This window comes from Macaca mulatta, chromosome X, assembly GCF_049350105.2.
Source record: "Macaca mulatta isolate MMU2019108-1 chromosome X, T2T-MMU8v2.0, whole genome shotgun sequence".
Taxonomy (NCBI): Eukaryota; Metazoa; Chordata; class Mammalia; order Primates; family Cercopithecidae; genus Macaca; species Macaca mulatta.
This window is the reverse complement of record NC_133426.1, coordinates 17024441-17086696: the sequence shown is the minus strand read 5'-3', so window position 1 is coordinate 17086696 and position 62256 is coordinate 17024441. Positions and strand designations below refer to the sequence as shown.

General features: G+C 39.3%; 1 non-coding gene across 1 annotated transcript; it reads right to left on the bottom strand.

The window, feature by feature from the left end:
* Nucleotides 1-17526: 17526 nt before the first annotated feature.
* On the bottom strand, nucleotides 17527-17630 carry LOC114675255 (small nucleolar RNA U13). Its single transcript, XR_003726339.1, has one exon. It is a non-coding gene; the product is annotated as a small nucleolar RNA U13 (small nucleolar RNA).
* Nucleotides 17631-62256: the final 44626 nt, after the last annotated feature.

Below are 62256 nucleotides of genomic sequence, written 5' to 3'. Positions count from 1 at the left end.
GATTACACACACACACACACACACACACACACACACACACACACACACACACCCCTACACACATTTTTGGGTTTTATTCCTGCTTCCTAGAACTGAAATACTGAAATTTTAAAAAGGGTAGTAACACATATAATCCTGATAGGATATGTGAATAGTTTTAAGCTGATGAGTTTTCAGCATACCCAGGAGCTATGTCTTTCTTGTTTAAATCCTGAATTGTAACATTTTACTCCAAGTTTTCCCACAAAAAGTTCTGATGAAGTCAAGGTTGCTTTCTGAAGCCAGATTGTTACACCTGATTGTTACACCAGATTGTTATGTGTGTGTTGATCTCTCCCAATCACACCGCCTCCCCACTATTCATGTACACATATTTACTTACCAGGCACTTGTAGCCAAAATAGAAGGGAAAGGAAGCATTTTTAAATGACCCCATCGCCGAATTCCCAGCAGTCATTCATGCAGCTCAAAGGCCAGCACAATTTGCTCATAAATTCAAATGTTTGGTCAGTATAAACTGTATGCCATTGTAAAATGAACGAAATATCCTGTCTGTGTCACCACGCCCCACAGTTACATTCTTGCCTGCTCCAGCACAGAAGGAAGAAGGGCTTTGCTGAACGAAGATTGGCATTGAGAGCGCCGTGAGGCACCACTGTCCTCAACCTGGCTGTCCTCATGCCTCCACGGAACCCTAGTCAGGCTTCCTATAGAACCTCACAAGCTGCAAAGCAGAGATTCCTAAAACACTCCTCACTAAAAATGTTCTGATTCAAATATCCTACCATTATTTACACTTGAAAATATTTCTTTTGGCTAAGAAATGCCAGGAGATACATGGGGCACGTTAGCATAATCATTGAATTATAGTGACTGAAGTGTCTTTTCCTCCACCTAATTGCACCAGTCCTCATTTAATCGATGTAATCTACTCCTAAAAAGCCCTGCCACTAAGTAAAATCCTGCTAAATAAAAATATTTCCATTAATTTTATTGGAAAAAATTATGAGCATTCCATCCCAACCTAAGTTACTTAAACCATTTCACAGATAGAAAAATATAGCAAGTTTACATCAGTGAAGGGCTACAATTTGAAAGTAAATAAATATAGTTTGTACATAAAATGCAATGTTACAATATCTCGTGAAAGAAGAAGAGCAGATTTGAAACCGGGTGGTGAGGAGTGGAGGAGGAGGGTGAGGTTGTCATTCTTGGGAAATTGCTGGAGAGTCATGTGGTTCACAATGAAGCAGAAAACTTTTTGGAGCTCATGGCTATCCTACACTTAAACTGCACTTACGAATAAAGTTACAGTACAGAACAACACCTTAAGGGAAAAATAAGGGATAAACTTCAGAGAGCCTTAAAACGTATGAAAAGAGCTCATACACATAGCTGACTGAAGGATCACAGAAAGCTGTTACTCACTCCTCTCTCCCCTACACCAGGAGGCCACCATCGTCAGGCTCTCCAAGAGGTTTCCCCAAGTTTAATGTTAGTTGCTGAGCTCTGAGAGTCCCCAAATCCCTCTTTCCTTTAGTTTTGCTGGCTCATGGGAGGAAGCTCACAGCCCATGGTTGTATGCTATCTTGAATGAGGAAGCATGCATTCTTCCATATGTGTGGAAGCCTTCATAGCTTACTTTTCTTCCATAAGCCTTCATAGCTTACTTTTTGCAACTCTAAGGTCTAACTTCCAGTTCAGGAACCTTGAATGTGGCTTTGTGTGCAGGTATTCCCACGAAACACTGGGAGAGAAACGTATTTATTAATACTTCAAAGTATTAATCCACCATACACATAAATATATTTACACATATATTGATAACAACCATGTGTACAGTTTCGAGGGAGAAAAAAGACTATATACCACCACTGAAGGTTTTCCCTTGTTTCAGCTTGTGCTTTTCTTCCTTAAAAATCTTCATTTAGTCTATCAAGTGTGAAGGACAGGAGTTTCTCTCTGCATTTTATTGATAGCAAAACATGAGCAGAAAAAAATAATGCTATTAAAATGGTTTTCCCAAAATGCCAAAGACTGTGAATACAAAGGCTATTCCAACCAGCCTTTTTATCTTCCTGTGCAGAGAACTGTTGATTACTCATATTGTTTCCTGTGGGAGGAATTCTTACTTCTTTCTAATCTTCAAAAATCCTAGCCTCACATTTTACAATTGAATATAATTTTAAACATGCCAAATCTGGATTTAGTCAGAACTGCAAATACGTAACTCAAAATAACTGACAGAATTAAAGCAGATGGCGATAGCAAACAACAATGGAGTTTCATTCACTTATTCGTTCCTTTGGTGATGTAACAAACATTCACCGGATGCTTCCGTTTACTGAGTGCAAACATCTATTGGGTGCTCAGGCCTCTGTGAGATGCCAGAGATATAAGAGGAAAGAAGACATAAACATTGCTCTCAAAGGGTGGGAAGACAGACACGTAAACAAATAATTGTAGTGCAACGCCAGGCAAGCTATAATAGAGATAAGAATTAAGTGCTATTCAGAATCCCAGAGCGATTAACACTGTCTGGGGGGAACACAGACTGGAGCAGCGATTCTAAAGACAACACAAACTTCCGCGCTGGTTCTCACAGGTTAGAAACCGAAAGACCAAAGCCAAGACAAAGCATCCCTACACGGTTAAAAACAAAACAGAGTGGCTAAAATTAAGACACCCTCCAACCAGCTGCAAGAGAAAATGAACTTTTGACTATAATCACTAAATGGCCTTCCCAACAAGTCTTTTAAAAACCCTGAAAACCAGGGGTAGGAGAAAAAATGTGGAAATTATGTGGGTTTTTTTTCTTTTAAAAAATAGCTGATTTAGAATTTTCACTCTTTGGCAGGGCTCAGTTTATAAAGAGGAAGTGGAAGATTTTTAATATATTTCCTATGAAGAAAAGTCTTCAATTAGGTATGATGAACCACAGTCTCTAGGGCACAGGGTGCTAATAAAGCTAAACCACCATTCTCCAGGGGTTCATAAGCTCCCCCCACTTTTTAACTGTTCAGAATTTCCTCCCCAAGCACGCTTCTGTGATGAAAACACCCAGTGCTGGCCGTGACCCAGAGGAAGTGCTTTTGACTGTGGTGGTCCTATAATAAATCAGCTCTTTTGGAGAGAAACCTGAGGGAGTAAAATCTACAACTCACATTATCAGTCTGGGGTTGAGTCCTTGTGAAGAGCAGAGGCAGCAAACTTCAAACTTTATCAAGATTGTGGTGCTCATTAAGGAAGTGAAATTGAGCCAAATTTGAAGGAAAGCACTGTAGTAATTACAGAGTTATGAAGATTTAAAAGCTATGCGCCTGGGCATGCAGAGCACAACGTGTTTCCTTTGGGTTCAGAGACACCGCAATTACAGGGCTTAAGGGTAGCAAAGCACCGAATTAGAACTCCCCATTAGTTTGATTAATCACTGATGTAAGTGCAGGCACTAGAAATGGCTGTCTTATTTGTGTCTCTTCCTGGCTCCCCTCCCCCTTTCTCTCCTTCTATTTCCTTTACAAAATCAGGGGGCCTGGGAGGAATACAAACCGTATATTAATGATAAGAAATTGGGTACAAGAAGGTAAAAACTTCCCGAAGCTTAATGACTTCTCTACATCAGTGTTGGCTTTGCCAAGAGTTGTATAATATAGCATGTTCTTTCCTCTTCCTAGGCTGTTAAATGTTAATGGTACAATAATGGCATGTTAGTAAATCTAATAAGAAAACTAGAGAATAACGTATTTTATGTGGGTGTATAACAAGTTAACATCACCAGAGGAAGCTCACTTGGATAATAATATATGATATTGCATTAGACAAGCTGTAACAAACAACGATAACAATATCTGGCCAATTAGCAATACTAGGTGAGAGTCTTATTCTTTGGAAGGAACTGTTACACCCTTCTGATGAACTTAGCTAACAAATCTACTTGCAGAAATGGTGTCTTACCCTCTTGGGGCCAGGATATTTGACTCGGTGCCTCCTCATCAATACAACCAAAATTACAGCCAATTTTATGAATGGGGAACACAAAGGCACAAAAATACCAACACACCACTTCAAACCCAGCATGATCAACCACTCAGAGAAAGAACTCCTCTGTAAATGGAAATTCAGAACTCTTGGAGCAAAGGCACTTTAATAGAAAGGCCAACCCTTAAATTGTGCACCCAGATGACCTTAATGGGAAAGGTGATTTTTCACCGGGAGATTTGTAACTAAAAAATGTCACTAAAATGTACTTATGTGGTCCTTTTCATATTTGTGCATGAACTACAGGACTCCTGGGATCAAATCTGAGACAACCAACCAGCCATGCCTCTTAAATTATTTTTTCGGAGGTGTTTTCTTTCTCCACTTCAATTGTAAAGATCCAGGAATAACAGCCCAGTGCACAAAGTAGTCATTTTTATTTCTCATCCTGTCTCGATGGCCTCATAATGGGTTCAATAAGAGTCTGGAAATAATAAAAGCTTCTCCATGGAGAAACCCAAGACTCGCTATAAAGCACGATAGCAGCTAGGAGTCTCCTATAGTAACGACAACACTAGCAGAAACATTGCAAGAGTCTGAATTTCCTACTGTAAAGAAAAAGAATTTAAAAGATGACCATCCTACACACTCACTAGTGTACAGATGGAATACCAGGCCACTAGGATGAAAATAAACAGTGGTACAAGAATTTTGTTGGAAAAAAAAGGCTGTAGGCAAGTGCCTTAGTTACAGCTTCATTTTGATCTGTTTTGAAACATGTTTAAAGTATTTCCTGCCTACTGACTTTGGGGACAACTTCACCTCTGGTTGCTAAGAAAGTCATAATAAAAAGATAGAAAAGCAGAAAAAGAGGAAAGAAGGGATTTTGAGTTTTTAAAATTATTTTCCATTTTTATTTGAATGTTGCCTTCTTTGCTATTGGGTATTTGTGTTCACACACCCATAGGCTTAGTGTAGTTTTGCTACAGTGGCAGACACCCGTTATCCCCTTCTTCCTTCCTAATACCATCCCAATTTTGTCCTGTGTGGCAATGTCACCAGCCAGTCTGCTCCTAGTCCCAGACTCCCTTGCATTCAGGATTGGGCAGATGACACAGTTCTGGACAAGGACATCCACATGGAAATCTGCTAGAGATTTCTGGAAATGTTTCTGTTTTCCTGATACAGGGGCTGCTGCTTCCTGCTCCTTCCCTTTTCATCTCCCCCGTCCCCCCTTCCCCCCCCTCCCCCCCTGCCCACACACACACGTCAGAATGGAATCCAGACTGAGATGGAAGGACCATCCTGTGACTGTGTCATACATGAGGATAAAAGTCACATGCAAAGGATGGTAAAGCCAAAGGAAAGAAGGCTCCTGGATTATAAATAATAAAGCCAAGTGTCCTCCCATACCTGGATTTGTCCCACTCCAGATTTCTTGTATTTGTGAGAAAAAATGTCCCTATTTGGGTCAGCCACTGTACAAGCAGTCAGATGTGGTTCTGACTCGCAGGAGTACCAATTCCCTACAAAGCAATTCTACAAAATTCAGGAGATGAGAGTTCTGGATCTGTCTCACTCATTCACTCCATAGATGTTATTCAACAAATACCTACTATGTGTCTGTGACTATTCTAGGAACCAAGGAATCATCTGCAAACTAATGAGAACAAGACCTGCCCTTATAGAGCTTAACTTCCAATTAGGGAGAGACAATTAGCGAGAGACAGGCACACAATATTAAACATTCATTTGTTCCACAACAAACAGTTTATGTATTCAGGAGCTGCTTCTACTGGGTTTATATACTTAAAATAATAAAAGAAATTATGTCTGTAGCAGATGATGGTTGATTCCCCTTCCAGATTCCCTTCACCCAGCCAGCACACCCAGCCCCCATGGCTGTGGATGTTAACTGCTCACAGGTGCACCCTGCTCTGGAGGATTTCCTGTATATCACAGGGTCCCACCTGGAAGATTATATCCCCCAAGAAGGGAAGCCCATGGCCAACGACTCAATGGTAGGGTGCAAAACAAACCCTCACAAAAACTCACATTCCAACACTCTCTATGGCATCAGGCTGAGGCTGGCCTTCTCCTGAATCCACATCTTTGCTTAGATCCTTCCCCTGCCACCTCTGCTTCCTTCACACTTCACAGGTTTCTCCTGGGAGCATTCTCTTACTAAATTATTTGCACTGAAAATTCCCCACCTCAGGTTCTGCTCCTGGGATCCTGATCTAAGGCAGTGTCTGTTGCCATTTTTCTTTAATTAATAAGGAATAGAATTTGTTGCATTTCTCCTTTGGAACAAACCACCAGAAAACGTTCCCATTTTAATTAAGGTTAGTAGAAATTAGAGGGGCTGGCTTATAACTCACACAATATATCATCATCCAACTAGACATAGCTAGCTACCATGTTGGTTCTGACCAGTGTAACATACTAATAATTTTAACTGCTAATCATAATTTGACCCTCAATTGGCCAGTACATAAGATAAGATGCATAAGAGTTCTTAATATTGAGGCACAAGTTAATGTGAAGCATAAAAACTAGAATAATTATGATAATCTCCTCTAGATCAGTATTCAACTGATCAAAATCTTATGTACTCATCAGGATGTTTCTGGTACCTCAATAATTAATGTTAAATTTAGAAAGTATACTGATAATTTTACCATTTTGCATTTCCATTAAATAAAAACTTCACACTGTGATTTGTTATGCTCATAGAAAATAGCATTAAAACTTTTATCCTGGAGGGCGGAGCAAGATGGCCAAATATGAACAGCTCCAGTCTCCAGCTCCCAGCGCGAGTGACACAGAAGACGGGTGATTTCTGCATTTTCACTGAGGTACTGGGTTCATCTCACTGGGGAGTGCCAGACAATCAGTGCTGGTCAGCGGCTGCAGCCCAAACAGTAAGAGCCGAACCGGGCGAGGCATCGCCTCACCTGGGAAGCACAAGGGGGAAGGGAATCCCCTTTCCTAGCCAGAGGAACTGAGACACACAACACCTGGAAAATCGAGTAACTCCCACCCCAATACTGCACTTTACCAAGGGTCTTAGAAAACGGCACACCAGGAGATTATATCCCACACCTGGCTGGGAGGGTCCCACACCCACAGAGCCTCCCTCATTGCTAGCACAGCAGTCTGTGATTTAACTGCAAGGCAGCAGCGAGGCTGGGGGAGGGGCGCCCACCATTGCTGAGGCTTAAGTAGGTAAACAAAGCCGCTGGGAAGCTCGAACTGGGTGGAGCCCACAGCAGCTCAAGAAGGCCTGCCTGTCTCTGTAGACTCCACCTTTGGGGACAGGGCACAGCTAAACAAAAAGCAGCAGAAACCACTGCAGATGCAAACAACCCTGTCTGACAGCTTTGAAGAGAGCAGTGGATCTCCCAACATGGAGGTTGAGATCTGAGAACGGACAGACTGCCTGCTCAAGTGGGTCCCTGACCCCTGAGTAGCCTAACTGGGAGACATGCCCCACTAGGGGCAGACCGACACCCCACATCTCACACGGCGGGGTACACCCCTGAGAGGAAGCTTCCAAAGCAAGAATCAGACAGGTACACTTGCTGTTCAGCAGTATTCTATCTTCTGCAGCCTCTGCTGCTGATACCCAGGCAAACAGGGTCTGGAGCGGACCTCAAGCACTCCCCAACAGACCTACGGCTGAGGGTCCTGACTGTTAGAAGGAAAACTATCAAACAGGAAGGACACCTACACCAAAACCCCATCACTACGTCACCATCATCAAAGACCAAAGGCAGATAAAACCACAAAGATGGGGGAAAAGCTGGGCAGAAAAGCTGGAAATTCAAAAAATAAGAGCACATCTCCCCCTCCAAAGGAACACAGCTTATCACCAGCAACGGATCAAAGCTAGATGGAGAATGACTTTGACGAGTTGAGAGAAGAAGGCTTCAGTCCATCAAACTTCTCAGAGCTAAAGGAGGAATTACGTACCCAGCGAAAAAAAACTAAAAATCTTGAAAAAAAGAATGGAAGAATGGATAACTAGAATAATCAATGCAGAGAAGGCCATAAACGAACTGACAGAGATAAAAACCATGACATGAGAAATACGTGACAAATGCACAAGCTTCAGTAACCGACTCAATCAACTGCAAGAAAGACTATCAGCGATTGAGGATCAAATGAATGAAATGAAGTGAGAAGAGAAGTCTAAAGAAAAAAGAGGAAAAAGAAATGAACAAAGCCTTCAAGAAGTATGGGATTACGTGAAAAGACCAAATCTACTTCTGATTGGGGTGCCTGAAAGTGAGGGGGAAAATGGAACCAAGTTGGAAAACACTCTGCAGGATATCATCCAGGAGAACTTCCCCAACCTAGTAAGGCAGGCCAACATTCATATTCAGGAAATACAAAGAACGCCACAAAGATACTCCTCGAGAAGAGCAACTCCAAGACACACAATTGTCAGATTCACGAAAGTTGAAATGAAGGAAAAACTGTTAAGGGCAGCCAGAGAGAAAGGTCGGGTTACCCACAAAGGGAAGCCCATCAGACTAACAGCAGATCTCTCGGCAGAAACTCTCCAAGCCAGAAGAGAGTGGGGGTCAATATTCAACATTCTTAAATAAAAGAATTTTCAACCCAGAATTTCATATCCAGCCAAACTAAGTTTCATAAGTGAAGGCGAAATAAAATCCTTTACAGACAAGCAAATGCTTAGAGATTTTGTCACCACCAGGCCTGCCTTACAAGAGACCCTGAAGGAAGCACTAAACATGGAAAGGAACAACAGGTACCAGCCATTGCAAAAACATGCCAAAATGTAAAGACCATCGAGGCTAGGAAGAAACTGCATCAACTAACGAGCAAATAACCAGCTAATATCATAATGACAGGATCAAGTTCACACATAACAATATTAACCTTAAATGTAAATGGACTAAATGGTCCAATTAAAAGACATAGACTGGCAAATTGGATAAAGAGTCAAGACCCATCAGTTTGCTGTATTCAGAAGACCCATCTCACATGCAGAGACACACATAGGCTAAAAATAAAGGGATGGAGGAAGATCTACCAAGCAAATGGAGAACAAAAAAAAGCAGGGGTTGCAATCCTAGTCTCTGATAAAATAGACTATACAGCCATAAAAAAGGATGAGTTCATGTCCTTTGTAGGGACATGGATGCAGCTGGAAACCATCATTCTCAGCAAACTATTGCAAGAACAGAAAACCAAACACCACATGTTCTCACTCATAGGTGGGAATTGAACAATGAGATCACTTGGACTCGGGAAGGGGAACATCATATACCGGGGCCTATTATGGGGAGGGGGGAGGAGGGAGGGATTGCATTGGGAGTTATACCTGATGTAAATGATGAGTTGATGGGTGCTGACAAGTTGATGGGTGCAGCACACCAACATGGCCCAAGTATACATATGTAAGAAACCTGCACGTTGTGCGCATGTACCCTAGAACTTAAAGTATAATAATAACCAAAAAAAACCCTTTTATCCTACATTATCATTTTTAAAACCTTCATATATGTCATATATAAAAAGTACAATATAAATTATTAGCATCATGTCATGAAAATAGTTTTTGTCTATTTTGATATCTGAACATAGATTTAAATTTCTTCTGAATTTTGATGTACAGTCAGTCCCAGAACCACATACAAAATAATATGTCGATTTAACTTGTTGACAGTCTAGTTTTTATTAGATAAGCAATTTAAGGCCAATAAATAATGTCATTTTTTAAATAGGAAAATATTAAAATTTGTCTTTATAGATTATGAATAGTAGTAAAAAATTACATTGAGTGTGTTTCCTAGTAAGTTTTAATTACTTGTTTAATCACTATTAACCTAAAATTAAACAATATTTGATTAAAACTGGGTTTTTAAATTATTTACCCTACAAAAAGAAGAAAATGATCTTTTAATGTTTTAAGGAACTGGAAAGATGGCATTACTTTCAAAGGGATTCAAGCGTCCATAAAATGGAAATGCTGAGATAGCTGTGGGAGGAATGATCTGAGTAAGTATGATTGTTCTGCCATGAGCTCAATTTGCAGCTGTAGCATGCTTTGGGAACTTAATCTTTTATCATATTAGTAGATAATTAGATAATAGTTCGTAAGTATTCAAAAGTAGAACATTGCCCCACTCTTCCCTACTGTTTCATTGCACAGCCCTAAGGTGACCACTTTTGGCCAAAGACTACCTTGTTAGTGTCCCATAGCCTATGAAACCTTCCTCTGCCCTAGGACCTGTCTTCTTATACTGTGATTTTTTCTAAACAAGAAGAATTTGGCTTAACCCAGGGGAAAAAAATGTGATAAGATATGAAATAAACCAATGATACAAATCTCTTAACTGTAGAAACCCTGAATTGAGTTTATGGACTCTCTAGTCCTAGAGATCTTTTACAATGACCTGTCTCCAAACTCAACATCTTGGTGTTTAAACATTCAAATACCTAGAGGGAAGGAACGGAACTAAATGACCCTTCTGATTTCAAGGTTGCATGTTTCCAACCACTGATGTTTTCAACATTAATCCATGCTGAATTCTTGCATGCTGGTTTATTGTTTTTAATGTTAAAACACATGAAATGTACACTGCAGATTATGTCCACACCAGAGGAATAAAGCAATGTATAAAATGAAGGTAACATGAGAGAACTGTTAGACTTGGGAGGTAAGAAAAGCTACTGAAATTGAGTTTCCATCTGGGCCAATTCCATCAGTTTTACAATAACTATGGCTTGGTTTTTCCACCCAAAACAGGATTCCGTCTTAGTAAAGTCCTGGAATCGGTATAACCTTTCTTCCTCCTTAGTCTTGTTTTCCTATGTATGCCACTTGAGTGGCTAAAACATAGAACAAATTGACAGGCTAGTCCATGCATCTTCATAGCTCTGCAAAATCCCTCTGGGCAATTCTTCATAAACAGAAGTATTGGCCACGTAAACATAGTATTTTAATTAAACATTGTATTGAGTTATAATACCTAACTTAAGTACTTTATATATTAATGTCAGTATCTATTTATTATATATGTTACAAATAGACAAAATCTAATTCTGTGCTATTGCACAGCGGTTTACTTTGCTGTTCCCTCATATTTTAAGAAACCCTGTAATGTATTTAAGAAACTGTCATTGTAAGGAGTTCTAATTGCATGACATTGGCCCTCTGTGGTTAGGGTAGCATCCCAAGGGTGGAACAGGGGCTCAAAATTGGGAACTCTGAGAACCGCATTCTCTCCCAGTGATTTCAATGACTTAAAGCAATCCTTGGGCAAGTCACCCATCCTTTCTTTTCTCACTTCTCTTTCAAGTCATAATTCCCAGCTTCACATATGGCAGTTCTGAAAACAAGCCTCAAGCAAAGGGCTTGGTGATTCTGGGATAATATGAACCACCAAGTACTACTGCTATCCAACATGATGTTTTTCCTGGGAGAAACAACTCCTCCAACCTATTACCCATCATTGCCTAAAAGGGTTTCCTTGGTAAACACAGCTGGAGGTTTGCCCATTTTAAATGACGCAAACAAAAATCCACCTCAAATCTCTGAAGTTACTCTTCTGTGGTCTAAGAGGATTATTAGGCAATAGCTTCCCAGTAACCAGTCTCGAATACATTCTTATTACCTATTTTCTTCTAGTGCCTACACCCACCTTACAAAACAATTTCTCTGCCCTCAGGGTTCACTTTTGGAGATTAACACATGTTGGTTCTTACCAGGGTATGGCCCCAACCCAACATGATGATGTGCTCTCTTTCTCCCACAAGCTACCACCATTCGAGGGCATGGGAATTCAATGTTCAATTCACGCAGTGAGGTTTTTAATTTTTCTCAAACTTTTTCTATTAGATGCAGTATGAGGAGTGTGGGGTTACCTTGGCCCTACTTCATGATTTAATACAGTTCTCAACCTTGGCTGAACATCAGAACCACCTGGCAAGCTTTAAGAAATATTTACACCTAGACCCCACCAAGAGGTTCTACTTTAACTGGTCCAGAGTATAGCCTGGGCATCAGGATTTTTTTTAACTCCCCACGTGTTTCTAACGTACAGCCAAGAATATGAATCAACTGGAGTAAGAAGACTTGATTTACATGCTGCCACTAATTAGCTACATGGCCTTGAGCAAAAGAAATACTCATTTATCCAACAGGTATTCCTCGACAGCTTCCTGTATACAAGACAGTGCTAGGGGCTTTATCTCCCAGCCTCTCAGATAAGTGAATTGGACTCAACAATTTATTCATTCATCCAGCAAGTAAGTATTGAGCACCTATTACCTACCAGGCACGTGCCAGGCACAAGGGATACAGAAGTGAACCAGATGGACAAAACTCCTGCCCTCATGGGCTTACAATTTATTTGGGGGAGGCATGACCACATACAAGTAGTGAAAAAGTGAACAGCAATGGCAGATAAAGAATGGGAAGGATGACGGGATGAACAGACCGGCAGCCACCATGCCAGCAGTGGTGGGAGTGGTGGAAGTGGGAGGAATGGAAAGAGGCAGATAGGTTCCAGAAACAGTCAAGGACTTAACATCACCAGAACATGGTAATGTATGTGACATAAGGGCTAGAGCATGAAAGGAGAAAAGGCCAATTCCTAGGTACCCAGATTGATGGGCCATTCACTAGGGTAAAGAATGTGGGAAAAGAATCTCAGCCACCCCAGGAAGTTGTGAGGGTGTAGAGCCCAAGATATATGGAACCGGAGGAATGAAACCAAACCCACTCTATCGGGCAGAGGAGGGACCTTAACTAAGAAATGCAATATCTCATATAGGTGGCCATCTCTCCACCTGGACTGGGTCTTTGCATAGAGAAAGGGGTGGCCATTAAAGAGTCCATTCTCAAAGAGCCAAGGCTGAGCAACTTGAAAGGGAAAAATGAATAGACAAACCAACTGTGATCATATAATGATGTGAGGTACCAAGTTCACCGTAGAAGAGCGGCCTTGCAAAGTGTGGAAGCACTTAGGGAAAGAATTCTTTCTCCATCTGGGTATAGACTATGTTGTCCCTGAGAATCAATATTTGTCCTTGGGTGATCTCTACAGGTGTATGTGTGTGTGTGTGTGCATGTGTGTGTGTGTGAGAGAGAGAGAGAGAGACAGAGAGAGCGCGCTGCCCACAGCTACTGTCAGACAAGCTGAAGAGTAAAGACATGCATCTGTCCCTCACCTTAGCGTGCAGGTCTTGAGAGAGAGAGAACAGATATATACCACCCAGGGGACAGGGCAGAGGTCCTCCCATTGACTAACTCACACTGGGGGAGGGGTCCTGCTGGGGGAAGAGGGATGCATCCTGGGGGTGAGAATGGTCCTAGTGGATGAACATTTCCAAAAGGGGAGAGGCAGAGGTGGAAGAAGGAAGGACTTCCACAGAGAGAGCTGACTTGAGGTGGAGGCGAAGAGCCAGGGCCAGGGCATGAACTGGGGTGTGCTTCTAAGAGTTCCCCTGTGACAGCTAAACACCTCAAAGGGTCCTGCGATTTTTCATCCTTCCCTTCACAGGTGGTTTTCCCTTTGATGTTACTCAAACCTTCCTCACAGACTGACAGACCCGCATCACAGTCTGGTTGTGTCGGAAAGGAAAGTGAGAGCTGGGACCCAGCAATCATCACTACACCCCACTCCACCCCCACACCGCAAAACTCCCAGACATACCAAAGTGCAGGCCTTCTTAGGGCTCCAGACCTCCACCCACAGTGAAGTTCTTTGTGCCCCCTGTTGGAGCCGGAAGTAACATGTGACTCAGGGAATCCAAGAGACACCAGTGGACAACTTGGGAATGGATCGGGATTCAATGTGACCTTTTCTCAAATACCGTGCGGAAGCCAGCCCTTAAGAGTGAGATGGAAACTTCCATTTGGTTTACTGAGGCAAAACACCAGGCAGAGCGCCTGGTTTGGAGTTGGCATTCAGTAATTGGTAACCATTATGATGATTATAATTATGATTATTATGATTATTGAGATGCAGTTGCTGTATAGCTTACTGTGGCCTTAGATGATCTGGGAATGATTCACAGACGAAGAAGTCCTACAGGCTCAGGACAAGTATATTGTAATGTGGAGGGCTTGAGCCATGATAAAAAAATCCAGCTCCATTTTTCTTTTCAATCACTGCTGTAGTCAAGGGAGACCAGCTGCAAATCAATCCTCATCCTTTAACTCCAGCAACTGAAGCTCATGCACAACACGTTGAGATCATAAGTCTGAAGATTTCTGAGAGGCTGTACTTCTTGCTCCAGAAAGGCTCATCCCTGCCACTGTGCCCCTTTGATGTTGTTTCTCTAAGGGTCAGGAGATGCCTCAGAAGACTCGCTGTGCTTCATGCTAGAGGCCTAAGGAGGCCAGAAGATGCTGCAGGAAGTGAGAGAAAAATCAGAGCAAAGTAGGATGACAGGGCAGGATGGGGACGGAGAACAGGTGAAGATAGGACCAGTTGGGATCTTAACAGGAAACCAATGAATGATCTGAAGAGCATTCTTTTTTTTTTTTTAAAGGATATATTCTTTATTCTGATTGTGATTATGATTTCATGAGTGTACACATATAAGTGTACAATTAATTTCTTATATATGTGCACCTTATTGAATAGCAATTATATTTCAATAAGGCTTTCTTGGAAAAGCTGTAAACGAATAATGAACTCTGCTTTTTTATTGTACTTATTTACTTATTTAATTTTTTTATTATACTTTAAGTTCTAGGGTACATGTGCACAATGTGCAGGTTTGTTACGCATGTACACATGTGCTATGTTAGTGTTCTTTTACTGAGGGACTAATTACACAATGGCAGCAAGTGGGCACAATGCAGGGACTCAGGACTTAGCAGCAGAGCTGTTACCACCCCTAGGCCCAAAGGAAGGGTGCTTACCAGAAGGAGAGAGTAACGTAGGCAGGTTTTCTTGAAAGAAGCAGTGACCTTAGGGCATGGGACAGTATCAGCCCAAAGATGGAACTGAGCAGAATAAATACCTAAATCTCACTGTCCTCCCACCCCCGACCCACCATATCTACTTCTGATACTCTCCCCAGTTCAAACTCATCTGGAAGCCTGTGGATTAGAGAATTCTGTTGATGTAATCCATGTAAATAAAGCTCATAGGCCACAGAGCAAGGTGGAGAAGAACAAATAGAAGATCCCTGGCACAGTAGAGGAGGGACATCTAAGGATTGGGATTGGGTTATTGGGTTTCTTTTTCTTTTCTTTCCTTTTTTCTTTCTTCTTTTTGGTCAAGAAGATAAGACCACAGGCCCATCAGCAGCAGGATGAGTGAAGTATAACTAGCCCAGAAATGGTGATGAGTTTATGTTCACCATCCAAACCCTCTCTTTTCCCCTGGGACAAAAGGCAAACCTCATTTTGGAAACAGTGATGTCTGGGAGCAGGAGTAGGAAGAGAAAACCCTAGAAAAGAAAACAACGATTTGGCAGTAAGACAATAGTAAGGAGTAGAAAGTGACTATACAAAGTGTAGGTAGCTCCTTAATAAAGGGGCCAAGCCTGGAAATCTAGGAGTCCAGTGAGGGGCAGGGAATGAGGTCCAGATGAGATACCACATTTGCCATCATAGTCCAAGATGCCACTTTATTTTCTTTTTACCCATTCTCCTCCTGGAAGTCATACAAACCTTTCCCTAACATGACTGTGTGTGTGTGTTTTCACTTGTCACTAAATGATTGGTATTCAACGAAATGCTTCTATTTTTGGGGGCATTAACATCTCTAAAACAAGACGCAGAAAAGCAGAGGGAGGCAGCTAGGGGCTGCATTTAATCTTCTCTAATATCGCACTGTGAAGGAAACCAGGGAATGAAAACATAGTCATTTAGAAAATGGTTGATGAGTCACTGATTGGCACAGGGTAGAGAAAAAGAGAAGTCATTATTCATTCAGAGTATGCCTGGTCTTTAAAAATAGGCTCATCACTCTGCTGGAGGGGGTGTCTGGGCTTTAGAGACTGAGGGGCATGGGCAGGGGGCAAAGGGCAGGGACAGAAACTGCCCAAGGCAGTCAGAGCCCCCTCCTCCATCTAGATGTATCTCAACCCTTGGAAACCCTCCAGCTCTAAGAAGCAGAGAGACAGCTTAATGCACCTTGCTCTTCCTGTAGCTCTTTCTTGAGACTTTAGTAATACATTTTGGGAAATTTCAGCTTCGAGGGAACCAGGCCAAGTAGAAGAGACGGCACTTGTTGTGACGATGTTTTTGCCAACAAATGCAACACTCCATTACTTGCAGAATTCCTTTGCTAGGTCCTGGACTACCCAGATCTCCCTGCTTTTGACCCCCTGTCGTTTATTGGCCATTCTATAATTTCATTTATGGAGGTGGGGGGGGATTTAGAATCTATCACATTAGAACATGGTGAAATATTTACTGGAGGGGGAAAATTAAAGGCCTGGGTAAGCAGACGTTTAAAGGTTGCCTGGAAATTTTGTTTCTGCATGTATTACAGGAAAACAAAACAAAATAAAAACTCTGCCTAGTAAGGATTTGCCTTTGCCTAATAGTTATTGGGCCTTAACATACATATCTGGCCAATGGGTGAGGGCTTGAACTGAAAAGAGGTTGATTGGTTTGCAATGGGAAGGGTCGAGAGTACATAACTTCAAGGAAGAGAAAAGAAATGGGGCTTTCATCATAACACAATAGTTAGGATGATGAAGTTATGATGAAAGGTGAGTGAAGAGGAATTTGGTTGAGTGCTATGAATGGAATTCCTTCTTTACATTTTGTGGATACCGCTGTAAACAATTTAAATAGGTTTTCAATTATTTTGGATTGTTAGAGCAGTGTATCTTCTGAATATGCACTAAGCGGAGGTGAACACTAGGGTGGCCCAGATTTATGCAGATTACAAAGGTGGCCAGGTGTGGTGGCTCATGTCTGTAATCCTAGCACTTTGGGAGGCCTAGGCGGGAGGATCGCTTAAGCCAAGGAGTTCAAGACCAACCTGGGCAACAAAATGAGACCTCGTCTCTACTAAAATTAAAAAAAATAATAACAACAACAAAAACAAAAAATGTAAAGTACATCCCTTCCATGCATATGTGTGCATCACACACATACATACAACTCCTTTATGCTACATTTTGGTTTGTTACTTACTTAGTTGTCTTTGCTCATACTAGGATAAACTTACCTACTCTAAGTAGGTACAGAAAAATAAAAGTCTGATTCTGGAGTGGAAAAAAAAAGTAGAAAGATTTTCAAGGCCCAAGTTAATCTCTGCCTGGAATTCTATTCTGAAAGGGCAAGAACAGCTGAGACAGAATCTTCTAACTTTCGGTCCTTCCATTCTTTGAGAAACTGCTAAGGTGCTGGAGGTAAAAGAGTGACTCAGTAGCCTGCATACCAGTGAAGGATGTTTCTATTTTATTGGGAACATGCAACTACAGTTATTTCTCATATAACATTATTTTAAACATTATTCTACGCACAACATAAAATTTTACTAATAGGCTCTTACATCCTTATTCTTCATCAGAGTAAATAGTAAGTAATTTTTTTCACATCAGATGGGTAATGCACCAGCGTCGTAAGAAGGTTTGAGGGAGGCACATCTCACACACGAGCATGAAAACCCAATCATCATGCTTATGAACCACAAAAAAACTATGTACTTGAATGTTATATATATATATTTAGTTCCTCAAAATCCTGAACATGGGACATAGAGAGTAGAAGAAAGGTTACCAGAGGCTGGAAAGGGTAGTGGGGGGTTGGGAGGAGAGGTGGGGATGGTTACTGGGTACAACAGAAAATAGAAAGAATGAATAACACCTACTATTGATAGAAAATAGGATGACTATAGTCAGCAATAACTTCTTTGCATATGTTTAAATAACAAAGAATGTAACTGGATTGTTTGTAACTCAAAGGATAAATGCTTGAGGGGATGGATACTCCATTCTCCATGATGTGCTAATTTCGCATTGCATGCCTGTATCAAAACATCTCACATACCCCAGAAATATATACACCTACTATACACTCACAAAAACCTTTAAAAATAATTTAAAAAAAAATTTTTTTAAATCTTGAACATGACTTTTAGGCATACACACTCTCTTTTTATTCAACCAAGATCTGACTCTTCTAGAAAGAATAATTTAAAAATATAATAAAATAATTATACATCATAATCAAGCAGGGTTTATTCCAAAAATGTAAGGTCTCAGCTGACATTTAAAAGGCATTTGATATTTGCAAACTATGCACCTGACAAAGGACTAGTATCCAGAATCTATAAGGAACTCAAGCAAATCATCAAGAAAAAACAAATAATCCCATCAGAAAGGGGGCAAAGAATAGACTTTTCTCAAAAGAAGTTATACAAACAGCCAAAAAACATATGAAAAAATGTTCAACATCACTAATCATCAGGGAAATGCAAATTAAAATCACAATGAGATACCACCTTACTCTTACAAGAATGGCCATTATTAAAAAGTCAAAAAAATAATAGATGTTGATGTGGACGTGGTGAAAAGAAAATGCTTCTGCACTGTTGGTGGGAATGTAAATTAGTACAACCTCTATGGAAAACAATATGGAGATTGCTTAAGATCTACCATTTGATCCAGCTATCCTACCACTGGGTGTCTATCCAAAGAAAACGAAATGATCAAACGAAAAAGATACCTGCACACACACATTTATAGCAGCACAATTCACAGTTACAAAGATGTGGAACCAACTCAAGTGCCCATTGACCAATGAGTGGATAAAGTAGTATTCCATGGAATACTACTCAGCCCTAAAAATGAATGAAATAATGTCTTTTGCAGCAACTTGGATGGAGCTGGAGGCCATTATTCTAAGTGAAGTAACTCAGGAAAGGAAAACTAAAAATTGTATGTTCTCACTTAAAAGTGGGAGCTAAGCCATGAGTATGCAAAGGCATACAGAATGATATAATGGGCCTTGGAGACTCAGAAGGGGGAAGTGAGGGATAAAAAAATGCTACATATTGAGTACAATGTACACTACTCGAGTGATGGGTTCACTAAAATCTCAGAATTCATCACTGTATAATTCATCCATGTAACCAAAAACCTCTTGTACCCCAACAGCTATTGAAATAAAAAATAATTGGAAAGAAAAAAAAAGTATTTGGTAAAACACAATGCCCATTCTGATAATAATTCTTCGTCAACCAGAAATATAAAGACACTTCCTTAACAAGATAAAAAATATCTTTCATAAACCCATAGCCAACATCATGTTTAATGTTACTAAAAACATCAAACAACAAAAAGCTAGAAGCACTTCCACTGAAGTAAGGAAGAAACAAAGAATTCCAGATACCACCACTGTTGTTCCATTGTTGTTCAACATTGCCCTATAGGTTCTAGCTACTATGATAAGACATCATTAAACAGCAATAAGAGGAAAAACTTATCAGTATTCCCAGATGATGTGCTTGTTTGCCTGGAGAAACCAAAACAATCTAATGGAAAATCAATGTACCAAATAATCAAATTTATTAAGATGGACCAGTTATTTAAAAAATACACAAAACTCATTTATATCATTTTTTTTTCTATAAATTAGCAATATATAGTTAGAAAATGTATTGGGAAAACATCATGTTAGTAATAGTAACATATGTTTTTTAAAGTTAGCTTGAATATGCACAATGTGTTCCACTACATGTTCATCTGCAACTTCCAGCAACAGAAATGACCACTGTCTTGAGTATTTACTATGTTCCAAGCTCTGAACTGAGACCAAACTTCCCAAAATGTAGTACATATGTGCACACTTTCCATTTTAATATTGATTTTACTGTATATTATAAGGAAAAAACTAGCACATCCAACCTGTGATTTCATGGATATCATTGCTTAGGATGAGCTTTAAGAAGTCTCTTTTAGAAAGCAAATTTATTCCTTGAGGAATCGCCATATTGTTTTCCATAATGGTTGAACTAGTTTACAATCCCACCAACAGTGTAAAAGTGTTCCTATTTCTCCACATCCTCTCCAGCACCTGTTGTTTCCTGACTTTTTAATGATCGCCATTCTAACTGGTGTGAGATGGTAACTCATTGTGGTTTTGATTTGCATTTCTCTGATGGCCAGTGATGATGAGCATTTTTTTCATGTGTCTGTTGGCTGTATGAATGTCTTCTTTTGAGAAATGTCTGTTCATATCCTTTGCCCATTTTTTGATGGGGTTGTTTGTTTTTTTCTTGTAAATTTGTTTGAGTTCTTTGTAGGTTCTGGATATTAGCCCTTTGTCAGATGAGTAGATTGCAACAATTTTCTCCCATTCTGTAGGTTGCCTGTTCACTCTGATGGTAGTTTCTTTTGCTGTGCAGAAGCTCTTTAGTTTAAAGGATCTAGAACTAGATGTACCATATGACCCAGCCATCCCATTACTGGGTATATACCCAAAGGATTATAAATTATGCTGCTATAAAGACACATGCACACGTATGTTTATTGCAGCACTATTCACAATAGCAAAGACTTGGAATCAACCCAAATGTCCATCAGTGACAGATTGGATTAAGAAAATGTGGCACATATATACCATGGAATACTATGCAGCCATCAAAAAGGATGAGTTTGTGTCCTTTGTAGGGACATGGATGCAGCTGGAAACCATCATTCTTAGCAAACTATCACAAGAACAGAAAACCAAACACCGCATGTTCTCACTCATAGGTGGGAACTGAACAATGAGATCACTTGGACTCAGGAAGGGGAACATCACACACAGGGGCCTATCATGGGGAGGGGGGAGGGGGGAGGGATTGCATTGGGAGTTATACCTGATGTAAATGACGAGTTGATGGGTGCAGCACACCACCATGGCACAAGTATACATATGTAACAAACCTGCACGTTATGCACATGTACCCTACAACTTAAAGTATAATAATAATAAATAAATTAAAAAAAAAAAAGAAAGCAAATTTATTTCAGTTAATAAAAGGAAATTTTATTTTAAAAGGGAAACGGGCAAACAGTAATCAAGGCAGTGTAGTGATAGGTCCATTTGCCCCTCTGCACCCACCTCTGTCTGCCTCCTTCTCTCTGTCCTCTACCAAGAGGCTGACTGGCATGGACCATATCATCAACTCCCTTGCTTCTGGCATTTTGCTGAGCTCAGCCAATGGGAAGCCCCAGCAGGAGATGGCAGGTAGGAGGAGAGTGAGGCTGAGGTACATGCTCAGTTCCCTCCTTCCTCTCCAGCTGGAGTGTTGCAGGCTGACTGGGCCCTTCATTGATGGCCATAGTCCTGCAGCCTTCTCTAAACAGCTCCCCAGTTCTGTGTGTGTTTTCTCCTCTTGCCCCCTTCAGGCCTGGCGTGATAACAGATCCCCACAATTGCTAACCTTGGGTCCTGCACTGTCCCTCAGTTGGTTCCCTTGAGCCCTGCCCACACTTTTGTAACAGATCCCTTTCCTAAACTTTTCTCAAAATTACTCTGACTGATATGGTAATATAGGAATGACTCAGGTCTGGGAAGCCACACTGTGCTATTAAGTCATCATAACAACCTTTTAAGATGAGTATCATTATCCCTATTTGACTCAGGATGAAAGTGCAGCTTAAAGTCTAGGTAACTTAGCCAATGTCACTGAGCTATTAAATGGCAGGCCCAGATGGGCAATCTGGGTTCTGTCTGTCTGCTGTCAAAGCTTCCTTAGGCTTGATCACTTCACCACACAGCCTCTCAGGTAAACACAAAACTGTGTCCCACCTTGCTGCTAACCCATCACTTCCTTGTTGTAGTTCCTCCAAGTAAAATATAATAGTAACTCCGGCCAACCGTGACCTAACTCCTTGGGTTTCTTTTCAGTGCCAAATGTTTTGGAAGGTCTTGTTCTGAGGAATGGTTGGTTATGTATCCTTGCATTTAAAATCCCCTCAACTATCTAGTGGTTTGGGGGTTCAGTGAGGAAAATGAGCCCTATACTAATCTTTAGTATCCTACAGAACTGACACTGCTGTAGTTAGTTATGTCCCATTTGAGGTGATAAAAATAAAGCACAGTAATCCCACACCCATCCAAGAATGGCAGACTCCTGAAGTGATGCCAGCCCTTATTCACCCACAAGAGTTCTCATAACATTTAAGCCAACTAATAATAATGACTCACGCTGTTCTCTTTCTTTCCATGCATTTTAAAGGTTTCATAAACCACATTACACTTTATAAAATCATTCTTTTCTGGGAGAGGACTTACACTTTACTCTAGAAATAGAGAGAGAAGATCAGAAATTTTAAATAATTTGATGAAGTGCATTTCACTTTTTACTGAGAAAAATTTGAGGGATATTAACCTTTATTTAGTGTTTTCATTTTTTCTTCCTCACTTGGAGAACAACTAATTTTATAGATTCGAGTATTTAATACTTTCCAAGTACAAATTATCTTTTCAGTTTTTAATAACAATAAAAGAGATTCAGGTCCCCACATAGTCGTTAGAAGGAAGTGTAGCATTGTAGATAAGAGCTTGAACTTTGGCATCAGCAGCCCTGCGACTGAGTCCCCAGTTGTGTTATCTCAGGCACGTTTTTCAATCTCTCTGTGTCTCAGGTTCTTCATATGTAAAATGAAACTAATAATGGCGTTGACTTCATAGGGTTATTGGGAGAATCCACGTAAAACTTTAAACATGGGGCTTAATACCAATTACTATTATTACTCTATGGAACCTTCTGTGATAGGCACTGAAGAGGGTCAAAGATGAAAGAATCTCTGCATGCAGGTGGATTATAATTTTATAGAGAAAGAATGAGAATAAACAACTACAAAAAAGGTACAACTAATGGATGTTCCAACAGAAATACAGAGTGTCATAGCAACACAGAGGATGGAGAAATTATTTCCAGCTTTGTATTCCAGGGAAAGATGCATGACAGAGATTGCATTTACACTGACCCTGAAGATGGGTGGGGATTTTAACAGTTTGATTAGGGGGAAGGGAATCTTAGGCAGAGGAAACAATGGGAACCAAGGTCCAGAAGAAAGACCATCAGTGTTGTACTCAGAGAAGAATGAACGGTGATGCTTAGCTGAAGCACAGTATGCATTAGGGTTGAGGGAGACAAGGGGACTAGAAGGGTGGACAGCAGAAGACAAAGCATAAGATACGCTGGAGGTGGATGGGCATATGGGCACATAAGAAACTAAAGCCAAGAAGGAAAGGAAAACTGGAATAGCGTCAGCAATTCTGGGTCCTACTCCTGATTTGTATTAATTAGGCCATAGGACCTCTGGATTGAGTGTTCCTTCACTTAGGAATGGAGGGCATTGGACCAGATGATAGGCAAGATCCTGTTCAGACACATCATTGTAAGTCTAAAAAGCCAAGGTGGTTAGTAAGCCATCTTCAGCCTGAGTCAAAATGCAGTAATGATGTGTGCTGGTGATGTCTCGGGTTGAGTGACCATATCAGCTGCCCTTCGCAAACCTTTAAATTGCAGGCCAAGCCACCTTTCATTGTGTCCAGTCTGAAAGGGGAACAGCCCATATGAGACCAGAGGTATACATCTCTCCTAACAGAGCTGAAAGATCCCCCCATGAAAGAAGATAATGACACATTAAAAATAGGACTTCCCCATCATCTATCTTGGGGCAAAAGCAAAGACTACATGGTTTGGCCTTAGTAATGATGCAATGAATGCAACCATTGTTTGAATAACATAATAATAACATTTGGCAGGGGTTTCTAATTTTGCTAATGGGAGAACAGCAATTTTAACCAACACTCTCACAGAAGACACATAAAAAACTAATGAAATATGAATCAATGAAAATCTAATGAAGGGACAGAAATCACCCATTTTAATGAAGATAATTTAACATAAAGAATTGTCAACTAGGAATGAACTTATTAATCAGGTAATGGAAAATGCAAAACAAAAACACTAAGTTATGACAAAGGTAACATCTGCTGCAGGCTGCTACAACTCCTGGGGTTGGGAAGCAAAGGAAAGAGACATAGGAATTATAAAAACTTAGAAGCTTGGAGGAGAGTCCCGTTGGGCTAAGACCCAGACCTCTCAGGAAGTGACATCAACCAGTGGTGCCGGTGTCTCATGGGGGAGTGGTGGTGGGGAAGGGTGGCAATGAAGGTGATCTGGAGTGTTAGAAAACTGCAAACTACATTTAACTGCCACTGTCAAGGAGCCATGCTTCTGGTGTGATGCTCACAGGAACACAAAGCAAACAGGAAGGAGAATATCCTTTCCTCCATCTCCTGCCTTCCAGTCTCCTCTAGTGCTCCCTAGGTGGCCAGCTTGAAAAGAAAAATGGGTTTGCACAGTCCCTGCCCCAACATCACAGGATGGAGTACAGAAGAGTGCTGTATCAGTCTTGCTATAACAAAATACCACAGACTGGGTGGGTTAAGCAACAAAAATTTATCTCTCACAATCCTGGAGGCTGGAAGTCCAGGATCAAGGTGTCAGTCACCTTGGTTTCTTCTGAAACCTTTCTCTCTGGCTTGCAGCTGATTTCCTTTTGTTTCCTCTCATGGCCTTTCCTCTGTGTATGCACATCCCTGGTGACTCTTCTTCTTATAAGGACATTAGTCCTGTTGGATTAGGGTACCACTCTTATCACCTCATTTAACCTTAATTCCCTCTTTACAGGCCCTATCTCCAAATACAATCACATTGGGGGCTAAGGCTTCAACATGGGAACACAACTCAGTCCATAACAGATGGGTTTGGAGCAGAGAGACAATTACATTACTCACCTGCACAAAATATATGAAACATCCTAAAAATCATCTAGGAGCTATGAGATGGTGAGAAACAATCAGACTAAGATCCAGAAAAGAACAGAAACCTTAAAAGTTAAGAAAAGCACTCAGAGCAACTTCTGACCTAGGGGCTTTTTCTGATTTGGAAGGGACCACTGAGATGCACTTTCAACAACTTCATGGGACTTGGGGATAAAAGTTAAAATCTAGGCCCACAAAATGTGGGAACCCAGGTAAAGAACCCCTCTTTTCACTGAGATTTTGAAGGCTGCACCCTTTAAGGAAGAATGAAAAGGAAGTAAATGAGCCTTTACAGGATTTGCTGCTTGGTTTCACCATCATCCGGGGGCTCTAAAAATCCCAACCTTTGACTTTGAATAAAGGTGATACTAGACTGCTCTCACCCCCAGGATCCAGCAAAAGCAAAAGCAAATCTTTTCCAGAAGAAAGTAGCATCATCCTAGGTAACAAATAATTGATACAAATAATTTTTTGTATACAATATCCAGCACACAATAAAATATAACCAGGGACATGAGGAAACAAGATAGCATGGCTAAGGATAATTGAAAACAGTGGATAATAGAAAAAAGTAACAGATGGGTGACATATATAGAATTGTTAGATACAAACTGTAAAATTACCACTTATTATATTGAAGAACATAAAAGCCAAGCATGAACATTTCAGCAAGAAAGAGACAATATAAAACATGACAAAGCCAACTTCAAAGAGAAAATACAAATTTTAGGGCTGAAAAATAAAATGATCAAAATTAACAACTCAATTAACAGCTTTATCAGCAGCTGAAGAGAGAATCAGTGGATGGGAAGAAGGGTCACAAGAAATTATCCAGATTAAGTCAGGGAGAGACCAAAGGGAGGAAACTATAGAAGAGTGAGATTACAAAGGACAGAATGAGAAGGTCCACATTATGTTTATTGGAATTCCTAAAGGAGAGAAGACAGAAAAACAGACGATTTTATATTTAAAATCCAGCCTAGACAGATCATAGTTAAATTGCAGAAAACTAAAGGTAAAGACAAACTTTTAAAGGAAATCAAAGAAAAAGACAGACACTTTTAAAAGAACTGTAGTTAGACTGACAGCTGACTTCTCAACAGCAAGAGTAGAAAGCAGAAAACAGATGATTAATATATCCAATGTACTGAAAATAAATGACTGACAACTTAGAATTCCATATCTGATGAGAATATTCTTCAATAAAACATGCAAAATAAATATTATTTCAGGCAAAAATTGAGAGTTATCTATGAGAAAATCAATGCTAAAAAATGCTTTAAAGCATTAAATAAAGCTCTTCAGGCAGAAGGAAAAAAGAAAATGACCCAAGATCAAATGTTAGAAAGACAGAAAAAGAAATGAAGAACTATGAAAATGATAAATATGTGGCTACATGTAAATGAACTTTGTATAAAACAGTAATAGCTTGTGGATTTAGAAATTTTATTTAAATATACGTAGATATAGATAGGTTGAAATAAATAGGTTAAAAACAAGAAACCCAACTAAATGCTGTTTATAAGAAATCCATCAGAAACAAAAGAAAACGGAACAATTGAAAGTAAAATGATGGTAAGATGTATACCATCCAAATACAAACAAAAAGAATTCTGGTGTAGCTTTATTCATATCAGACTAAATGGACTTTAAAGTCAACATTCTTTGTAATAATAAAGATAAAATGTATCAGGATGATATAATAACTAAGTTGATATGCAAATAGCATGGCTTCAAAATATATACAGCAAATTAACAGCACTACAAGGAGAAAGAGGTAATTTCCACTATCATAGTGAGAAATTATAACATCCCTCTCCCAATAACTGATAGTTACCCGACAAGAATCAGTAAAAATACAGAACTGAACAAAAGAGCTAACAAATTTGATCTAATGGGCATCTATAGAATACTCCATCCAACACCTGCAGAATACACTTTTATTTCCTAGTACACATTGAACATTTACAAAAATTGACTATATACTGGGCCACAAAACAAGTTTCAACCAATTTCAAAAAATTAAAATCTTGAAAAATACATTCTCAGATTGAAAGGAAAATATTTTAAAAATCAACAACAAAAAATGATCAGAAATCTGTAAAGATTGAGATTCCCTTCTAAGTAACCCATGGGTTCAAAAAAGAAATTACACTAAAATTTACAAAATATTTTCCCAACTTCTTATTTTGAAAAATTTCAAAATCATAGAGAATTTGAAGTAATACAAAAACACTTGAATACACTTCTCTTAGAATCATGAGTTGTTAGCATTTTGCTGTGCTATTTTTCTTTCTTTCTATGTGTGTGTATGGCCTGTTTAAAAAAATTGCAGACACCATGTTACTTTACTATATATTCTATAAAAATAAAGATGCTCCCCTATATAACCACAATATCCTTACCACCCCAAGAAAATTAAAATTGCTATAATACTATTTACTGCAGAATATTTTCAAATTTCTTCAATTCTTCCAATTATATTCTTTATAGCTGTGTTTGTTTGTTTTTGTATTCAGGACCAGTTAAAGATCATGAATTATTTTCAGTTGTTATGGCTCTTTAGCTCCTTTCGTCTAGAATAATCATCTTTTCTTTGTTTTATTTTATGGTCTCTCATGACATCGACATTTTTGAAGAGTCCAGGCTGATTTTCTTATGGAATACCCCATGTCTGATTGTTTCCTCATTATCAAGTTTAGCTTCAACATTTTTGGTGAGAAAACTACATAGTTAATGCTGTATGCTTCCCACTGACTCACATCAGGAGACATAGAATGTGTTTATCCCATTTTTGATGATGCCAAGTTTGATCACTAGGTTAGGTGAAATATCAAGGAGCCACAAGGTACTTTTCTCACTTTGTAATTAATAAGTAATCTGTAGTGTGATAGTTGGAGATGATGTGAACATCCTGTCCTCAAATAAGTTTTTACTCTCTGGTAGAAATTATTTTGAACTATATGAAAAAAATGCTACATATCAAAACATGAGGGATGCAACAAATGTAGTGCCTAGAGGGTATTTTATAGCCTTAAAATGCATAAAACAACCTTAATACTAATGAGCTAAATATTCATTTTAATATGTTAGAAAAAGAATAGCAAGATAAATCCAATGAAAGTAGACAAAAATAATAAAAAAGAAAAATATTTGAATAGAAAACAAATATATATTACAGAGGATTAACAAAGCTAAAACTTGATTTTATTTAAAAGGCTAATAAAACCAATAAACTTCTGGTTAGTCTAATCTTGAAAAATAAGAAACAGCACAAATTTTCAAAGTTAGGACTGAAAAACTCTTATAGACACTAAAATGATAAGTTGACATTGTAAATATTTTATATTCCTCAAAAGAAAATTTAGATAAAATAGACAATCCCTATATAAAGACAACTTATCAAAATTGACATGATAAGGAATAGAAAAGCTTGGTGAAGAAGAACACAAAATGAATTTAATGCATAAATAAAAACCTTCCAATAAAGAAAATCCCAGATCTACATGGCTTTATTGATTAGTTCAACCAAACAATTAACAAAGAAGTAGCTCTTAATCTATTGTTTTTATGGAGTCTTGCTCTGTTGCCAGGCTGGAGTGCAGTGGCACGATCTCGGCTCACTGCAACCTCTGCCTCCTGGGTTCAAGCAATTCTCCTGCCTCAGCCTCCCAAGTATCTGGGACTACAGCCGCAAGCCACCATGCCCAGCTAATTTTTGTATTTTTAGTAGAGACGGGGTTTCACCATGTTGGCCAGGATGGTCTCGGATCTCTTGACCTCATGATCCACCCACCTCAGCCTCCCAAAGTGCTGGGATAACAGGTGTGAGCCACCACACCTGGCCTTAGCTCTTAATCTTAAACAGACTTCTCCAGATAATAGAAAAAGGAGTAAACCCCAACTTATTATCTAATCCTAGTATAACCTAGGCTGCAAAACACCACAAGGACATAATGGGGTAGATGTAAAAATCCTTAATGAAATATTAACAAAATATAGCACTATATAACAAAGTTGGCATTATCCCAGGAATGCAAGGCTGGTTGAGCATTAGCAAATAAATCAATGCAATTTGTTACAATAACCAACCAAAGGGTGGAAATCATATGCTTATTTCAATTGATGCTGATAAAAACTTTATTTGTACAGCTTCTATTCATGATTTAAGATTTTAGCAAATTAGATACAGAAGGAAACATCCTTAATCTGATAAAGAGTATCTACCAAAAACCTACAGCAAACATCATCCTTAACGGTGAAGTGTTGAAAGCTTTCCCTTAGAAATAACTTTTTATTAATCAATTTCTCAAACATACACAAATTGCAGAAATTGCTAAATTAATACTCATGTACCCATCACCTTGAGTGTATTGTCTCTGATATTAGAAGTAAGACATGTGTGCTTATTAGGATATTTTCTATTCAACATTGTTCTGAGAGCTCTGGCCAGTGCAAAAGTCATGAAGAGGAAAACAATTAAAAATAAGAAAGAAAGAAAGAAAGAAAACCATCATGACTTGCAGATGATGTGATTGTATGCATAAGAAAATCCAAAATAACCTACAGGTAATTAATTAGAAATAAGATAGTTTAGCAAAGTTGCTGGATATACAGTATATTTAAAAATCAATTGCACTTCTATATACCAACAACAAACAGAAAATGAAAAATTTAAAACACACCATTTAGAATAGCATCAAAAAAATACCAAAGATCCAAAGGTAATGTTAACAAAATATGTCCAAGATCTCCACTAAAAAATTTACAAAATTTTGTTGACAAAAATTAAAGAAGACTTAAATAAATGAAGAGATTGTTTATCAAAATGAATCAGAAGAGTCAACATATGAAAGTATTGGTTCTCTTCAAGTCCACAAATTCAATGTAATTTCAATAAAAGTAATAATGTTTCTACTTGTTTGCTCTGTAAAACTTGATAAGCAGATTTTAAAATGTGCATGGAACAGCAAACGGTCAAAGACAGGCAAAATCTTCCCGCAGATACCACAGGCAGCTCAGGGACTGCACTACAAAATGATCCCTGACTGGCTGCATTTTAAGGTTTTACTCAATTTTTTCTTCTCATATTCCTTCTGTGTAATGATGAAAATGATACAGAATGGGATCAGAATCAGCCCAACCTGCCACATTACACCTCCAAAATTCAGTTTTATGTGCAAAAGAAAGAGACTGATATAAAGAAATTTCAAGAGCCTTTTTAGCTCTAAACAGTTTCTCCTTCATTAATTCAATTTACACTTGTCATGCATTACGTATGTAGGAGACATGGGTCTAAGCACCCTACACGTGCTACCTCTTTTCATCCTCAGGGTACACTAAACATCTCCCATGTACCCAGCACAACTGTAGGCAATGAGGATTAAGGATGACCCAAACATACCCCTTATGCTCAAGGAATTCACCATCTAGACAAAGTCACAAGAGTTTGTTTTCCTGTCTTTCATATCTTTCCTTCTCCCTCCCTTTTTTTGCTGCTTCAGCTCTTCTTTCTCTCTGACTGAACTTCCATATAGCTGAACATATGTCTGGCTGTCAACACATGGCATGTTTTGCAAACAGATAAACAATGGCACAGATGCAGCGCATATATATAAATAAATACATATATTATATATATTTATTCCTGGCCCACAGATTCCCTAGCTTGGCTTCATCAGACTCAGCAGAAAGTTTTGATAATTCTCTTTCAAAAATTCCAGAATCCACAAGCAGTCCATGTATCCTCTGGCAAGTGGTAAAATTTTTCGATGTCTTCTTTGGTGTGAAAGCCAGAACACCTTTTCCCCTCTCTTTCAATTCAGAGGCCTTTAATACCAAAGCCTTCATCCTCACTCTCAACTATTTGAGATGTTTTGACCAAAGGCTGCATTGTTCATTAAAGGTTCTTTTGTTTTTGCATTTGGCAGTGATTCATTATCTTCTCTGTGCCAGTGGGTCAGCCCTACTGGGACATGGATGGGCTGTACTCTAAGAGGCTTAGGTCTATATTGCCTGCTTAAAAGTAAAAATAAATCATGTTGCAGATAGTAGAGGCTGCAGCTGTATCTCACATCAATTGCCATTTCCCTGCATGTCGGCCTGATTGACCAAACCTGCATTTCTTTGTCTGAGAGCTTTCTCTTCTCTTGCATACAATAGGCCCAAAGTGCTCGTGTACCCTACTCTCCAGCATCCCTCAATCAGTGGCCATTGGGAGGTGATGGATAAATGCCCCAGTTTTCTTGCTTTTCAGTGGGATAACTCTGAGGCACTGGATCCCAGAGTTTCCACTTTGAAATTTGCTTGATGGTGTATCCTTTATTGGCTTCCTTCCTTTTCTTCTCTCTTCCCCACTACCCCCTCTACCAGTCTTTCCTGGGATCACCCATGAATAAACTACCTGCACTTGAATCCTTGTGTCAGAGTCTTCTGTGGATCCTCAAATTAAGACAAGCTATAATTCAACTTTTGAAAAAAAGATGATCAATGATAACACAGGATCTCCTCAACCCTGGACTTTTACTTGTGGTCCAGGAGGCAATCCACAATTTACAAATGTTCCTGGATGTCAATGAAAGCAGCAGCAGATCTGAAGATGTTGCAAATACCATGCCCAAATTCTACTGGGTCACTTGGTCTGGAGAGAATTTCTCCCAGCAGCTAAGTCCTGTCCTCCAGCCATGTGGAGATCGTAGTGGAGGAGAGAGTGACAAAGTTGGATCCTGGCACTTCTTCTACTCCTGTATGGTTTCTTGTCTCCTCCTTCTTAAGATCACATTTTGCTCCTTTCCCTTATAAAGAGTAACAAGTACACAAACAAATCAATAAGGGAAAACAGGAATCTAAAAAGAAAGTGAAGATGACTCTGATTGTTCTAATAGTTCATCTGAAGATCAATTTCTACTAATTCTGAGTTAACATTTCACTTCTAAAAACTCACGTTAGACCTAAGAAGTCAAATGTCATTTAAGAAAAGTAGCTCCTGACAGAAAGTTTTTAAAATGTTTCTGTACTATTCATCTTCCATTTGCTTCTCCAAATTTTTCAGGGAAATCCCAGTGGCCAAATTTGACTTATTATAAGATTAATATGAAGAGGGAGGTAACAAGAGTTTGGGATAAAAGTGAGGCCATTACATCTCAACTCTTAATCTGTTCGATAAGCTCTACATGAACACTAACAGAACTTTTTGTAGTGATGGAATGTCCTAGAGCTTTGCTGTCCAATACAGTAGCCAATAGCTACACATGCCTACTGAGTACTTGAAATGTGGATAGTGCATTCAATATGTACTGCAATTATTTAAATCATTTGTATATTTTGTTATTGTATATGTTGTACAATATAGCTTTATAACTGTATTATACTAACGGTTATTCCAGTTGCAGTTTTTTCCTCTCATCCTCTTCTTCTCAGTGAAGCCCTGGCTTGAGCTAATTTTTCGGTCTTTGACCCAAGCATCCCTTTCAGGATTGATTTTCTGCTCTTGATTTCCAGACCTTCTCACTGTCCACCACCTCCCCAGTCTTTGGGATCTATTGGTAGAGTTGCCTTCATGAGGGAAGTATCATATACTTGAAGTCATCTGTCTTCAAGCCAAACTCCTCTGTAACCTCTTTTCTATTGACTCAACTTAGAGGGAGGGACATCAAAGAAAATATGGCTGCCTGCCTCAAATCTTACATTACCTATGTAGTACCTCCTTCCCCTCATCCTGGGCTTCCTCTTCATTTGTAGAGGAGACCTTCACAAATGATCCCTTGAGTAGTGAGGCAGATGCTATCCGATGTCTGCATATGTCCCCTCGGAGCCCTTTACCATCTTCATCCTCACCTGTCCCCCTCTGTTCCACACACAGCTGACATCTGCATCTCTATGTTGGAAGACAGTCCTCGGGTTGCAGAAGTGCCTGGAAGTCCATAATGCAGGGAGTCCTGATCCATTAATTACCATGGTGGTGGTGGGGAGAGGGTCTCTAAATAGTCTAGCTGTCTTGTTCCCTGATGAGGACCTACACTGCCCCCAGAGTAGGGCTGTCCCCCTCTTCCGGACATTGCTGGATATCTCACCTTCTGGGCACTCTCCCCGTTCTGCTCCCATTTCCTTACTGGATTTTTTGAATCTTCATGTCAGAGGCCACTACTGGGGAATCCAACTCAAAACAAGTGTTGTTTTGAAATAAAAAACCAAACCTTAAAATCCACTAGTTTTTTAAACAATCTCTTTTTTGAAAAAAAAGTTTGCTTTTAAAGTGACCAGTGGGTGGAAATGTCTTGCAATTAAACATTTAAAAAACATTTAAAAACATTTTGAGCCTAGCAGAACAGATCAGTCCTACCTTGAACTCTTGAAAAAGTTTTTACCTGTCCCATGAAAATGTGTTCCTAAAGGTGACCAATTCAAACATTTGAATCAATGGATCAGTGTCAGGCCCTCAAAATAAAAAAGGAAAGAGAGGGATGCTTTTCTATTGAGCAAATATTTGTTGTGGGTGCACCATGTTTGAGGCATCTGTGCCAGATGAAGAGATGAAAGTAACAGCACACCCAAGTTGCTCTCAATTTAACACAGTTTCAGATAAGGAAGATGCTAATCACATTGCTGCTTTGCCAAACGTACTTGGTGACAAAGAGTTTTCAAAGATGGAATTGGGCTATTCAAAATCGTTTTAAAAAATTCACCAAAGGGCTATTTTGTGACCTAGTTTCTTTATTAAGTAATAACGTATGAAACGGCTTGTTTTCAGTCCTCAGCAGCTGCCAAAACCTGAATGTATTAAATCCAACAGATCACAGCCATTCGGGAGATCTATTAATAGCAAGATAATTTTCAAGTCCACTGTACTGAGTAGAATTTTGTTTTTTAGTTTGGCATAAAAAGCATTCCATATAACGTCTGGTGAGTTGTGTTTTGAGGTTGCATTTTAAAAAATAAATCAGGCTTGTTTTCAATTAAGGCAACAATAAATCCATCATTGTCCGGTATTTTGGCTTGGGATATTGTGGTACCACAGCTAATATCTAGGTTTGTGGATACCTAAATTAAAACACACTTGTCTGTTTTATGTTCTTGTACTATGTTTCTTGGTATTTATTAGGCATTACACAAATGAAAGAAAAAAATAGCTCTTTGGCAAGGAAGCAAGTCGTGATGATCCCATGAAGTATATTATCTAATGTGGACCCTGGTCTACTTGGGACATCTCAAATGAGGGAGAAGAACTATACAAGGTCAGAAAAGGCAACACTTGGCTGGGTGCAGTGGCTCACACCTACAATCCCAGCACTTCGAGAGGCCGAGGAGGGCGGATCATGAAGTCAGGAGTTTGAGACCAGCCTGGCCAACATGGTGAAACCCTGTCTCTACTGAAAATACAAAAATTAGCATGGTGGCACACGCCTGTAATCCCAGCTACTTGGGAGGCTGAGGCAGGAAAATTGCTTGAACCCGGGAGGTGGAAGTTGCAGTGAGCCGAAATCGCGCCATTGCACTCCAGCTCTGGGCGACAGAGCAAGACTCCATCTTGGAAAAAAGAAAGAAAGAAAGAAAACGCAACACTTTCTTTTTCCTGTTCAAATCATTTATCAAATCCTTCAGTGTACGTGTATGTGTATGTCTCATTTAACAAATTGTTCCCTACCACAGGGTCAAAAAGATATTGTGAATGTTAATTTTTATGTGCCAACTTGGCTAGACTATAGCATCCAGTTGTTTGGCCAAACACCAGTGTAGATATTACCATGAAGGTGGTTTTTAAAATATGATTAGCATTTACATCAGTAGACTTTTACAAAGCAGATTACTCTCCATAATGGGGGCAAGCCTTGTCCAAACAGTTGAAGGCCTTAAGAGAAAAAAAGGCTGAGGTCCCCCAATGAGGAAGGAATTCTGCCTCCAGACTGCCTTTGGACTCAAGACTGCAACATCAACTCCTGCCAGAATTTCCAGCCTGCTGGCCTGCTCTGATGATTTCAGACTTGCCAGCCCCCACAACTATGTGAGCCAATTCCTTAAAATAAATCCCTCTCTCTGTCTCTCTCATATATATATTATATATACATATATGTGTGTGTGTAAATGTATACACACATATATGTATATATACACACACACGCATACGTATCTCTTATTGGTTCTGTTTCTCTAGAGAACCCTTACTAACACAACTATTCTCCTTTGTGTGCTTCTAAAAGTTAAGTTTGGGATTTTACAACTAAGTTTTTAACCCATCTGGAATTGATTTTGTAGATATATTCTGAATTTATTTCTTCAGCCAATTTCATGTGCTTTGGGGAATAAGAAGAGGTAAACGTGTGTATTTACCAGTCCTTTTGGACTAGACGTTTTGGTATCCTTTCAAAAACATACACATCTAGTCCTTATTGTAGAGATTCTGGTTCAGTAGGTCTGAGGTAGGGCGTAAGAACCTAAGTACTTTGTTAATTCAGATAATTCTGAAGTTCACTATCTTAGGAGAAAATATAGGTGAATATTTTTGTACTCTCCACATGAGGAACATCTGAGAATGATGTTTAAGGAAGAATCCATTAAGAAAAAAGCTTGAAATATTTGACCACATTAAGTACTTTTGTGAACTTCTTATTGTAGTTTAAAGTGTACCCATAAAATGTTTAAACTCCTGTACAGTAAGCAATACCATAAGGAAAGTTAAAAGTAGAATGACAAACTAGGGAAAATGTGCAACATGTATGACACAGTTTGAGGCATCTCATAATTTTTTTTTACATACACATATGTAAAAAATTTACCAGTATTTACCAGTAAATACTGCAGAGGCAACAGAAAAGAGCAGAAGGACAAAGAACCTGAGTTAGGGACTCTCACTGTCTCAGTCGGAATCCTGACCCCAGCACTTACAAATAGGTGGACACAATACTGAACCTCTGCCTTTGTTTTCTCATCTCTAAAACAGGAATAATAATAACTTTATAGGGTCATAGTAAATATTAAAATAGGTATGTCTTGTAAGGGCTTAGGCACATAGTAAGGCATCAATAAATACTAGCTTTTTAATTAAAAAATTAACATCTCAAAGAAAAATAGGCAGAAGACATAAACAATTCATTAAAAGCAACAATATCAACTTAATACAAATGGTGATGAACTTAAAAAATGTTCTCAGTAGGAAAATACAAAATAAAATATGGTATTATTTTCATCATTATCATGAATCAGATTAGCAAAGATGAAAAAGGTAGACAAAATCTCAGGTTGGAGAGGGTGATGGGAAAAAGAGATTTCCACACATTGCTCTGTGACTGATATTCAGTATGGTTATAAAGGTAAATAACTTATCCCACTACTACCCACTACCCCAGCGGCCTAGGTCTCTCCCACAGGACCTGGGCCTCTCCAGAGTTCAGCAACTGAAAGATTACCTCCAGGACTTTGCTCAATGCTAAGGTTAGCATCCATTCTGTGGTTAAGTATTTAAAATATCATCTCTGAATATAATCTTTCTGTGGAGTATTCTGACTGTATATCAGAAGTTCAAATATGTATACCAAAGAACTAATGAGAAAAATGTATAAAAATGTATGTACATAGAAGTTTATCATAAAATTGGAAACAACCTAAAAGTCACACAAGATACTTTGGTTTGATAAAACTATACATTGGGAAATTATGCACACCATAAAGTGAGAACATTAAAATGTCCCCAGTGTGTAATTATTGGGAAAAAACAAGTTATAAAACATCATGTTTCATATGATTTCATTTGGGTGTGTATTTTTCATGTGTTTGCATGTGATATACATATATATACACACATATATATATATGTATGTACACACACATATATATAGTTTTTAACAGTATTTGGCTGTGGTGAATTGCAAAAAATGGCCACTAATTATTTCTATCTCTGTATGCCTGTACCTTTGGAATGTGACTTTGGCACTCCTCCCATTCAAAGGTGAAGTCTATGTCTTGACCTTTTGATCCTGTGCTTAGCCATGTAACTTGCTTGGGCAAAGGAACATTTGCAGATGTACTAGTAGAGGCCTGACAACGGTTTCTGTTTTGGAGCTTTGCCTCTGCTGCTGCACTTGCAACCCCAAGATCACAACATGACTAGAGAAAAACTGAGGTGCCCTGGCCAACTGTCAGCTGTGAGTGAAGCAGTCCTCAACCATCCAGCCCCAGCCAAGCCTCTAGAAGACTGCAGAGATACATTGAGCCCAGCCCAAATTGCCAATGCACAGAGCCATCAGGTAATCATTGATTTTTGCTTCAAGTCACAGCGTTCTGAATGATTTGATATATTTTCTCAGGTCCTATGGTCTGAATGTTTTTCTCCCTTCAAAATTTGTGTTGACATCTAATCCCCAGTGTGATGGTATTAAGAAGTGAGGCTTTTGGGAAGTGATTAGGTCATGAGAGCAGAGCCCTCATGAGTGGAATTACTGCCCTTACAAATAAAGCTTGACAGCGCCCTTTTGCCCTTCCATCATCTGAGGACACAGAAGGTGTCCTCTATGAGAAATGGGTCCTCACCAGACACTGAATCTTCTGGCACCTTGGTCTTGGACTTCCAGTGTCCAGAACTGTGAGCAACAAATTTCTTTTGTTTATAATTACTCAGTCTAAAGTATTTTGTTATCACTGGAACAAACTAAGACACCAGGATAATAGAATTTGGATACTTAAAAGTTTAAAAGCAATTTTTAGTAACTCTGCATTTTCTGAACATTTACAAAGAAGATGCATTACTTTTAAAATCATAAAAAGGGCGGAGCAAGATGGCCGAATAGGAACAGCTCCAGTCTCCAACTCCCAGCGCGAGTGACACAGAAGACCGGTGATTTCTGCATTTTCAACTGAGGTACTGGGTTCATCTCACTAGGGAGTGCCGGACAATCGGTGCTGGTCAGCTGCTGCAGCCCGACCAGCGAGAGCTGAAGCAGGGCGAGGCATCGCCTCACCTGGGAAGCGCAAGGGGGAAGGGAATCCCTTTTCCTAGCCAGGGGAACTGAGACACACAACACCTGGAAAATCGGGTAACTCCCACCCCAATACTGCGCTTTAAGCAAATGGGCACTCCAGGAGATTATATCCCACACCTGGCCGGGAGGGTCCCACGCCCACGGAGCCTCCCTCATTGCTAGCACAGCAGTCTGCGATCTAACCGCAAGGCAGCAGCGAGGCTGGGGAAGGGGCGCCTACCATTGCTGAGGCTTAAGTAGGTAAACAAAGCCACTGGGAAGCTCGAACTGGGTGGAGCTCACAGCAGCTCAAGGAAACCTGCCTGTCTCTGTAGACTCCACCTTTGGGGACAGGGCACAGCTAAACAACAACAAAAGCAGCAGAAACCTCTGCAGATGCAAACAACTCTGTCTGACAGCTTTGAAGAGAGCAGTGGATCTCCCAACACGGACGTTGAGATCTGAGAACGGACAGACTGCCTGCTCAAGTGGGTCCCAGACCCCTGAGTAGCCTAACTGGGAGACATCCCCCACTAGGGGCAGTCTGACACCCCACACTTCACAGGGTGGAGTACACCCCTGAGAGGAAGCTTCCAAAGCAAGAATCAGACAGGTACACTCACTGTTCAGTAATATTCTATCTTCTGCAGCCTCTGCTGCTGATACCCAGGCAAACAGGGTCTGGAGTGGACCTCAAGCAATCTCCAACAGACCTACAGCTGAGGGTCCTGACTGTTAGAAGGAAAACTATCAAACAGGAAGGACACCTACACCAAAACCCCATCAGTACGTCACCATCATCAAAGACCAGAGGCAGATAAAACCACAAAGATGGGGGAAAAGCAGGGCAGAAAAGCTGGAAATTCAAAAAATAAGAGCACATCTCTCCCGGCAAAGGAGCGCAGCTCATCGCCAGCAATGGATCAAAGCTGGACGGAGAATGACTTTGACGAGATGAGAGAAGAAGGCTTCAGTCCATCAAACTTCTCAGAGCTAAAGGAGGAATTACGTACCCAGCGCAAAGAAACTAAAAATCTTGGAAAAAAAGTAGAAGAATTGATGGCTAGAGTAATTAATGCAGAGAAGGTCATAAACGAAATGAAAGAGATGGAAACCATGACACGAGAAATAAGTGACAAATGCACAAGCTTCAGTAACCGACTCGATCAACTGGAAGAAAGAGTATCAGCGATTGAGGATCAAATGAATGAAATGAAGCGAGAAGAGAAACCAAAAGAAAAAAGAAGAAAAAAAAAAATGAACAAAGCCTGCAAGAAGTATGGGATTATGTAAAAAGACCAAATCTACGTCTGATTGGGGTGCCTGAAAGTGAGGGGGGAAATGGAACCAAGTTGGAAAACATTCTTCAGGATATCATCCAGGAGAACTTCCCCAACCTAGTAGGGCAGGCCAACATTCAAATTCAGGAAATACAGAGAACGCCACAAAGATACTCCTCGAGAAGAGCAACTCCAAGACACGTAATTGCCAGATTTACCAAAGTTGAAATGAAGGAAAAAAATCTTTTTTTTTAAAATTATTTTTTATTATTATACTTTAAGTTCTAGGGTACATGTGCATAATGTGCAGGTTTGTTACATATGTATACTTGTGCCATGTTGCTGTGCTGCACCCATCAACTAGTCAGCACCCATCAACTCATCATTTACATCAGGTATAACTCCCAATGCAATCCCTCCCCACTCCCCCCTCCCCATGATAGGCCCCGGTGTGTGATGTTCCCCTTCCCGAGTCCAAGTGATCTCATTGTTCAGTTCCCACCTATGAGTGAGAACATGCGGTGTTTGGTTTTCTGTTCTTGTGATAGTTTGCTAAGAATGATGGTTTCCAGCTGCATCCATGTCCCTACAAAGGACACAAACTCATCCTTTTTTATGGCTGCTCATCATCACTGGCCATCAGAGAAATGCAAATCAAAACCACAATGAGATACCATCTCACACCAGTTAGAATGGCGATCATTAAAAAGTCAGGAAACAACAGGTGCTGGAGAGGATGTGGAGAAATAGGAACACTTTTACACTGTTGGTGGGATTGTAAACCAGTTCAACCATATGGAAAACAGTATGGCGATTCCTCAAGGATCTAGAACTAGATGTACCATATGACCCAGCCATCCTATTACTGGGTATATACCCAAAGGATTATAAATCATGCTGCTATAAAGACGCATGCACACGTATGTTTATTGCGACACTATTCACAATAGCAAAGACTTGGAATCAACCCAAATGTCCATCAGCGACAGACTGGATTAAGAAAATGTGGCACATATACAACAAGGAAAAAATCTTAAGGACAGCCAGAGAGAAAGGTCGGGTTACCCACAAAGGGAAGCCCATCAGACTAACAGCAGATCTCTCAGCAGAAACTCTCCAAGCCAGAAGAGAGTGGGGGCCAATATTCAACATTCTTAAAGAAAAGAATTTTAAACCCAGAATTTCATATCCAGCTAAACTAAGTTTCATAAGTGAAGGAGAAATAAAATCCTTTACAGATAAGCAAATGCTTAGAGATTTTGCCACCACCAGGCCTGCCTTACAAGAGACCCTGAAGGAAGCACTAAACATGGAAAGGAACAACAGGTACCAGCCATTGCAAAAACATGCCAAAATGTAAAGACCATCGAGGCTAGGAAGAAACTGCATCAACTAACGAGCAAAATATCCAGTTAATATCATAATGGCAGGACCAAGTTCACACATAACAATCTTAACCTTAAATGTAAATGGACTAAATGCTCCAATTAAAAGACACAGACTGGCAAACTGGATAAAGAGTCAAGACCCATCAGTCTGCTGTATTCAGGAGACCCATCTCACATGCAGAGACATACATAGACTCAAAATAAAGGGATGAAGGAAGATTTACCAAGCAAATGGAGAACACAAAAAAGCAGGGGTTGCAATCCTAGTCTCTGATAAAACAGACTTTAAACCATCAAAGATCAAAAGAGACAAAGAAGGCCATTACATAATGGTAAAGGGATCAATTCAACAGGAAGAGCTAACTATCCTAAATATATATGCACCCAATACTGGAGCACCCAGATTCATAAAGCAAATCCTTAGAGACTTACAAAGAGACTTAGACTCCCATACAATAATAATGGGAGACTGCAACACCCCACTGTCAACATTAGACAGATCAACGAGACAGAAAGTTAACAAGGATATCCAGGAATTGAACTCATCTCTGCAGCAAACAGACCTAATAGACATCTATAGAACTCTCCACCCCAAATCAACAGAATATACATTCTTCTCAGCACCACATCACACTTATTCCAAAATTGACCACATAATTGGAAGTAAAGCACTCCTCAGCAAATGTAAAAGAACAGAAATTATAACAAACTGTCTCTCAGACCACAGTGCAATCAAACTAGAACTCAGGACTAAGAAACTCAATCAAAACCACTCAACTACATGGAAACTGAACAACCTGCTCCTGAATAACTACTGGGTACATAACGAAATGAAGGCAGAAATAAAGACATTCTTTGAAACCAATGAGAACAAAGATACAACATACCAGAATCTCTGGGACACATTTAAAGCAGTAGGTAGAGGGAAATTTATAGCACTAAATGCCCACAAGAGAAAGCAGGAAAGATCTAAAATTGACACTCTAACATCACAATTAAAAGAACGAGAGAAGCAAGAGCAAACACATTCAAAAGCTAGCAGAAGGCAAGAAATAACTAAGATCAGAGCAGAACTGAAGGAGATAGAGACACAGAAAACCCTCCAAAAAAATCAATGGATCCAGGAATTGGTTTTTTGAAAAGATCAACAAAATTGACAGACCGCTAGCAAGACTAATAAAGAAGAAAAGAGAGAAGAATCAAATAGACGCAATAAAAAATGATAAAGGGGATATCACCACCGACCCCACAGAAATACAAACTACCATCAGAGAATACTATAAACACCTCTACGCAAATAAACTAAAAAATCTAGAAGAAATGGATAATTTCCTGGACACTTACACTCTTCCAACACTAAACGAGGAAGAAGTTGAATCCCTGAGTAGACCAATAGCAGGCTCTGAAATTGAGGCAATAATTAATAGCCTACCAACGAAAAAAAGTCCAGGACCAGATGGATTCACAGCTGAATTCTAACAGAGGTACAAGGAGGAGCTGGTACCATTCCTTCTGAAACTATTCCAATCAATAGAAAAAGAGGGAATCCTCTCTAACTCATTTTATGAGGCCAACATCATCCTGATACCAAAGCCTGGCAGAGACACAACAAAAAAAAAGAGAATTTTAGACCAATATCCCTGATGAACATCGATGCAAAAATCCTCAATAAAATACTGGCAAACCGGATTCAGCAGCACATCAAAAAGCTTATCCACCATGATCAAGTGGGCTTCATCCCTGGGATGCAAGGCTGGTTCAACATATGCAAATCAATAAACATAATCCAGCATATAAACAGAACCAAAGACAAGAACCACATGATTATCTCAATAGATGCAGAAAAGGCTTTTGACAAAATTCAACAGCCCTTCATGCTAAAAACGCTCAACAAATTCGGTATTGATGGAACGTACCTCAAAATAATAAGAGCTATTTATGACAAACCCACAGCCAATATCATACTGAATGGGCAAAAACTGGAAAAATTCCCTTTGAAAACTGGCACAAGACAAGGATGCCCTCTCTCACCACTCCTATTCAACATAGTGTTGGAAGTTCTGGCTAGGGCAATCAGGCAAGAGAAAGAAATCAAGGGTATTCAGTTAGGAAAAGAAGAAGTCAAATTGTCCCTCTTTGCAGATGACATGATTGTATATTTAGAAAACCCCATTGTCTCAGCCCAAAATCTCCTTAAGCTGATAAGCAACTTCAGCAAAGTCTCAGGATACAAAATTAATGTGCAAAAATCACAAGCATTCTTATACACCAGTAACAGACAAACAGAGAGCCAAGTCATGAATGAACTTCCATTCACAATTGCTTCAAAGAGAATAAAATACCTAGGAATCCAACTTACAAGGGATGTAAAGGACCTCTTCAAGGAGAACTACAAACCACTGCTCAGTGAAATAAAAGAGGACACAAACAAATGGAAGAACATACCATGCTCATGGATAGGAAGAATCAATATCGTGAAAATGGCCATACTGCCCAAGGTTATTTATAGATTCAATGCCATCCCCATCAAGCTACCAATGACTTTCTTCACAGAATTGGAAAAAACTGCTTTAAAGTTCATATGGAACCAAAAAAGAGCCCGCATCTCCAAGACAATCCTAACTCAAAAGAACAAAGCTGGAGGCATCACGCTACCTGACTTCAAACTATACTACAAGGCTACAGTAACCAAAACAGCATGGTACTGGTACCAAAACAGAGATATAGACCAATGGAACAGAACAGAGTCCTCAGAAATAATACCACACATCTACAGCCATCTGATCTTTGACAAACCTGAGAGAAACAAGAAATGGGGAAAGGATTCCCTATTTAATAAATGGTGCTGGGAAAATTGGCTAGCCATAAGTAGAAAGCTTTCCTTACTCCTTATACGAAAATTAATTCAAGATGGATTAGAGATTTAAATGTTAGACCTAATACCATAAAAACGCTAGAGGAAAACCTAGGTAGTACCATTCAGGACATAGGCATGGGCAAAGACTTCATGTCTAAAACACCAAAAGCAATGGCAACAAAAGCCAAAATTGACAAATGGGATCTAATTAAACTAAAGAGCTTCTGCACAGCAAAAGAAACTACCATCAGAGTGAACAGGCAACCTACAGAATGGGAGAAAATTGTTGCAATCTACTCATCTGACAAAGGGCTAATATCCAGAACCTACAAAGAACTCAAACAAATTTACAAGAAAAAACAAACAACCCCATCAAAAAATGGGCAAAGGATATGAACAGACATTTCTCAAAAGAAGACATTCACACAGCCAACAGACACATGAAAAAATGCTCATCATCACTGGCCATCAGAGAAATGCAAATCAAAACCACAATGAGATACCATCTCACACCAGTTAGAATGGCAATCATTAAAAAGTCAGGAAACAACAGGTGCTGGAGAGGATGTGGAGAAATAGGAACACTTTTACACTGTTGGTGGGATTGTAAACTAGTTCAACCATTATGGAAAACAGTATGGCGATTCCTCAAGGATCTAGAACTAGAAGTACCATATGACCCAGCCATCCCATTACTGGGTATATACCCAAAGGATTATAAATCATGCTGCTATAAAGACACATGCACACGTATGTTTATTGCGGCACTATTCACAATAGCAAAGACTTGGAATCAACCCAAATGTCCATCAGTGACAGACTGGATTAAGAAAATGTGGCACATATACACCATGGAATACTATGCAGCCATAAAAAAGGATGAGTTTGTGTCCTTTGTAGGGACATGGATGCAGCTGGAAACCATTATTCTTAGCAAACTATCACAAGAACAGAAAACCAAGCACCGCATGTTCTCACTCATAGGTGGGAACTGAACAATGAGATCACTTGGACTCGGGAAGGGGAACATCACACACCAGGGCCTATCATGGGGAAGGGGGAGTGGGGAGGGATTGCATTGGGAGTTATACCTGATGTAAATGACAAGTTGATGGGTGCTGACGAGTTGATGGGTGCAGCACACCAACATGGCACAAGTATATATGTAACAAACCTGCACGTTATGCACATGTACCCTAGAACTTAAAGTATAATAATAATAAAAAATAAATAAATAAATAAATAAATAATCAGAAAGAAAGAATATCTTTTTCTATTAAAATTTTTTTAAGTAGAAAAGAAAGCCTCTACCTGATTTCAGCTGTGTAGCACAATAGTTATAGTAATAGCTAAAACTTAAATAGTACTTACTTTGTGCTAGGCACTACATGTTTTACATATATTATCTCAATCCCCATGCTAATTCAATTGCAGAGTGTACCGTTATCACTTCATTTCTCTGGTTCAAAAATTTGAGGCCCAGAGAGTTAAGTAATTTGTCTAAGCTCATGCAACTGGTGAAATGACAGATCTGTGTTTGATCCAAAGTAATCTATTTTCTGAATCTAGCACTACTCAAGAGACAAAGCCATACCTAATCTGAAAGGTAATTTCTCAATGATTTGGTTTCTGAAAGTTACAGCTGTGAGATATCCAGGATGCTCCCTGGTCTTTCTTGAGTTTCCTAATTTTATATGCTTTCACTGAACAATAAAATGTTGGAGTGGATGTGATAGAGAAGATGTGCTAGAACTCAAATGGTTCAATTTCACTGCTTATTATCAACTCTTATACAGGAATTTATTGAAGGGGGTAGAGGGTGCTAAGCCTCTAACTAAAAGCAGGTTTGCCAATTGACAAGTTCTTAAAATTTATATTTTCCCCATTCATCAAGACAGCTAACTACAGAGAGCTATTTATAAGGTTGTTTATCCCACATTCCATTGTGCAAGAGGCATTTTTGTACCACTCATCCAGCACAGTTCTGTACACACTACAAACAGCAAATGCCCAACAAAAGTCTAGATGATGATGATGATGTTCAGACATATCCAGAAAGTTCTTAACAGGGGGTGATGTGGCTGAGTAGTTAAGAGTAGAAGTTTAGAGTCAGATTATATTTAAGTTCAAATCTCAGAGCCACCATTTATAAGTCATGGGTCCTTGGGCAAGCCAATCTCTTGGTTCCTTTGATTTTTTTGTGTGTCAAGTAGAGACAAGAAGGTGGTTATAAAGATTTAATGATATGACTCTTGTCAAGAATTTGGCAAGAGCTGCTACTCTCTATCATCTTCATCATCATCATCATTATCATCATTATCATCTCATCAATAAAAAGTTTAAAAACTATGACTCCACCAAGTTCTAAGTTATCTATAAAGTTCAATGTCATTCGAAGCAAAAATATAGGAGATCTTTACTGTGGAAGACAGGACTGGGAACATAAAATTCTTGGTAACAGTCTTTAATTGTGGTCATGATACAAGATAGCGGCGTTAGGTGGTCAAAAGGAATCAAGATTGATGATCCCATCTGGAGTCACCTGATGATCCTTGCCATTTCCTGAGAGAAATTGCCTCTAGATACTGTTGTGACTTGGAGATGTGAGTCCCATTCCAACTCAGCATGGCCACAGCCATAGACTGTCAATGCCTGAAGACAACAGAAAGCAGGCCTGGGCCAGGTCTGCCTTTTCATTATTGCCTTCCTACAGTCATAATTACCCAACATGAAAAGTTTCTTCTCTTCCAACAGACAGAGTTACTATATCCAGTCTTGGATTAATAATTTGAAGCCTGCAATGGTTAAACCGTAAACAGGACAGAGTCATGTTAAAAAACAATCACACACAACAAACAGATTTTGTTAAATAAAAAGAACAAACCAAGGGAAAGGTCATAGCTTTTGTATTTCTATAACAAATGTAATGTAATGAAAATCTATATCTGCTGGAATTCCTCTGTTTTTCAGGTTATAAATAAAATTTTCCTTGAATAATCACCTTGCACACTTTCCTTAGGGGAAATTGTTTACATTTCTTCATGTCTTTGTAAATGAAATAAACCTCTTGTGATGGTTAATATTGAGGTCAACTTGATTAGATTGAAGGATGCAAAGTGTTGTTTCTGGGTGTATCTGTGAGGGTATTGCCAAAGGAGATTAACATTTGAGTTGGTGGACTGGGAGAGGCAGACTCACCTTCAATCTGGGTGGGCACCATACAATCAGCTGCCAGCATGGCTAGGATAAAGGAGGCAGAAGAACGTGGAAGGACTAAACTGGCAAAGTCTCCCAGCTTTCGTCTTTCTCCTGTGCTGGATGCTTCCTGCCACTGAACATCGGACTCCAGGTTTTTCAGCTTTTGGATACTTGGACTTACACCAGTGGTTTGCCAGGGGCTCTTGGGCCTTCAGCCACAGACTGAAGGCTGCACTGTTGGCTTCCCTACTTTTGAGGTTTTGGGACTCGGACTGGCTTCCTTACTCCTCAGCTTGCAGACAGCATATTGTGGGACCTCACCTTGTGATCCTGCGAGTCAATACTCCTTAATAAACTCCCCTTCATATATACATATATCCTACTAGTCCTGTCCCTCAAGAGAGCCCTAACACACCTCCATTTAAATCAGCATTTCCTATTCAGATCATTCCTTCAAAAGAATGATGAACACATTTGTTTTTCAAAATACAACTTAGTGGTGAACTTAACTGGTATCAGAGGCTACCATAAGTCAGCTCAGTTTGAGAGATACTTTTGACAATTAATGGTTATGATACCAGAAGTTCCTTTGGGAGATTGTTGCAGTAATGGCCCCCAATTTGTTCAAGTCTTCTGTACCCTTGCCCTTAGGTAGTCTTTTTCTGTACTGACTCTGTATTGTTTGGCCATATGATTTGTGTGGCCAATAGGACAACAACAAATGTGATGCAAACAAAGATTTGAAAAGCACTTGCCACATTAAAGCCATCCCTCTCTTGTTATTCTTGGGACTTTTGTGAAAGCTGCCACGTAAACAAGCCCATCCAGGGCTGCCTGGTGGCTGATGAGAGAGATTCATGGCTGGAACTCAAATGGCTGCCTCAGCTAACACCCAGCCAATATCCTTGCTGACCCAGCAGCTGCCTGCAGGCACATGAGTGTCACCCAGCTGAGACCAGCAGAAGACTCATCCATCTGAGCCCAACCCAAATTGTCAGACCACAGGATTATTGTTATTGTTGTTTTAAGCTACTAGATTTGGGGTAGTTTGTTACACAGTGAAAGCTAACTGATATCATGTCCCAGTGAGAACAGAATTGTATCAACAGCATCAGAGCAAAGGATTGATTCCGTCAGAATGATTTTACATATAAACAGCTGTGACTGAAATCGACATAAAATATCAGGAAGTGAGCAAATGTGGGGTGGCCCATCCATCCACAGAAAAACAGTTATCAACGTGGTCACTATGAAAACTAGAACAAACATAGCTAGAGAGATAAGTTAGGCTATGGGCCAGATTTATTATGCAGGGGTATGGGAATGGACTGACCTCTCACCACTCAGTGTTTGGAATCAACTGAGTAGACACTTGAAATGATAAGGATTTTAAGAATAGTAAGGGCCTCCAATTCAGCGCCACCTAAAACTTCATTTGTTTGCTACTTGCTACTTGGCATTTTGTTTTACATCAGGTTCTTGAAGCCTTTTTGGTTGGACAAGCTCAAATGGCTCATGAAACAGGGACTTGTTCTATGATGTTGTTTTCCACCTACTTTTCCTAAGTGTGTACTCTGTAAGAGGTCCCTTAGAAAATGGGTTGTGTGGTCTCATAAGTCACAGTACACTCTTTACTCCTCTGGGAATTTCACAGTATACTTTGACATATTAAAGGCCTGTTGGCCTTCATTTACTCCAGCACTCCCAAAATATATTTGATCATGCAACTCTTTTTGTAAGGTATATTAAAATCTCATAACCAATGTTTGTCAGGGTAGACTTTGAGGACTTTTTTTACTTTCTTATAATGAAATATATCACACATACAGAAAAGTACATGAAACACAAACATGCAGCATTGTAGAACAAACACTCTTATAACTACTATCCAGGTCAAAAAATAGAATATTGCTAACCCCTTCACTAGACCCCTCTGTACTCCTGGCTCATCACAGACCCCACCCTCCTCCTTAGAGGTAGCCATTTCCCTACTTTATGATAATAACTTCCTTGTAGTGTTTTATTTTTATTTTTTTGCCACATAAGTATGCAACCATAAACTATCGACGGTTTTGTGTTTTTTTTTTTCTGTTTTCAAAAGCTTTGTAAATGTAATTATACAGTATGTATTGTGGGGGAATACTATACTTAGGTACAAGTATTTTCAACTTTGACAGCAAATGTCAAATTGTTTCCCAAATTGATGGTGCCAATTGACATTCTAATCACCAGTGTATGAGAGTTTCAGTTGCTCCACATCCTAGGTTATACTTGGTAATATGAGATGTTTTAATTTTTGCCAATCTATTTGGTGCATAGTGGAGAATTTAATTTGCCCTTTTCTGATTAGCAATGAGGTTGAATATGTCTTATTATGTTTATTGATCATTTGGATATCTTCTTTTGTATGGTTTATGTTCAATTCTTGCTTATTTTTCTACTGGGTCTCTATTTCTTTCTTAATTTATAGGAGTGCTTCATATGTTCTAGATAAATGCCCTTTATTGAGTATAGGAGATGAAAATGTCCTCCTTCTCTTTATGGCTTGATTTTTCTCTTTCTTTCTTTTTTTATTTTATTTTTATTTTTTAGTATTCCCTACAGAAATAGAAACTTTTTCTTTTCCTTAATAGTGTCTTTTGTCAAACAGAAGTTCTTCATTTAAGTATAATCAGAAGGTATCAATTGTTTTCCTTTTATGCTTAGTTATTTGTGTGTCTCCTTTAATCATGCCTGTCTCCATGTCCAGTGATCTTCTGGGGAGCTGGACTTTGAATGGTAAGGTCTTTGGTCACTGGTAGTGGTGAAAGCCAAAAACTTCAGGCTTCAGACAACTGAGGAGAAAGGAGAGAAGGTAGAAAGGGGAAGGCCAGAGGACAATAGATAGCAGCAGGAAGGCAACATGTGCCCTGTGGGTGAATGGAGGGTATGATTGAAGGCAGATTAAATGTCACTTTTACCATCCACTTACTCATACATGGAATGACAATAATGGAATATTAATACAAGTCAGTTTATTTCATAATGTTAGAAAGCGTTTTCAAAATAAAAGATAGACCGGAAAAACATTTTAGCTAGACAAGGTTTTCTTTACAGTTATCTATACTATTGTGTGCAACAACATGAAGCTTGGTATCTTGATATATTCTCACTCCAGGTATCTGCTTTATTCTCCCATGACAAATGCTACAAGGACAAGAACATTGCATTCTACTGGTAGTGATTGAGGAGAAACTTATTGGAGGTCAAGAAACTGACATTTCTTGGGTTGCTACTACATGCCAAGCACTTGTACTGAGCTGTTGACATACATTACACAGTTCATTTCTTTTCAATTCTGGAGGGAGGTATCATTATCTCTTTTTTTTTAATAAATGGGGAACTTGAGGTTCACTGGGGCAAAATAACTTGAGTAAGGTCACACAAGTCAAACAACCAGTCAATGACAAAGGCAGGATTTGAACTCAAGGTTGAATCTAACCCCACAGCCCATGCTCTCCCACTGCAACATGCTGCCTTCCTGTAGGAGCAAGGGACTTTGGAAGTGTTATGGACTAAATATTTGTGTCCCCCCAAAATTTATATGTTAAAATCTTAATCCCCAAAATGATGGTATTAGGAGGTAGGTTTCAGAAGTGATTAGGTTATGTGGGCAGAGCCTTCATGAAAGGGATTAGTGCCCCCAGAGAGCTCCCTTGCTCTTTCCACCATGTGAGGACTCAGCAAGAAGATGGCTATCTATGAACCAGGAAGCAGGCCCTCACCAGACCCAGAATCTGCTGGTGTTATGTCTTGGACTTTCCAGTCTCCAGGACTGTGAGAAATAAATGTTTGTTGTTTAGGCCACCCAGTCCATGGTATTCTGTTATAGCAGCTCAGACGGACTGAGACAGCAACACTGCTCTATGAAAGTGAATTAGTGTTCTCCTTTGCTGCATGATAAATTGGTGAAGAAAAATCTTTATATTCACGTCTGTCTTTATGTGGGTTACCCTGGAGGCAGAACCTAAGACAAGGATGTGAATGCAAGCCGTTCCTTTGGGAGCAAGAAACAGCAGGTGAAGTGAGACAGAAAGGGGACGCAGCCAATACAGGGAACATTATCAAACATAAGGGACAATTGGAGCTCAGTCCTGCTGGGGAACTCTCAGAGGCCATGGCTGCCCCACACCCCTGAGTTACTCTACTTCATAGCTACTCCAACCTAGGAGTGGGGAAGCTGTGTATTGATCCACCAACTCACATCCATCATTGGATGAGGGTAGCTTTTTGAAGGATTAATTCTTCAACCCTTTGGGCTTGCCCTGGGGGTAGTCCTAGATGCTCCTAGGGCTAGAAAATTTCCTCCGGCAAAGCACTGCAGTTATTTGCAATAAAGACCTTTTGGTGTACAGGTGGATACAGAGGGGATATGGCAGAAAACTGATACTGTCTGCTACATCCTTTACTAATAAAAGCCAATGGAAAATAAAAATAATCATGAGCTCTGGTAAAGGAGAGAAGGCTACAGAAAAGTTTAGAATCACTGTGCAATGGAATATTCCTGAGACGTTCACACTTGCACCATCAAATCTAATTTGCCACACTAAGGAAGTGACACTCACCACACTGCAGTTTAATAATTTAGCTATTATTCCAGAGTGATCCTATTAACAGTCTATTCATTTTCTCCATGGCAGTTCAGTCATTGAAATTCACCACTGTGTCTTGTGACTATTAGTGATACTCTGAGAAGCATTATATGAGCATGTACAAAAAAAGACTTAACAAAGATTTCCCACGCAACCTGATACTAAAGACATGATTACCATAGATGACTGGAGAATAGACTGGGCTGGGCTTGATCTCAGAACTTTCTCTTATCCCTGGAGTGTTTCATCTTACCTTCCCATTCAAAAAATAGGGGAGGAGTGGATAGTGGGGGTGGTACTTAGAGATTTTAAATACTAAAAGAAGGGTGTTTTTTTGTTTTTTGTTTTGTTTTGTTTTTGTTGTTTTTGTTTTGCTTTGTTTTGTTTTGTTTTCTTTTGTTTTTTGACAGTCTCGCTCTATTGCCCAGGCTGGAATGCAGTGGCACAGTCTCGGCTCACTGCAACCTCTGCCTCCCGGGTTCAAGCAATTCTCCGGCCTCAGCCTCCCAAGTAGCTGGGACTACAGGCGTGTGCCACCACGCCTGGCTAACTTTTTGTGTTTTTAGTAGAGACAGGGTTTCACCATGTTAGCCAGGATGGTCTCAATCTCCTGACCTCGTGATCTGCCCGCCTGGGCCTCACAAAGTGCTGGGATTACAGGTGTGAGTCACCACGCCAGGCCAAGAAGGGGCTTTTTAATGCTAATTAACCTACATAATCCTTTTCAGAGACTAGAACTTTCAACTGCTTTAAAATAGGAAAAAGGTGTAAAAAGTGGGAAGGAGGGAAGAGTTAACTATTTTAAGAAGCAAAAACCAAAGTGAACTTGCACTGAGTATAGAGAGAGCTGTGGTGCTGGACAGATTCACAAGAAGCAAATGTTAAAAGAAAAATGCTACAGAATTGAAATAATTTTCAGTTTCTGGCTCAATTCCTTGCTCGATGATATACAATTGGAGCCCTGTCTAAAACAAATGTGCCGCAATTTAATTCATTTGCTTTTGTGAAAGTAGTTTTAGACCAAGGAATAAAAGTAAAATTTTGCTAATTAGCTAACAAAGTAGTCACTCCTTTCCTAAATCCCACCCCTCCATACACACATACACAAATACATGCACATGCACCCATACCTTTTTAAAGACAACATTTTCTTTCTTAAAGATGAAATAATTTCTAAAGAGTTGAAATGCTTGGTGCGTATTCTAGCCTCAGGATTGTTTTTTGTTACTAGAGCTAGCTAAATTGCTCACTGATCATGGCACAAATGATAGAATCAGACTGGCCTGGGTTAGAGTTCTGGTTCTCCACTTACTGATCTTAGTTTCCTTTTTGTAAAGTTCCCTGTTAGTAGGGGAAAAAATATGCTTCAGTGGAAAATTATGCACTGTCCAGAGCAGAGGTAAACAGAAATCTTTTCTGTAAAGAGCCAGCTAGTAAATATTTTAGGCTTTGTGAGCTATATGGCCAATGCTGCAACTACTCGACTTAATGAAAGCAGCCATAGACAATACATAAGTGAATGTGTCCAATAAAATTTTATTTCCAAAAACAGGCAATGGACTGCATTTGACCCATGATCAGTAATCTAGAGCACAACTTTTCTGGGTTATATGATTCTAGCCTTTCATTGCCATTCAGCAAATTTACAACTCTGTATTTGCAAAATAATTTGTGTCCATATATATGCAAATTCTGTCCAGTAGAGGCTTAAATTATTTCCTTCCCCCACTGTAGAAGAGACAAATTTTGTCTCAATTTGCATATTCATTTCAATATTCCTGATCTATAAACATGTTTGTTCTTTGACTCTCCCTTCAACTGGTTGTAACATCTTACCAGCTCCCTTACTGAGTTAAATCTTTAACATTATTAAGAAAAAAAAATTCTGACACTTGTTATAATGGTAAGGATGACTTTATTCAGGACTATTGCAATATGTGTCAGCACTATTGTCAGAGGCATTTGAAACAGAGCGACTCCATCTTGAGTGAGGGCTAGGAAAATGAGGCTGGGACTTGCTGGGCTGGGTTCGCAGAAAGTCAGGCATTCCTAGCCTCTAGATGTTTAAGGTTAAGGGAACAAATTAATAATGTTTACTAAACAGACCCAGACTTGGGAATGTCCAGATATCCCGATATCTGGAAAACAAAGGCATTCCTAATTTTGCTTTAAAGATAATAATATTGATTCTTGCAAAATATAGTAATTAAGAAAATTAATGCTTCGTCACAAATCCTTGTAGCAGAGCACATCTCCCCATATACATAGGCATTGTACCTAGGGTAGGCATTCCTCCTCTTACTTTCAGGAATGTCCTACTCTGTCTATGGAGTAGCTGTACTTTCACTACTTTACTTTCTTAATAAACTTGCTTTTACTTTGCACTGTGGACTCACCCTGAATTCTTTCTTGTGTGAGACCCAAGAACCCTCTCTTGGGGTCTGGATCAGGACTGCTTTCCTGTAATACTATCATAATAGGAGAGAGAGGCCAGACTCAACTCTGAATACAACAAAGATAGCTGGGTATTTATAACCAACGAGCAGAGTGAGTGGGAATCAGTGGATAAAAATTACTAAGAAGAGACATCAAGGGAAGGAGGATTCTTGCTAAATTTACTTAACAGGATTCTTGCTAAAGGTAAGCCAAGATAATCAGCTATTAGTAGTGGGGGGATTCATATTAAACTGACTTAGTAATATTCTTGCTAAAAGAAGAGATACTCATTTTTCCTTTGAACAATATAAATCCATTTTTCATTTGGTTGCCTTTTGTTCATTAGGGACAAGCTGAATCATCTGTTAGATTTGGTATTACAGCAGTCAATCATGGAGATTTCTAGATGTTGAGTTCAAAGCATCCTGAGTCCTGTACACAGCAGCAGCTCCAGGCATGAAAGTTCCTCATTGTCTAGCTTCAGTTTGCAGGGCTTCTTTAAGTCCTGGTGGAAAGTCAGCTACAAACAACCTAGAGTCCAAATAAAGTTCTTGACAATCGGGTTTTAACTCTCAGTGGTGCCAAGTCAGGAGAGTGGGAGAAAAATTGAAAATGTTAAGTTGGAGAGTTGTAGCCAGATATTGGAGGAAACTAGAAAGAATTGGAAATTGGTAGCATCACACCTGTAATCCCAGCATTCTGAGAGGCTGAGGCAGGTGGATCCCTTGAGTTCAGGAGTTTGAGACCAGGTTGGGAAACATGGCGAGACTCCCATCTCTACCAAAAATTAAAAAAAGTAGCTGGGCATAGTGGTGTGTGCCTGTGGTTCCACCTACTTGGGAGGCTGAGGTGGGAGGATTGCTTGAGCCAGGGGATGGGGGAGTTGCAGTGAGCCAAGATCATGCCACTACACTCCAGCCTGGGTGACAGTGCCAGACCCAAGAAAGAACGAAAGAAAGAGAAAGAGAGAAAGATAGAGAGAAAAAAAGAAAGAGGGAGAGAGACAGAAAGAGAGAGAGAGAGAAAGGAAGGAAGGAGGGAAGGAAGGAAGGAAGGAAGGAAGGAAGGAAGGAAGGAAGGAAGGAAGGAAGGAAGGAAGAAAGAAAGAGAGAGAGAGAGAGAGAGAAAGAAAGAAAGAAAGAAAGAAAGAAAGAAAGAAAGAAAGAAAGAAAGAAAGAAAGAAAGAAAGAAAGAAAGAAAAGAGAGAGAAAGAGAAAGAGAGAGAGAGAGGGAGGACAGAAGGAAGGAAGGAAGGAAGGAAGGAAGGAAGGAAGGATGGAAGGAAGGAAGGAAAATTGGTGGCAATAACTGTCAAAATGTGCAAGATGGCAGGTGCCAGTCCAATTTACAAGTGGATAACAAGGTCTCAAAGACAATGAGCAGGATTAGAGTCTGATAATTCAAAAGGGTGTGCTATGATTTTCTACTGAAATACAAAATTTCTCTCTATAGTCATCCCCTATTTTTGATCAAAGATAAGCAAATAAGGTTATTCATGTTTACAAAACAAGTCTGGCCTCCTTAGGTTTGTCCTTATTGTTTAGGTAGGTGCAGCAAGAATGATCATTTACTACATAGACCTGTTTTTCATAAGGCATCTCAGATTAGACTTTTTAAAACCTCTTGGCCGGGCACAGTGGCTCACGCCTGTAATCCAAGCACTTTGGGAGGCCGAGGCGGGTGGATCACGAGGTCAGGAGATCCAGACCATCCTGGCTAACACAGTGAAACCCCGTCTCTACTAAAAATACAAAAAACTAGCCTGGTGTGGTGGCGGGTGCCTGTAGTCCCAGCTACTCGGGAGGCTGAGGCAGGAGAATGGCGTGAACCCGGGAGGCGGAGCTTGCAGTGAGCCGAAATCATGCCACTGCACTCCAGCCTGGGCGACAGAGAGAGACTCCATCTCAAAAAAAAAAAAAAAAAAAAAAAAACCCTCTTGAGACTAGGAAACCAAGCCAAGAATTCACCTCAGACTTCACCTGCAATACCTATAAGGTTTAAGTGAATTCCTTTCTTCTCAAGGCCCCTAAAATACCCTAAGGTTCTTGGGACTGCCAGGAAGTGACATTGATTACTCATCTGTAAAACTGGGAGAATTATAAGCCATGTACCAGGCTGGTTTTTCCAAGAGGACTTTGTAAGCATTGGTTCCATAAAGTCAACCTGAGCTCCTTAAAACTGTCCGTTCATATCTGATTCTATGCATCATTCTCAAGTGTGACATTCTAGTCAAAGCCTTGACAATATAATTTTTCCAATTGTGTCCTGTTACAAGAACAGTTCCTTATTGAACTCATGTGAATAATTATATTATCATGGGAAGAGGAACACTTAGTTTCCAAATTATGAAGAGACTAGGCAGGAAGAAAAGATAAATATTTCATTATGAGTTATAGATATCTTAAGAGCAAAGGGAAAGGGGTTCCTTATATTCAGAAAATGGAATGTTAGAGAACCAGCAATATTCCAAATAAAAGTCACACAAATCATAATCCTTCTTTGTCAGTTTATTCAGTCTCACGTAATTAATTCTCACTCTACTTGATCTTGGGTTAGCAATTTTATGAACCCACTAGCTTCTTTACTAGAGATCTGGGACTCCTTCCTCTGTCCAGTGGTATGTTCTCAAAGTTATGTAAGCAATGCCATCAGAAGATTGTACCCTAGAGTGCCTGTCATAGTCCTTTCCATGGGTCTATGAGACAGTCACTTTTTGCTGAAGATGAGGCACTCTGGCTTGTAGGTGATTGCAAATGCTTTCAGAGAAAAATAAGAGTAAAACAAAAACTATCTGTGGAGGACAAAAGAATTAAAATAGCAATGGTTAAAGATCTGACGAGAGTTCATTTGACAAGGAAATTTGGTTATTTCTGTGGCATACAACAGTTTAAAATAAGAACCAGAATAATGACTGATAACATTATACCAGGATGTATCATGGACCGCAAGGATATTGACAAATTGCTAGGAAGTTTATACAATTTCTGGCATAATTTTATTAATAAGATTTACTCAGTCAGGCGCCGTGGCTCACGCCAGTAATCCCAGCACTTTGGGAGGCTGAGGCAGGCAGATCACGAGGTCAGGAGATCAAGACCATCCTGGCTAACACGGTGAAACCCCATCTCTACTAAAAATACAAAAAAATTAGCTGGGCGTGGTGGCAGGTGCCTGTAGTCCCAGCTACTCTGGAGGCTGAGGTAGGAGAATGGCCTGAACCTGGGAGGCAGAGCTTGCAGTGAGCTGAGATTGCACCACTGCACTCCAGCCTGGGCGATGCAGCGAGACTCCATCTCAAAAAACAAAAACAAACAAACAAACAAAAACATTTACTCATGCTAATATTACCTAGAGAAGATTAAGCATCTCTTCTTAATTGACAATGCTTTTTATGCAGCTCAACATTTTAAATAAACCTAATTTTTTAAAGAAAAATTTATTTTTACAAAGTGAAAAAACAAATCCTTTAGGATTTTCCCAGGGTCCTTTGGAAAAACTCAAAGTCAGTTTGAGATCAGTAAAATTTAACTTACAATTGATTTGGGTCGGCTGGGTGCGGTGGCTCATGCCTGTAATCCCAGCATGTTGGGAGGCCAAGACTTGCGGATCACCTGAGGTTAGGAGTTCAATACCAGACTGGCCAACGTGGTGAAACCCTGTCTCTACTAAAAATACAAAAATTAGCCAGGCGTGGTGGTGGGCACTTGTAATCCCAGCTACTTAGGAGGCTGAGGCAGGAGAATCGCTTGAACCTGGGAGGCAGAGGTTGCAGTGAGCTGAGATCGCAACATTGCACTCCAGCCTGGGCAACAGGAGTGAAACTCCATCTCAAAAATAAACATAAAAATAAAACAAAGGGGGGAAGTTGTCAAAGATGTCAAAAGGTTTAAACACTTGGCTAAGTGAGATTCTATGTCACTGCAAAACAGTATTTAGTTACTTATTTAACCAAAATAACACTAAAGATTTCAAAAATAACTATAGGAGGTTACATGATTGTAGAAAAACCTCAGCTCTTTTAAAAAGTAAAAAGAAGCAGAGCACAGTGGCTCATGCCTGTAATCCCAGAACTTTGGGAGTCCTAGGTGGGTGGATAACAAGGTCAGGAGTTTGAGACCAGCCTGGCCAACATGGTGAAACCCCGTCTCTACTAAAAACACAAAAATTAGCTGGACATGGTGGCGGGCACCTATAATCCCAGCTACTGGGGAGACTGAGGCAGGAGAATCATTTGAACTCAGGAGGTGGGAGTTGCAGTGAGCCGAGATCACACCACTGCACTCCAGCTTGGGTGACAGAGCAAGACTCCATCTCAAAAAAAAAAAAAAGTGAAAAACCTCAGCCCTCTTAAATAATCAAGAACATGATAAAGATTAACATAAAGCACAGAATCTTTTTCATCTAGGTGGGTTACTTAAAAAGTAAAGAAAAACCTCTTGTAATCTCTTATTAACAGCAGATCAGCAATCCAAAAATATTTTGTCATTTTCAACAGAGACAAAACCAAATTGTATCAGTGTATTTTTGATATTGAAGTTCATTTCTTTCTTTTTATTTATTTATTTATTTATTTATTTATTTTTGAGACAGAGTTTTGCTCTTGGTGCCCAGGCTGGAATGCAATGGCGTGATCTCAGCTCACCACAACCTCCAGCCCTCGGGTTCAAGCAATTCTCCTGCTTCAGCCTCCCGTGTAGCTGGGATTACAGGCATGTGCCACCATGCCCGGTTAATTTTCTAATTTTAGTAGAGACAGGGTTTCTCCATGTTGGTTAAGCTGGTCTCGAACTCCCGACCTCAGGTGATCCACCCAACTTGGCCTCCCAAAGTGCTGGGGTTACAGGCATGAGCCACCGCACCTGGCCTGAATTTCATTTCTTTAAAAACCTTGTAAATAAATCCATCAGACATTAGTTAACTTGGACCACATATGATTCCTTTTCCAAGATTCCTTTTCTGTAAGCTTTCTACAACTTTTTTAGCCACTTAATTGCGGTATTATTGACACACAGAAAGCTGTACATATTTAATGTATACAACTTGATGAGTTTACATATAAGCATTCAACTGTGAAATCATCACCACAATCTATGCCATAAGCCTATCCATCACCTTCAAAAGTTTCTTCCACCATCTTTATCATCTTTTTCATGTGATAAGAACACTTAACATAAGAGACTTCCCCTTAGAAAATTTTAAAATGTACAACATAGTATTGTAAAATATAAGCACTATGCTGTACAGATCTCTAGGACTTACTCATTCTGTATAACTGAAACTGAACCCTTTGACCAATACCTTCACATTTCCTCCTTCACCAATACCCTGGCAAGCATCATGTTACTCTCTGCTTATATGACTTTGGGTAGTACAGACATTTTAACAATATTCATTATTCCAATGCATTAACACAGAATATCTTTCCATTTACTAATATCTGTTTTAATTTCTTTCATTAATGTCTTACAGTTTTCAGTGTGTAAGTCTTTCACTTCTTTGGTTAAGTTTGTTCCTAAATATTTTATTCTTTTTGATGATATTGTAAACAGTATTGATTTCTTATCTTTCTGTATACATAGTTCATTGTAAGTATATAGGAATGCAACTGATTTTTGTACGTTGATTTTGTATTGTGGAACTCTTCTGAATTTGGTCATTAGTTCTGGAGCTTTTTTAGGTGTTTTTAGGGTTTTCTACATATAAGATTATGTCATCTGCAAACAGAGGTAATTTTACTTCTTTCTTTCCAATTTGGATGCTGATATGGTTTGGCTGTGTCCCCACCCAAATCTCATTTTGAATTGTAGCTCCTATAATCCCCACATGTTGTGGGAGGGACCCTGTGGGAGGTAATTACATCATTCCCGTGCTGTTCTCATGATAGTGAATAAGTCTCACAAGATCTGATGGCTTTATAAAGAGGAATTCTCCTGCACACATTCTTGCCTACCGCCATGTAACACGTGCTTTTGCTCTTCCTTCACGTTCTGCAATGATTGTGAGGCCTCCCCAGCCATGCTGAATTGTGAGTCAATTAAACCTCTTTCCTTTATAAATTACCAAGTCTCGGGCATATCTTTATTTGCAGCATGAGAACAGATTAATACAGATGTCTTTTATTTATTTTTCCTGCCTAATTTCTCTGGCTAGGCCTTCCAGTACTATGTTGAATAGAAGTGGTAAGAGCAGGCATCAAGGTCTTTTTCCAAATCTTAGAGGAAAAGTTTTAAATTTTTCACCATTGAATATGATGTTAGCTGTGAGCTTTTCATATGTGGCCTTTGTTGTGATAGTTAAGTTATTTCTACACTTAATTTATTGAAAGATTTTGTCATAAAATGGTGTTAAATTTTGCCAAATGCTTTTCCTGCATGTATTGAAATGATCATGTAATTTTTATCCTTCATTCTGTTAATGCAGTGTATGACATTGATTGATTTGCATAGATTGAACCATCTTTTCATCCCAGGGGACAAGTCTCACTTGGTCATAGTAAATGATCCTTTTAATATGCTGTTGAATTCTGTTTGCTAATATTTTGTCGAGGATTTTTGCATATATGTTCATCAAGGATAATGACCTATAGTTTCCTTTTCTTGTGATGTCTTTGTCTGGCTTTCATATCAGGGTGATGCTGACCTCATGAAATGAGTTTGGAAGGGTTCTCTGTTCTACTTTTGGAAGAGTTTAGAAAGAATTGATATTAATTCTTCTTTAAATGTTTGATAGAATTGACTTGTGAAGCCATCTGATTCTGGGCTTTAATTTCTTGAATGGTTTTTGATTATTGATTCAATCTCATTTGTTACTGGTCTGTTAAGAATTTCTATTTTTTCTTGATTTAGTCTTAGTAGGTTTTATATTTCTGGGAATTTATCTATTTCTTCTAGATTATCCAGTTTGTTGGTGTATAACTGTTCATAATAGTTCCTTATGATCTTTTTATTTCTATGGCTTCCATTGCAATGTCTTCTCTTTAATTTCTGATTTTAATTATTTGAGTCCTTTTTTTTTTCTTAGACTAGCTAAAGTTTTGTCAATTTTGTATTTTCAAAACACCAACCTTTAGTTTCATCACATTTTCTATTGTTTTTCTATCTCTATTTCATTTATTTCTCTCTAATCTTTATTATTTCCTCTTTCTGCTAACTTTAAACTTAGTTTGCTCTTCTTTTTCTAGTTCCTTGAGGTGTAAAGTTAGGTTGTTTATTTGAGGTCTTCTTTTATAATGTAGGCATTTACCAGTATAAAATTCCCTCAGTACTACTTTTACTGCATCCCATAAGTTTTGTTATGCTATGTTTTCATTTTCAATGATCTTGAGATATTTTCCTTTGATTTCTTTTTTGACCCAATGGTTGTTTAAAACTGTTTAATATCCACTTATTTTTAAACTGTGCTGTTGTTCTTTTGTTATTGATTTCTACTTTCATTCCATTGTGGTCAGAAAATATACTTGAAATGATTTCAATCTTCTTAAATTTGTTAAGACTTGTTTTGTGACCTAGCATATGATCTGTCCTACAGAATGTTCCATGAATGCTTCAGAATGTATATTCTGCTGCTATTGGGTGAAATGATCTGTATATGTCTGTTAGGTCTGTTTGTCTATTTGGTCTATACTGTTGTTCATATCTGCTATTTCCTTATTGGTTTTCTGTCTGGGTGATCTATTAATTATTAAAAGTAGTGCCCTGTTTCAACAAAAAAATTAAAAATTAGCTGAATGTGGTGGTGCGTATCTGTGGCCACAGCTATTCAGGAGGCTGAGGTGGGAGGACTACTTGAGCCCAGGAGGTCGAGGCTGTAGTGAGCCATGATCATGCCATTCCACTACAGTCTGGGTGACAGAGTGAGACCATGTCTCAATAATAATAATAATAAATAAAAATAAAAGTGGGGTATTGAAGTCTCCTACTATATTATATTACTGTCTATTTCTTCCTTCAGATTTGTCAATGCTTGCATTATGTATTTTGGTGCTCTGATGTTGGGTGCATATTTATTTATAATTGTTATATCTTCTTGTCAAATTGACCTTTTATCATTGTATAAGTTTCTTTGTCTCTTGTGACATTTTTTGACTTAATGTCTAATTATCTAAGTACAGCCAGTTATACTTTCTTGGTTACCATTTATATGGAATATCTTATTCAATCCCTTCACTTTCAGCCTATGTGCACCCTTAAATCTAAAGTGAGTCTTTTGCGGATATCATATACCTGGAACGTGTTTCTTATCCATTCAGTTACTCCATATTATTATTATTATTATTTGTTTTTTTTTTTTTAGAGATTGGGTTTTACTGTGTTGCCCAGACTGGACTTGAACTCCTGGGCTTAAACAATCCTCCTAGTTCAGTCTCCTGAGTAGCTGGGACTACAGATGCATATCTCTGCACCTGGCCATATCTTTTTATTGATGACTTTAATCTGTATACATTTAAAGCAATTATTCATAGGTACAGACTTATTATTGCCATTTCATTATTTGTTTTCTGTCAGTTTTGTGATTATTTTGTTCCTCTCTTTTTCTTTTGCTATCTTTCTTTTGATTTGATTTCTTTGTAGTAATATATAGTCTACGTTGAAACAACACAGGGATGTTACATTAATCTATATTTGTCTATATATTTACTTTTACCAGTGAGAGATATACTTGCATTTGCTTTCATATTTCTCTTTAGTGTTCTCTCATTTCAACTCGAAGAACTCCCTTTACTCTATTTAGCGTTTCTTGTAAGGCAGGTCTAG